This window comes from Pseudorasbora parva, chromosome 3, assembly GCF_024679245.1.
Source record: "Pseudorasbora parva isolate DD20220531a chromosome 3, ASM2467924v1, whole genome shotgun sequence".
In the NCBI taxonomy this organism is placed as follows: Eukaryota; Metazoa; Chordata; class Actinopteri; order Cypriniformes; family Gobionidae; genus Pseudorasbora; species Pseudorasbora parva.
The window spans coordinates 28,409,815-28,475,006 of record NC_090174.1 but is presented as its reverse complement, the minus strand read 5'-3'; the positions used below and the strand labels follow the sequence as shown (position 1 = coordinate 28,475,006).

The 65,192-nt window shown below is 37.8% G+C and overlaps 1 protein-coding gene and 2 long non-coding RNA genes across 3 annotated transcripts; all 3 read left to right on the top strand.

Moving 5' to 3' along the window:
* The first annotated feature begins 6,740 nt into the window (after window positions 1-6,740).
* On the top strand, window positions 6,741-25,282 carry tars1 (threonyl-tRNA synthetase 1). The gene is made up of 19 exons (XM_067438286.1): window positions 6,741-6,931; window positions 7,240-7,305; window positions 7,620-7,810; window positions 9,828-9,951; window positions 10,975-11,096; window positions 11,769-11,886; window positions 12,005-12,069; window positions 13,047-13,125; window positions 13,259-13,405; window positions 14,634-14,732; window positions 15,025-15,191; window positions 15,346-15,508; window positions 17,757-17,894; window positions 18,554-18,631; window positions 18,715-18,815; window positions 19,019-19,123; window positions 19,209-19,281; window positions 19,723-19,837; window positions 24,788-25,282. The coding sequence occupies exons 1-19, from the start codon at window positions 6,875-6,877 to the stop codon at window positions 24,934-24,936; spliced, it is 2,157 nt and encodes a 718-aa protein (XP_067294387.1). The 5' UTR covers window positions 6,741-6,874; the 3' UTR covers window positions 24,937-25,282.
* A 657-nt stretch (window positions 25,283-25,939) lies between these two features.
* LOC137070825 (uncharacterized) lies at window positions 25,940-27,729 on the top strand. The gene is made up of 2 exons (XR_010904351.1): window positions 25,940-26,312; window positions 26,793-27,729. It is a non-coding gene; the product is annotated as an uncharacterized lncRNA (long non-coding RNA).
* Window positions 27,730-30,555: 2,826 nt separating this feature from the next.
* Window positions 30,556-35,954, top strand: LOC137071866 (uncharacterized). Its single transcript, XR_010904529.1, has 3 exons — window positions 30,556-30,683; window positions 34,576-34,628; window positions 34,697-35,954. It is a non-coding gene; the product is annotated as an uncharacterized lncRNA (long non-coding RNA).
* Window positions 35,955-65,192: the final 29,238 nt, after the last annotated feature.

The following is a 65,192-nucleotide window of genomic DNA, read 5'->3' as shown; positions in this document are numbered from 1 at the left end:
CTTCTGGTCCCCTGTCATTTCACATGAGGGAGGGATTGTTTTGAAAGCGGCAACCTGTTCTCTCACAGGGCTCGTAAACGTCTTTATCAAACAAACACAATGATTTATCTCTCATCCACATGCAATTGATAGGAATATTATTCTATATATTATATTTTATTTTATTTAATCACACACACACACATGCTCGCCCTTCAAATATCAAGTCAAAAGAGTGTACAACGCACATCAAGAAGGAATGTTATTTTGCTATTTAAGAGTCACTGTAAGAAAAACACATAGCCCCAGGACAATGGGCAAGCCCTCACCCATAACGTTAAATGTCCGAGTCTGATCCTGCATCATGAACCAACAATTAAGCAACAAATAAAGGATTCTCCAGCCTGTGACAGCGTGCTAAGGTATGAACACGTACACATAATCAAGACACCAAAAGAGTACCTGTAAAAAAAAACAGTGGATTAAAAAAGTAGTTTTAGAGATTCTCCTAATTTATATTAAAGGATAAATTCCATGACAGTTTAATGCCATGTTGGTAATGCTGGTGAATTAGCAGAATGGATAAAAGCTAATTAATGTGTGTGTGTGCGCGCGCGTGTGTTCCTCCATGTGTGACTTTTCCAAGTCATTGTTTAACTAATTGAAGTAAAACTTAAGAAACACCAGTATATTTTACACTTGACATTTTATATTTGACTTGAAAATGCTGCCGTTATTAATATACAGAAGAACACCCAGCAAACAGAGGTAAAACAAACAATGCTCTCTAGACTGTGCAGATGGTACATTTATCACAGGCATTTAATCCTAACCAGCGATGGCAACACCAAGCAGAATATGCATAAATGTTTCAGCTCGAAGAAGCGATCGCATAGTTGCTACAGCAGTGCACAAAAACCACTGCAGCACCGATCTCAAATGTAGGGATTTACCGGAATGGTGAAGCTCATTATTCAGCGAGGAGTTTTCATGTCAGGAGCAGCAGGGGTGCCTGGGATTGCCAGGGGCTTTTCTCTCTTGCATTCATCCTTGCTTTAATACTCTATCTTAGCCCCCCTTATTCCCTCTGAGAAGGTGTGGAGTTCATTCTTGTTATTGCTCAGGAGAGTAATGAGAACTGCGCTGCCTATGCGTGTTTGGAGAATGCATAATGATTTTGTTAAACATTTTCGATGTTGACCCTCGCTGAAAAGTCACTGTTAGCATTTTTAAATGAGTATTGGTACATGAAATTGAATGTCACACTCTTCCGAACCTGACCAGACTTTCAGATCCTCTCTTTCATCTGGTTAATTGAGTTTATATGCGTGACAGAATGATTCTCTGACTGCCACGTTTTGACGAATATTTGCACTTATTAACCTTTAGCCCTGTTGGGACAGATGAATAAATTAATATTCATAGTGAGGCAGTAAATGCATTTAAAGACAAACACTATTCTATGATTAGACAAGCCATGAGCCAGTTGTTTGTACTTTGCACTACATTGCAGCTTACAATAATGTGCACAAATCACATTATAGCCAATTACAAGGACAGGTAGCTGCTAGGCCCGAACACCAAGGCAAAGCCTGTTGTTATTGCAAATTCAATGAACTTCTAATCATGTCACTATTAAGCCAATATACAGCCAGAATGCTAAATACCACTGCAGGAAAAAGTGTGGTAAAAGTGCCACCCTACACAGGGACTGTTCAGTGAATGTGTTCAATAAAGACTTGCGAATGTGTCATTGTTTGATTAACCCTTTGGTTTTGAAGACGCACCATAGCAGTAACTGCGGATCAAACTGAACCGGTGTGCCTGGGTTGGCTGTGTCACATCGGTTCAGTTTGATCCGCAATAACTGCTATCTAATCAATATTGCTGGGGTAGGAAATTTGATAAATCTGAATTTTGTGCTGTGATTTATCATAAATCAATTAAGTCAATGAAAAGTCAATGACCCAATAATTTCCGATTGTATAATTCACTCAACATATGTTAAATTAAACTACAAATGTTATACAAAAAACAAACAAACTTTCAATGTCAAAGATATATGCCATTTCATGCTAAATGAAATAGGAGAATTTTATTTGCCATTACTCTATTACAGCAAATACTCCAGCCTTCAGTGTCAAATGATCCAGAAATCATTCTAATATGCTGATTTGGTGCTCAAGATTTATTATTATTATTATTTTTATGTAAACAATTGGTCTTGCTAATATTTTTGTGGAAACAGATTTTTTTTCTGAGTTCTATGAATATAATTATTTATTTATTTATTTATTATTTAAAATTAAAATATTAACCATGTTAAAGTCTATATTGTAAATTTTGATCAATTTAATGAATCTTTGCTGATTAAAAGCATTTTAATTCTTTAAAATAAAATACTGACCAAACTTTTGCATGATACTGTACAGAGTCAGTACACATCAGCTCTAAAAGTGTTACCGGGGTGCATCTTGAGGGATTATGGCTGGGAGAGTTGGCTGTTCTGACAGTTACCGGGTTCACTGCACCAATTCTCACATGAAACCATTTACTGTCATTACAGCTGTCAATGGCACAGTCTGCAGAGAGTGCAGACAGTGTGAGACGTGCATCCTCAGAAATATGCAAGTGTGCGATAAGAAACCAGTGACCTGTGATTATGGAGACAGCTTTAAAGCTACACCAAGAAAGAGTCCAACAACTGTCTGCAGAGGCAGTTGAGATCTGGCTCTCAAGGAAAGACCCTGTGGGCTGGATATACGAGGCGAGACTCTGCGGGAATAAATCCTTTCCACCTGACATCTCACAAAGGCCGACAGCCCTCCTCTGTTGCGTCCAAACTAATGGAATGCATCACTGATGGATTAAAGCACATTCTTGGGAGTTATCAGAGTAAATATCGGAGGCACGTTTTTGATGGATAATGACACTAAACATTTCTTTGAAATGTGCATTTTAATCTTAGTAGAGATTCTCTTTTTTTGTGATAAAGATATTCTATCTAGACTCATTAAGATTCATTTCTTGAGTTAAAATCCTTGTTCAGAATCCATCATTTCAAGTTACCTTGGGGTCCAAATTGAGGAGACACAATCGAGCTCTCTGCACAAACGTAAAAGACTATTACCACTAAAGAGCCAGACTGCAAAAATCAATATAAAAATCTACAAGCCAAGCAGTTGCACAATTACCATAAGGACATCACATCACAGGAAATAATCCTCTGCACGCAATTTGTTTTTTTTTCTTCCTTATGTCTCAGAAGCATATCCTCTAAGGCCAGTGGATGATTTGAAGCCTGTGTGCCTTCCCTAGAATAAATTACTGACATGCACAGGGTGATTTGCATAAGCCATTGGCCTATCCTTTGAGAGTAGGAGTTTTAATACGTAGATACAGACCCTTTGTCCCCATCCGAAATTCATTGGAGTCACCTGTTCCACTCGGCCTGCTCATGAATGGTAAACGGGTGGAATTAAACAAACAAGAGCAGGATAAACCAGACATTGTTCATGTTTCCTATAGAAAATGCCTTTTTCTTAGACTTCAAAGTGAAGGACATAGATGTCCTTGACCTTTAATGTTTTTTAAATGTTTAAATATTTTTAAAAATGTTTAATATTTTTTACATAATTGATTAGGCTATATAAGATTTTTTTTAATCATCATTACAAAAATACCACCTCCATATTTCCATCTGTGTGTCATTATTACACTATTAGCAACCTGGTGATGTTTGTGCTGATCCAATGGTCTCAGTATTTAAAACCATTCATAACATTTGGTCAAAATCACACATTCCATAAAATGCTGTGTGTAATTTCAGAGAAAATTATTATTTTATAATCCATAAGTGTCTTTTAAGTGAACTTACACTGTAAAAAATAAAAAGTTGAGTTAATAAAAAATAAAGCAACCAGCTGCAAATCATTTTTGAGTTTACTCAACTTCAGAGGTTGAAGTTGTGCCAAATCTTTTTTGAAAGTTCAATGAACTTATTTGATTAAACCCCATTTCCACCGAAATTACCTTTTTTTCCCCAGACCTGCTACATCTGCATTTACACCGCTGTCTAAAGTACCGTGAAGATTAGGCAAATTAGTCCGGTGATGTAGGACTGCACACAACTGCTCCTTCCAGTCAGCAATGGACAGTAATCATTTTTGCGCCACACTGTCTGCAACAATAACATGTATGGAGGAGATTCAAGCTGTGCTGCTTTTTGGTTATGTATTGCTTACTAAAGAGGTAATTAACAAAACAGCGGAAAAGAGCCCTAATACTAAAGCGTATTCTGAAAGCTTGTAAAGCTAGATTTAAAATGACTGTGTTATTATCAGCAATACGGACATAGACCGTGAGATGGCTAAGATGAATGCGCGCCATCAGAATGCAAAATACTTTTAAAAGGATACCATCCTCAGCTTCTCAACTTCTGCATGTTTTCTGGCTCTGTGTCCTGCAATAGAAATGAGCATAAAATTAGGGTCAACAAATTTTTGATTGAATTCCATTGGACCACAGTGTTCCTAAACATGTGTTCATGTAACTTTATTTGAAAAGTAGAGGATGGCCATAACTTTAAACGGTTAGTTCACCCAAAAATTACAATTAGACCATGATTTACTCACCCTCAAGTCATCATATCTCTACAGTGTTATGTCTTCAAAATGCACTTTCTGGACCATGAAATTGCAAGATATCTAATAGAGACCCTCAGGTCATTATGATACTAGACTCATATTCTTAAACTAGTGTAAGAGCATGAAACCTGACCTAACTTTCACCTCACTTCCTTACAGTTATATGCAGTTTAATGGGCTTACTGGATGCTATGCATCTAAAGTAAAGCTGTTTTTCTCTTCCTGAACTCTAAACAAAAGAAACCCCAGCAAAATGGGCTTTTAGGCTTGTTGCTTTCAGTACAAATCAGTCTTCTGCGCTGTCTTTGTTTTGGTTATCTTGGTTCGTGCTTCAAAAATGCATGAAAGGTGGACGTGACAAACGTCCTTAAAAACAACTTTTAAAATTTAAGGAGCATAAAATTTTAAGAGTTGAAAAAATATACAGCTCTGCATTCAAGCAAGTTCACAGATGACATGGTTTCATGATTTCCAACCATTGCACCAAAAGTGCAACTGCAAGAGTCCACGGGGCTTATTTACACTGCATTCAAAGTCCAAAACACCCTTGAGTTTTATAGGCTTTGTATGGGCATGCTTAACAATTAGCTTTTCTAAATGAATATGTAAATCCTCCTCAATGGAGTATGAAGCAAATTTACATGCCCTGCTATTACACAGCGATAACACTGACACTGGAGCTCTGAAGAGCATGTGAATAAATAAATAATATAGGGAGTTTTAAAGTACTGTGTTGCTGTTGGCTTGAGTTGATGCCCATATTTCCCCCCCACTACTAGTCAATAGCTATCATCAACTGTCTGGTTAAAAAAATATATATATTTGTTGTATTCACCAGAATAAATAAACTCAAATACAGATTTGGAACAACTTGAGGGTGAGTAAATGATGAACACTATCAGTTTCGAGTGAACCATCCCTTTAACTTTAGAGAAAAATAAAAATTCAAGTATTTTAGCCCATACACTGTGCAGTAAGTTTATTTTAAGATGGTGGTCATATTTTAGATGCTTTTACTATTGTAATAACAGTAAATTGTGCATTACAAATAACTAACCCTATAAGGCAAACCCCAACCTTATAGTAAGTTGTTGTTGTCTAATTACATTGTAGCAAATCACCTTAAAATAAAGTGTTTCAGTAAATCATGATCCCCAAAACATCTTTGATTGATTGAACTTTATTAACCACCAACCAATAAAAGCAATCATTCTCACAAAAGATACTTAACAGTAGGCTACTTTATTACATTCAATGTTCTAACAGCCACTGATATTAATGAGTCTTTGTAAATGCCAATCATTTTTTAGACGTATGGGGACCTTATTCCAGATGGAAGCATTACAAATGCTGACTAAAGTAGCTGTATGGAATCGGATAACCCTTGCTGCTCTTATATTGACATCCTATTTATTCTCTGGCGTACCATTATGTTTCAGCTGTTCTCACCATCCTGTGCATGAACTTATAAAAAATCATCTCAACATTGCTTTTATATACTATTTACCAATAAGAAACTTCCTTCGCGTTGCATTCTAAAAAATAATGACCCCTCTTTAGTTCCACAAACACCTCTAGCTACTCCCCCTATGATAAAATACACTTTCCAGCAAGGGCTTTCAGTTAAAAGAGCTTTGACTTGCCTATGATGCTAGCTTGGAGTTAGAAAGCTAAGTTAGAGGAAAATAATGTCTTATATCCAACAGGTTTGCTATAAATACACAATGTTAATAAATGTGTTTTGTATAAGTAGCCTCTAAGGTGCTGTTTGTTATCACTATAAAACGATGTTACTATAAATATGTGCGCTTCTTTTTTCCGACCACTAGATACCACTAGAGCGCATTGCTTATTGTGTTTGAGAAGACAATCAGTTTTTTGCTGCAGAAATCTTCGTGTTGTTATTATTATTATTATAAAATTACGCATTATATAGCAATTAGCAATCGAATGGCAGATGTATGTGTAGTAAAATGCAGCCTTACCATTTATATGATACCGTTCGCGTTGCATCATCTTCCTGCGACAGAACTGGAATGTTCTGCCTGGTGATTGGTTTATATTCACGTCAATCACAGTAAGTCACCAATCACGAAGGACGTCTCAAACGTATCATAATGTTGCATCAGCATTGGTTTCCCTGCAATATCCGGGAAACGTGTATGCCGGTGTCCTGAATAAGGACTGTACTGAACTGTAAATTGTTGGATTGTGTTACTTGTTCGTGCTTGTGATATTTTCGTCTAATTATGGCGGATGAGAGCGTTACCGAACAGATGAAGGATCTGAAAATGGACGAGAAGAAGGTATCAGATATACACGCAGTTAGCTGACTACGTCCTCTCTCTGGAGACACAGCATTGGTGTCAAAACTCAGAATCCCCTATTTTATAGTTTTGTGGGTCATTGGGTGCAAGTTTCTCTCGTTATTTGTTTGACTGCTTTGCAATATAGATGATTTAATTTGGTTATTTAAAGTTTTGATGTCAGGTATGGTTTCTGTATCACTTTACAGTGGGTGGAGTGACACGTTTGAACTCGTTTGTTTATGAACATGAACAATGAATTGACAGGTGACAGTAATAACCACTGATCCTCACACCCTTTTTTTCAGAATAGCAAAGATGGAGGAAAGAAGAAGAACAAAAATGCTGGTGGAGAAGCAGGTGGCAAGGCTGAGGTTGGTCCTTGTATTACCAGATTGCAACTCTTGCATATTCCCATTACCCAACACTGCCAACATCACTCCAGTTGTTCCAGAGTGGACTTTAATTATCTTCATAACTTAATGAATGTATTTAAAAGCATGTTACTTGTATTATAAAGCAAACATTATGTACAGTATCTAGAAAATATTTGGCATATGTGCATTTAAATATGCAACCTTTTTGTTTGCTTCATAAATTCAAACGCAATTTCTTGCAGTTTGTTAAATTGTGACAACAGACAGCGTGTGTAATGATAATACGAGCTTTGTCTTTCTCTTCTCTATAGTTGAGTCCTCCACCACAGTACATCGATGAACGTCTGTCTATATATAACCAGCTGAAGGCAGAACACGATTCTCTGCTTGCTGAGAAAGCAGCAAAAGACAGCAAACCCATCAAGATCATGCTGCCCGATGGAACATTGATAGATGGGGAGTCCTGGAAGACCACACCGTACCAGGTTGCCTGTGGCATCAGGTTAGTAACTAAACTATTCTAAACAAGTTGATCTGTTTCATATAAACTGTTAAAAATAAACAAGGCAAGGCAGGTGATCTTTTTTATTTTCTCGTTTTGTAAAGAGTGTCATTACAAGGTAATAAAAAAACAAACAAAAAAATGTGTCAAAGAAAACAAAGGAAACAGGCCCTTGAAATTCTGCTGGCTAAACATCAGAAGAAATAGGGTTTAATTTGGTGTACAAAGTATCCTATATTGATGCATTTGTAACCAACGGGATCTGCAGTTTTCAGTTTTAAGTGTTAATAAGTAAGCTAAGATGATTTCCAACATGCATGTTTTGTAGGGGTGTAACGAGACACTGGTGTCGATATATATCACAATACTGAACTCACAATACGTTATGTATCCCGATATTTTAAGCCAAAAAAAAAGCTTTTTTATTTTTTTTTACATTTTATTATTATTAAACTAATATTATTGTTGTTATTTGTGCATTATTATTTTTGTATTATTATTATTATTATTATTAGGACCCACAAATATTCCCCCATTGCATCATTATACATTATATTCAACATTATATATTTAGTCATATATATTATACAGGTCTATATATATATATATAGCACTTCAGATGATCAATGCAATCCGTCACAGTTCTAATCGCAAGAAAGCTCGTCAGTTTAACCACTGCTCTCAAATTGTAATGTTTAGCTCATCCAAGAATTGTATTCTGCATTTACTCACTCTTGTGTTGTTTCCTTGCAACACGCATTCATTTGAACGTCCGTGTTAGTATGTGCGTCGCTGTTAATTGATTCATCATAAACCATCGTTCGTGTCTCCAGAAGACTGATTTGCATTAGACACTGGGTAAGTTATTTTTATGATGTCTTAATGACATTTTTTTTGGATCTTTTAATGTTTGAGAGGAATAATGGACTTTAAATGGACGAGGGACAGAAATCCCTCAGGTTTCATAAAGGATATCTTCATTTGTGTTTGGAAGTTAAATGAAAAATGACATGATGGTTAGCGTACATTTATAAATTTGTGTTTAGGTGAGTTATACCTTATATAAATAGGCCTACTACAGCAAGTTGAGCCTTTAATAAAACAACTCTATATTGCGAATCATAACGTTTCCATCAACGATACATACCGTCACATTTTTATATCGCGATACATCGTTTAACGATATATCGTTACACCCCTAATGTTTTGTTTATGTATTCAGTTCCCACATCTATTGAATCCTTTGTTTGTGTTTTATAAAGTGTTTTGCCCTACATAAGACACTAAAACTTTTTAAACTGTTGCCTGTTGGAATTGCTGCAAAGATACTTAATAGTGTCTAGAAATTAGCATGATCAGTAAATGTATTACAAAAAAGTGTCCTGACCTCGTACGGGGAATGTTTTCTCTATCCTCGCAATGTTCTCACCTTTTTACCCCTCACCTGTTTGCATTCCTGCAGTTAGCAATGGCACAGATTTTTAAACTTGACTTGATGTTTATTTTTGTATTATTATATATATATATATTTATATTCATATACTTATAAACACAGCAGGCTTCATGGTGCAATCAATGCTTTGCTTTGTTTGTTTGAGCGATTCCTAATAACAATATTGACCGAGAGAATGACATGTATTTGGGTTATATTTATGCTTTTAGAAGGTGCTGTTATCCAAAGCATCTTACAATAGAGGAACATAAGCAATTTGTCATATTGATAACCATATTCATAGTATACAATGGCAGCCTTTTTCGAAAGCTAGACGGGTAACAATGTGAGCAGAAATGAAATGCAAAGAACTACATCATGTCATATTGTTATTTACAAATTGTTATTTTCAAAAAATGCTCATCTATTGAAATAGCTTGCTACACCTTAAAGTTTTTGTTAGTCTCAGTGAAAGGCACTAAAATTGTGTTTTCTTGGTTAAATGCTTGTTTGCTTTGTGCTTCCAACTCATGTAATAACTTATTTAATCACAATGTATAACATTTATGTGTTTTTATTTAACAGCCAAGGCCTTGCTGATAATACTGTGATATCTAAAGTGAACAATGGGGTGTGGGATCTGGACAGGCCCTTAGAGGGAGACTGCAGTCTAGTGTTTCTCAAATTTGATGATGAAGAAGCACAAGCAGTAAGTGGAGTCCATTCTACAAATTTGCATTTGCATTATTAACCCTTTCAGATGTAAGGTTAAAATATTCTGGCTTACACCCATAGCGTGAGTTTTTAAGGCAACCAATATTTTAGAGTGTATTAACCTATTATTATTATTATTATTATTATTATAATAAACCTTTATAATGTTCAAGTTAGCTGATCTGTAATGTGCCATGTTAGTTTGCAGAGTAGTCAGTTCAAAGAATTGTATCTGTCATATTTTTACAAAACGTTAATTCATCCACTTCTCCTGAAATACATGAAAGTAAGTGGCCAGTGAAGAGGGAGAAGAATAGAGTAAAACACTGAACGTTCTAATCATACCGGCGTGATCGTACACGTCAAAGTGTTAATTTCCTATTCATATTAAGGTCCTATTATGTGTTTTTTACATGGTCAACTTTCTGTACTGTATATTGTTACAGTTTGAGCATGGAAAAATGTCTGCATAATTGGAAAGCACTAAGTTCCCTCCAAAGGGAGTTATTCTCTATATTAGAAAAAAAAAAAAATCTAATCTCCTTGAAATGCTTCAATTTTAGTCTTCAGTTTTCTTTCAGGTACATACACATCAAAAATATTACTTATTTAAATTTCTGCATAAGGCCTGGTTACGTTGAATTAGTGGTGTGTTGAAAAAGTTATGGTTATGCAACAGGCTTGCAGCAGCTGACCAATCACAACACACTGGTCTGACCAATCGGAGAAGACAATGTTGTACTTTTCAGAAGAAGGGGCTTAAAAGAGACTACTAAATAGTGTCATTGACTGACTGGGAAGAGAGGTGCTGCAACAATGTTAAATATGTGAACAATAGTGTGAACATTCTAGCATCAAAATCTTTGTAAATGAACGCTTGCCTGCAGTAGCAGTGACAACACCACAAATGTACACCATAGTGGTGCATTTATAGACATTATTCATATTGTAAATTATTTATTAGGTAAATTAATACAAGGCATGTTATTTCAGAAAACAAATGTGTTCTCTTTTTTAGGTTTATTGGCACTCCAGTGCCCACATTATGGGAGAGGCCATGGAGAGAGTCTATGGAGGCTGTCTTTGTTACGGGCCACCCATTGAGAATGGCTTTTACTATGATATGTTTCTTGAAACTGAGTAAGTCAAACATATTCTCTCTTTTTTTGGTTATTTTTTATTATATTAATTTGGGTTGTTCATCAAAAGAACCGTAGTATTAGAGTAAACTACAGGTGTCGAATTAATATACCTCTCATGACTGCTTATCCATGCTAATGCAAGTCATAGTTATGCTCATTTACTGTCTATTATTTAAAACTGTCATTCGGAGCATGAAAGTCACATTAATTCATCTGTGGTTAGAAATTATGCCAAGCAGCTGTTCAAGAAATAATATAATTTTATTTGTATTTCTTTCAACAATTACTTGACCTTTTATTTGACCAGGACCAGTGCAGTGGCTTTAGATAAGCAGGAAGGAGGGTAATAAGTGCTGTAATTTTCTTGCTGAAAGGCAATTTATGCAAATGTTATTCATTTCGATAATATCACTGTCAAGCTCTGCCTTGTTTGTTAGTGTGGCTCTGTCAGGTCCAGAACAGGTAGTTTTCTGAAAAAGCATTGCTTTGTCATACAAGATGACTGCTGGTAGAAAAAGTTTCTTTAGTTGGTGACAACTGTGAGATGTTTGGTTATTCTTTGCACTCTAGTTTTTATTTAAGAAGGGCTTATGTTTTTATAATGAAACCTGTGCACCTTTGTGTACTTAACTTTCTTTGTCCTCTCCTTCCCTTGTCTGTCGGTTCTCAGAGGTGTATCAAGTAATGATTTCCCCTGCTTGGAGAACTTGTGTAAGAAGATCATCAAAGAGAAGCAGCCCTTTGAGAGGCTGGAGGTAAAGAAGGAGACTCTATTGGAGATGTTCAAGGTAAGCACTTCCTTTCTAAAAGAGAGAAATATAAGCTCATGCCATGAATAAACCCTTAACACCCTTTACCTCGTTGTTCAGACCAGTAAAATGAAATCTTCTTCGCTTGTTCTTCTAGTACAACAAGTTCAAGTGCAGGATCCTGAATGAAAAGGTTACCACCCCAACAACTACAGTTTACAGGTCAGATTTTTGGTTGCAAAAACATACCTTTGCAGTGTGTTTTGTATTATTATTATTTTGCGTTTTCTTACATTGATGTTCAAAAGTGTTTGGTTTGAAAGATTTATTTTATTTTTGTAAAGAAATTAATACTTTAATTCAACAATGACGCATTAAATTGATGAAAATGTCATTAAATACTTTTACATTGTTTCAAAAGATTCCTGTTTCAAATAAATGCTGTTCTTTTTAACGTTTTATTAATTAAAATCCCGAGGAGAAAAATGATCATGGTTTCCACAAAAACTGTTTTCAATATGAGTAATAATAAGAAATATTTCTTGAGCAGCTAATCATCATAATACGATGATTTCTGAATGATCATGTGATACTGAAGACTGGAATAATGATGCTAAATTCATCTTTGCCATCACATGAATAAATTAATATATATTATAATTAGGGCTGCACAATATATTGTTTTTAGCATCGATATTGCGATGCACACGACATGAGTCACATTGCTGGATGTGTGATGTCAAGTATAGGGATCGTATCTGATCCATGGTCTGTATGGACAAGATCGCATGTAAATGCCGAATTCATTGTGCGCACCGAAAACACAGATTTTGACTTTCTTGATTTTTCTTTTGAGCTTAAATGGACATGTAAATTACATACACTACATTACCCTAATAAACACGGTTGTGTTGTAAAACAATTGAGAAAGCAAACGGATGCATGTCATTTATATTAGGTCTGTGTATTGAGTATATCGAAGAAAAACAAAATATCTTGGTTAAATAAATAATTGGTTTAAATTGTAATAATATTACAGTTTTATTCTATTTTTATCAAATAAATGCAGCCTCGTGAGCATATGAGACTTCTTTCAAAAACATTTGAATAATGTATTGTCCCCAGACTTTTGAATGATAGTCTATACAGTATTGTTCGTTATACCTTAGTTTATTTAGATGTCTATTTTGCTTTTGTAGGTGTGGGCCTTTGATTGATCTGTGCAGAGGTCCTCATGTAAGACATACAGGAAAGATCAAGGCCTTAAAGATCCACAAGGTGCACAATTCAGTCCTTTTCTTATTTGTTTCAATAACAGTCTGTATATTCTCTATGTCCTGATCTGTGTATTAGGCATATTGTAAAGCAGGATGTATATAATCCCAAATAACATATATGATATACATCACAGAATTCCTCTACATACTGGGAGGGCAAAGCTGATATGGAGAGCCTGCAAAGGATCTATGGCATCTCTTTCCCTGATCCCAAGATGCTGAAAGAATGGGAGAAATTCCAGGAAGAAGCCAAGAACAGGGATCATCGCAAGCTGGGACGGGTATGAGTAGATGTATAAAAATGTATGAACAATGAAAGGGTATATGAACACAGGATCAAAAAACCCATTGCTCATCTGAAATATGCAGTGGATTTTTAAAATAAACAGACAGAGGTACTGTTTACAGATAAGCCAAATATATACATAAAATATGCAGCACATCACAAAAATATTTTTTTATTCAAGCCATGGCCATACAAAATGCTGTGTCAGTGGTAATCCCCTCACATGGATTATGTAAATAATGCTTTATTTAAACACTTGGGTGACAGGAATTAAATATACTAATGGTGCACAATACTGGCTCATACATACAAAACTCTTAATCAAAAAGTCTTTCTTACACTAGCGTTAAATGTTTTGGGTCGTTGGATTTTTTTTTAATTGTATTTAATAACGTTGCATTTATTTGATTAAACACAGTCATTTTTAATTCTTGTAGAATTTAAACATATTTTTTTGACAAAATTTTTGTGACGACAGAGCGGAATTTTCAGCAGCACATTTTGATCCTTAAGAAATCATTCTAATTTGCTGCTCCAGTAAGATTTCTTATTATTATCAATGTTGAAAACAGTTTCAGGATTCATTCTTTATTGAATAGACAGTTCAAAAGGACAGCATTTATTGGAAATAGAAATCTTTTCTAAGATTATAAATGTTTTTACTGTCCCTTTTGATCAATTGAATGCATCCTTGCTAAATAAAAATATGAATTTAATAAATTGACCCCTTAACTTTTGAACAGTAGTGTATTTAAATCATAAATCCAGTAGTAATATATATGCTTATCCTTACTTCAAGTGAATAGCAGTGGTCAAATAAATATAAAAACAAAAGCTCCTCACAATGGAGGACACATGGACGCCTTGGTGTTCTAATGATTTGTGCAGACCGGCCACCCCCCTCATTTGATGTGTAGGGAGTCTCACTGGGGTGACTGAAGACAGGTCTGATAGTTGGGCTGGGTGGTGAGCAGGGACTGTGCCCATAAAGAAGGCAGATGTCTGTCTCCTTAATGTGCCATCTGTTCATGGGCATGCTGATGGGTGCAAAGGGAGCACTTTGTCACAACAAAAGCTAGAGCGTAATCAGCCATTTGTCCTATTTTTTTTTTTTTGTCTCTTTCTCGTTTGAACTTTATTCTGTATTAGATTTCTGACCCGTTTCATAATTGTTTCTTTAACCTTTAATGTTGTACACACTCTCTTGCTTTTTGTCTTTATAGGAGCAAGACTTGTTTTTCTTCCATGACCTGAGCCCGGGTAGCTGTTTCTTTCTCCCTAAAGGAGCCTACCTCTATAACACGCTGATCGAGTTTATTAGGGTGAGTTCCCCAATTTCAAATTCACAGTTCATTCTGTTACTACAGAACTGATATCATCCATTTAAAAAAATTACAATAGCCAACAAAACAAGGGTGTGATGTGGGGCTGGGTTTGCAGAGGTCTATTAGGATATGCTAAATTGCATTTTATGGATGTTATGGTTCAGTAGACCATGTAATGGATAGGTTGGTCTACTTCAAGGACCCCGGTAATGATTGTGGGCAAACCACTTGAATATTTATGTATTTTTACAAGCCGTTTTGTTGTACTGTGGTATTTGTTATCATGTAGAGTGAATACAGAAAGAGGGGATTCCAGGAAGTGGTCACTCCGAACATCTACAACAGCAAACTGTGGCAAACCTCAGGACACTGGCAGCACTACAGCGAAAACATGTTCTCTTTTGAGGTGGAGAAGGAGATCTTTGCTCTCAAGCCCATGAACTGCCCTGGACACTGGTACACAATATTTACTTAAGCAGTTTTTGAAGTATTTGTTAATCATAACAGGCATTGTCACAATGATAACATGACATTATGACATCCCTCAATGCAAAAAGCTTAGCAAGGAAAATCTTTTTTTCTTTATGTAAAATATTTCCTTGTTTTCCAGTCTGATGTTTGACCACCGGCCACGTTCATGGAGGGAGCTGCCTCTGCGTCTGGCTGACTTTGGGGTCTTGCACCGCAATGAGCTATCTGGAGCTCTGACTGGCCTGACAAGAGTCAGACGCTTCCAACAAGATGATGCCCACATCTTCTGCTCTATGGACCAGGCATGTTACATGAGCGATATGGCTGGAGGCAGCCACAGCCTTACTGATATAGATACGACAAGTGTGATATTGCATGCTTTTATACAACAGTTTGATGGCACAAGTGTGAAAATATATAAGAAAGAACTGAATGTCTTTAACAACAACTCTGTTGTGTGGGACTATTTGTTCCGACACGAATTCAAATCTCAAGTTGACAGTTTAAAGGAAGTGTATGTAAGATTGTGGCCAAATATGGTACTGCAATCACTTTCAAATGACTGCAGAGTGGTGTATCCCCCTCCCCCCGGATGCCAAATCACTACTGACTTTGTGATTGGTAGATAGGTGGAGGGTGGAGCTTCAGGCCAAAACATCAACATCAGTTAAGGGCTGGAACAACAAGTTTTAATTTGCAACAACAATATCCTGGCCAAACTACTGTTGTCAGTGGTACAAGTACTTGAAATTAACATGATTTCTTAATGTCTAGTGACATTTCAGGGCCATTTTTTGATTAATTGAAATACATTTCTTACATACAATTCCTTTAACTGTTGTCTCCATAACTAATCCATAACTAATTCTAAAACGTCACTTTAGAAATGGTAACGAAGGTTATCTGAGTTGCTTCATTAAAGCTTATTGAATTATGTAGACTATTGTGAGATAGACTAAACGGGTATATTACCTGCATTTGATAGTCCTGTAGCAGTTATTCTTTAGGTCAGTGCATTTTATTCATAATAAAAAATCTGTTTAAATGTCTACCAGTCCCTTTCATTAAAGGGTTAGTTCACCCAAAAATGAAATTGATGTCATTAATGACTCACCCTAATGTTGTTCCACACCTGTAAGACCTCCGTTCATCTTTGGAACACAGTTAAAGATATTTTATATTTAGTCTGACAGCGTATCTAAGTGTATACACACTACTGTCCATGTCCAGAAAGGGAGTAAAATCATCATCAAAGTAGTCCATATGTGACATCAGTTAGTTAGTTAGAATCTCTTGAAGCATCGAAAATACATTTTGGTCCAAAAATCGCCAATGCCATGTGATTTCAGCAGTTAGGCAGTTTGACACGCGATCCGAATCATCAATCAATCCGCTGATTCATGACCGTTTGAATCTTTATTTGAGGTTTGAAAACAAACATGGAAGAGAAGACAATGCTGAATAAAGTCGTAGTTTTTGCTATTTTTGGACCAAAATGTATTTCCGATGCTTCAAGAGATTCTAATTAACTAACTGATGTCACATATGGACTACTTTGATGATGTTTTTATTCCCTTTCTGGACATGGACAGTATAGTGTGCATACACTTAGATACGCTGTCAGACTAAATATAAAATATCTTACACTGTGTCTGAAGATGAACGAAATTATTTGTGTGAGTCATTAATTACATAAATTTCATTTTTGGGTGAACTAACCCTTTAAAAAAGTATTTTTTTTCAACTCACCCATAAAGACTTTTAAAAAGTCTTTGCTGCCATCTCCAGGCATTGTAATGTAACTTTCACTAAAGTCGAAATCACAATCACAACCCTTTTTCATTACCAAATATGGCAAATTCTTTATATAAAATATAATTTATTGATCAGTATTTCAATGAACAATTGAATGGAGGGAGCTAATTATACTTTTACAATAATAGCCATTGTAAAAGTATAATTAGTTTGTACAGTAGGAGAGAAACAAGCAAATAATTCAGTCAAAAGTACAATAGCAGAGCTCCAGTTTGTATTGGATCTACTCCAGGATTTAAGTCAAATATTTTTTTAAAAAGTTTAAAACTTAAACTTGCCTTTTGAACCAGTTGTAGATTTATAAGACCAAAGATTACCAGTTTGATATTGCCAAAACAAATTCATGTTTGACCACTATCTACATGAGTTCTCAGAGGACTGGCCGAGATAAAGCTGTTCTCGGCGGGAACATGAGTGAACATGAACTGTTGTATAATTTTGAATGCACAATTCTTTTTTCTGACTTTATAGTTTCAGGTTTCCCTTACCTAATCCATAATTTCTATTGTGAATATAAATATATCTGGTTTAGCTCTTCATGAGTGATCTGTCAAATTATTTTAAGAATCCTTAATTAGTCATCACAAATATCTTGAAGAAGAGCCATGGGAAATTATTGGTCTAAAGGTCTGGGAGCCATGCATTGTTCTGTGTGTTAAAGGACTGTTTGGTTCATAAGCACATTAATACTTTTTGTTTCTCCTCATCTTACCTCCTTACTTTTACCCTTATCAGATTGAGTCTGAGATAAAGGGTTGTCTCAACTTCCTGCGTACAGTGTATGATGTGTTTGGCTTCACCTTCAAATTGAACCTCTCCACCAGGCCAGAGAAATTCCTAGGAGAACCTGAAGTGTGGGATCAAGCTGAGAAGGTACATGAAACCTACCAAAAACTCAAAAGAAATCAATGTGAATGTACTATACTATTGTTCTTAAGTTTAGTGTTATATTATTATTTCATCTTTTCACCATAATTACTGCAGTCTTTATTTTTACATGAATCTTTGGAAATAATTTAATATTGATTTGATGCTCAAGTCAAACTATTATTATTATTATTATTATTATTATTGGCAGTCTTAAACTATTCTACTATAATATAGTTATAAACTATACAATATTATTTAATATTTTTGTGGAAAATGTGATCTTTTTTTTCAGGATTCTTTGATGAACAGAAAGTTCAAAACAGAATTTGTTCAAAATAGAAATCTTTTGTAATATTATGTATTTTACTGTCGCATTTAATATATTTAAATCATCTTGAATAAAATCATCTTTAAAAAAAGTCCTACTGACGCCATACTTTTGAACCATTGTGTATATAATATGAATAAAATATAAATTTCTCTTTAAAAAAAATATATAGTTTATATAATTTATAATATAAATATATAATTTTACCACTCTCATACCATCTTAATTTGTAATTTTTTTTCTGCTAGTGTTTAATACAGTTAATCTCGTATGACATGCATAAGTCGCACATATATCTACTTTGACTTCATTAAGCACTTGTTAATTGTTTTAGCAACTGGAGAACAGCCTGAATGACTTCGGAGAGAAATGGGTTCTGAATCCTGGTGATGGAGCTTTCTACGGACCAAAGGTACACACAGATAAATAAAGCAAAAAATACAAACTCTTAAAAAATGACTTTACCCTCAACACAAGTATTTTTCTGTTATTCAGATTGATATTCAGATAAAGGATGCCATCGGCAGGTATCACCAATGTGCCACCATTCAGCTGGACTTCCAGTTGCCTATTCGTTTCAATCTCACTTTTGTAAGGTATGTTCAAGAAAACACAAATGTTCGCCTGTATGTAATAAGGAAAATTTAAAACATGAGTATATCCTGAGTCCTCATTTTTGTTCTTGTACAACAGTGACATTTTGTGGTTACATTTGATTACTACACTCCTGCATTTCACTTCATGATTGTCAGCTGTCTAATTCGCTGATCCTGTAAAACCAAATCCTATCTGTCTTTAGCCATGATGGTGATGACAAGAAGAGACCTGTGATCATCCACCGAGCAATCCTGGGCTCAGTGGAGCGCATGATCGCCATCCTGACTGAAAACTATGGGGGAAAATGGTATAATTAATGAAGAGACTTTAATATGATGAAGTTTAGTCTCTCATGTGCTTATAACAAATTGTCCTGCTTTGGTGTCCCACAGGCCACTGTGGCTGTCCCCACGTCAGGTGATGGTAGTGCCTGTAGGACCCACTTGTGATGAGTACGCTCAGAGAGTAAGTTCTGCTCATAATTTATGATACATTAGTATCTGTTAGCTCTGATAATTTGGTGCTTAAGAAATATTTTATGTTGTCAATGCTGAAAACAGTTGTGGTGAACCATGATTATTGTTTTCAGGATTCTTTTATCAATAGAAAGTGCAAAAGAACTGCATTTTCTTTGAATAAAGTGAATATAAGTGTCTTTACAGTCACATTTGATCGATTTGAAAACAACTTTGCTGAATAAAAGTATAAATGTATTTTTTTTAATTCCCACTGACCCTATACTTTTTAATTAATGCCCATACTGTACTAATGTCTTACGCTATGCAAAATAAATCATTGCAAATCTTTTCTGCTTATAATTTACAATTCAATGTTATCGGTTAGCTCAGATTTTAGAATAAACTACCAGGTCATAATTAGAATTATAAAAGCCCATGTCAATTTCAGGTACAGCAGGAGTTCCACAAGGTAGGGCTGATGACGGATGTGGACCTGGACCCAGGCTGCACACTGAACAAGAAAATCAGAAATGCACAGTTAGCGCAGTACAATTTCATTTTAGGTGAGTGATCCAACACAACCTTAACATTAGACAATGGTTTTATTTTGATAGACATGATAAAAAATCATCACTTGTTCTTGTTTACTAAAGACAATTATGTATATTATGTTTTTGCCAATATTTCTCATTTATATTTGATGCCAAAATACCTGTGCATTTCATAAACCAAAAATATCCCAAGCACACCATGATTCTTAGTGATTTAAAGTGCACCTATTATGCTTTTTTGGCTTTTATCTTTTGTGTAGTGTATAATATAGTTGTTTGTGAATGTAAAAAAGTCTGCAAAGTTTCAAAGTGCACAAAAAAGGAGTGACTCCCAAAAGATCTGATTTTGAACTGTGAAAGTAATCCCAGTCTTACTTCTAGCACTAACCTATGTACCGTAAATCCTCTAATATAGGACCGGGCCTTTATTTTACTCAAGTGCATCGTGGTCCAGGCCTTTATTGGAAGGAGGCCAGAATTAGAGGCAGGCCTCAATTTCTATTTGAGCAAATTAAACTACCAATAGAATGAATAAAAATGAGATTTTGCGTCTATTTCAATCTATAAAATACTAGGTTAATTTATTGAAAACTTACAGTTACCATAACATTATGGTATGCATACAGAACATTTAACAGCAAATACTGGTAATTCAGGCTAAATTCCAGTGTAGAAATATGGTAACAAATACGTAGCAAACATAGGCTACCAGAAGTGCATTGTAAACACTTAACCATACACTGTGATAATTAGGTTATTGATTCATAACAAAAGGCAACAGACACCTTACCGCTCTAAAGTTTTACCATTCTTGTCTCGTTTGCTTTGAAGTAAAAAAAAAATTCTGTTTAATCCTCGTCCTCTTCAGTTTCCTCCTCTTCATCTCTCCCTGTAAACTCCTCCTCACTCGTGCAGCCTCTACAACAAGTTCATTATTGTACAGCTCCTCTTCGTCCTCCTCATGTTCCGCTACACGTCTGTTCTCATCCTCGCGCAGGAAAAGTCTTAACGTTACTTGGTGGATGGGTTCTCTCCCACGTCAATGTGATTTTTTTTAAAGTCCTTTTTATGGAATTTTGCATCGCTGCTGTTTCTCTATCACACAACTGCAAATTACAGGCTAAGTGAAAAGGTAAACACACTTCATGAAGTCACAGGCGCAAGCCGCGTCACATACATGAGACAGCCTATTGCCTGAACACAGCTGTCAATCAAACATCATGCAAAAAATAAATAAATAGACTGTACAAAATTATTTTTATTTATTCCAGTATTTGAGACGTTATAATAATTTTGTAATTATGTTAAAATAATTTAAACAACTGTTAATTAACAAATATTATTATATTTGTTTAATAAACTGAGGGGGCCTGTCATCATAGTGGGCGGGCCTGATGGCCGTGATGTTGAGGCCTGCCCAGAAAACGTTGGTTCTAATAATAGCCCTGGCCTCTATTAGAGACCGGCCTTTATTTACCTCCGGTGACAGCGAGACCGGCCAATGTTGGAGACCCGGCCGCTAATGGAATACAGGCCAATATTAGAGGATTTACGGTAGGTTTGTAACAAATTTGTATAATTCCTGTCTATAGTCTTCATTGAGTGGTGCAGGGAGGACATTTTATCATCACCCTGGCTTCCTTGACCAATCCCCAATATGATCATTCCATTGGCTTCTGTATTGGCAGAAAATAAGACAAAAGCTTTTAATTCTTACATGTCTCTTGATAATCTTCAAAAATGGGCACAATGGTTACGTATTTTGAAGCCTAAATACAATTGGCAGAAGTCAAAGCTAAATGTAGGCTATAAGCATACTACACTACGGTCTCATGACTTCAACATCACCCTGACTAAGCTTCCAACAGTATTTGTTTAAAAACATCTTTTCTAAAAACATACTTTGTACTGTATGTACAGTATATGCATATAAACATATACAATGGGGCAAAAAAGCATTTAGTTAGCCACCAACTGTGCAAGTTCTCCCACTCAAAGAGATGAGAGGCTTTGTCATTTTCATCATAGGCACACTTAAACTATGAGAGACAGAATAAGAAAAGAAATCCAGAAAATCACATTGTCTGATTTTTTAAAGAATTTATTTACAAATTATGGTGGAAAATAAGTATTTGGTCACCTAAAAAAAGGAAGATTTCTGGCTCTCACAGTCCTGATTAATGGCATCTATATTAACGGCACCTGTTTGAACTTGTTTCAATCTAAAAGACACCTGTCCACAACCTCAAACAGTCAGACTCCAAACTCCACTTTTTATTAAGACCAAAGAGCTGTCAAAGGATGCCAGAAACAAAATTGTAGACCTGCACCAGGCTGGGAAGACTGTATCTGCAGTAGGTGAGCAGCTTGGTGTGAATAAATCAAGTGTGGGAGTTATTATAAATTATTAGAAAATGGAAGACATACAAGACCACTGATAATCTCCCTCCATCTGGTGTTCCATTCAAGATCTCACCCCGTGGGGTCAAAATCATTACCAGAACACTGTGCAAAAATCCCAAAACCACACGGGGGGACCTAGTGAATGACCTGCAGAGAGCTGGGACCAAAGTAACATTGGCTACCATCAGTAATGCACTTCGCTGCCAGGGACATAAATCCTGCAATGCCAGACGTGTGCCCCTGCTTAAGCCAGTACATGTCCAGGCCTGTCTAAAGTTTGCTAGAGATCGTTTGGATGATCCAGAAGAGGATCGGGAGAATGTTATATGGTCAGATGAAACCAAAATAGAACTTTTTGGTAAAAACTCAACTTGTCGTGTTTGGAGGAAAAAAGGAAAGAATGAATGGGGGTATGTATCGTGAGATTTTGAGTAAAACCCTCCTTCCATCGGCAAGGGCATTTATGATGAAACATGGCTGGGTCTTTCAGCATGACAATGATCCAAAAAACACTGCCCGGGCTACGAAGGAATGGTTTTGTAAGAAGCATTTCAAGGTCCTGGAGTGGCCTAGATCTCAACCCCATAGAAAACCTTTAGGGGGAGTTGAAAATCCATGTTGCCCAGCAACAGCCCTAAAACATCATTGCTATAGATTTCATGGAGGAATCTGCAAAAACCTTGTGACAACTTACAGAAAACATTTGACCTCTGTCATTGCCAACAAAGGGCATAACAAAGTATTGAGATTAACTTTTGTTATTGACCAAATACTTATTTTCCACCATAATTTGCAAATACATTTTAAAAAAATCTGAATGTGATATATTATTTTATTTTTATTTTTATTTTGTCTCATTGTGTCTCTCATAGTTGAAGTGTACCTATCTCATTGGCCTCTCATATTTTTAAGTGGGAGAACTTTGGGACACACCAAATTGACTGTGTGTTGTTGCTTTGCATCGCCTGCATCGGGGATAAAAAAGCACCTGAACTAGAGTGCGGATCGGGCCGCAGTTTTCTGTCCGAGCCTGGCCTGTGTCCGACAGTGCAGTAACCGAACCCGACCCGAGCCCGACAGGCATTAAGATATTTAAACTGAAACATGGGATCTATTTACATAATCTATCCATCAAAGTTTAGGCTAATCGAGGTTTTATGCAGAAAAAGGATTGCATCATCAACTTTGGATGGCTTCAAGGCTGTCGTCCTCTTCTCGATGGTCTTGCCAGCAGCGCTGTAGTTGCGCTCGTTGCTACTGCTGCTGGCTGGAATGACAAGGATGGGCAATATGCACGCACGTGTTGCGTGTTGTTGTCACAGCTACATACACAAATTTCCGCACACAGGGAGACGGATGTTAGGGTAATATTTTACATTTATTTTAATCACAAAAACAAACCATTGCATCAAGTTAAACAGGCCCATTGGCTACTTGCTTAAGCCGTTTTAAATTTAAAAGGTTCAATGCCTTATTGAGCTGATGTGACCGAGCCCGACCCGAACCCGAACGTCATTTCTAAGTGTCTGTCCGAACCCGGCCCGTCAGGTACCGCCGGGACCCGTTGGTCTCGGGTCGGGTGTCCATCCTCTAACCTGAACATCAAAAGAACTACAGTCCACTTTCAACTAGCACACACATTCTGCATTTCAGTGAAAAAGAGGTAACTGTGTAACTGTAACTGTCTATATTCATCATTCAAAAAGGGAAAACAAATGTAAGACTGCAGGTACAGTATACAAACCATAATCAAAGCTGTGTTTTGAAAATCAATTACGCTGATCATGTTCTTAATTCCACGCCGCTCATATGTTATTATGAAAATATTTGTGCAGTGTTGCTCAGGTAAGATGACGTAAAATTAGAACGGTCTTCGGTCTGTTAAGTTTTGACTGACTTGCTCGCTTTCATCACTTTTGCTCTTATTCTCGTGCACCGACTCATTTGCTAAGCTGAACAGCCAATCAGAGTTCTCTATCTCACCGACACCAATTGTACATTGAATCGGCATTGAATACAAAAAGAGTCCACATGCTGAACACTCCGAATAACGCAAAAACAAAACAAAACAAAAAACAACCTTACATTGGCTTGGTGTGTCTCTGTCTTTAAACACTGCTGTAGTCCAGCTAAGGCCTGGACGAGTTCAGTTTTTGTTGTTGGCAAAATGCAGTTTTCTGCATGGCAAAAGCATATCACCATCAAGTGCCACATATGACAGAAACTGGGCCATCTGACCTAGAGCAGAGTAGGCTCTAGAAAATGAGTTTGGAAAGAGATGAATCCATGATTGAACCATTTCAGAGACTGCAAAAAAGAGATGACGATACACTGTGTATTGTGAGAAAATTAAAGTGTTTTTGACCTCGGATGCATCTAAACCAATTGTAGTAGACCTAAAAAAAAAACTAAATTAGGAGCCTTTAAAATAGCATAAAAGGGGCACTTTAAATTGAAATTGCATTTGCTTTTATTTCCCTGATATTTTAATTGATAAAATAAAGTGTAAAGTTGCCATGAATTTGTTGTGATTCTAACTTCTGCTTTATGCGATGACAGTGGTGGGTGAGAAGGAGAAGAGCAGTGACACTGTGAACGTTAGGACTCGTGACAACAAGGTGCACGGAGAGAGGAGTCTGACGGACTGCATGGAGCGCCTCAAGGAGCTGAAGGCTTCAAGAACCCGAAACGCAGAGGAGGAATTCTGAACTCCCTAAACCTCCTGCCAAACCTTTCTTAATGTCATATACTCAGATGCCATTGGCCAACACTGCTGCTCTTCTGTATAAATGATCCATAACGTCTGATCTATGTGGGTCAGGGGCTCGGTTTAAAAAAAAATCGGGGACAATATTTTAAAACAAATCAGTCAATTGTATGAAAGTCTGTAATTCTGATCTGCCAATAGTTTTCCAAAATATCCTGGTAATGTTCATTCATCAGATCTATTGTTATAGGAAATGGACGTTTCTGTCAATAAATATGAATGGGTAAATGACAATAATGTCTGAAAGAGGTCTATGTTGCATATTAAATAAAATGGTGTCTTTCAAATCTTTTGTGTCTCACTGTTGCTATAACGACCTTAAATACATGACGAAGGCTGTTAAATATTTCCTATCTAATTTAAATAGTGATAACACACAATAGAAACTTTCACTTTCACTTGCATATCATTTAGGGGAAATCGCGTGAGTGCAGATCGTGCTAACCGGATAAACACGAGTAGCTAACGTTATATATTAATAAAACGGTGTATTTTTCGCACATAGGCTATAGTTTCTTTTTATTTAGTAGAGGATCGGTTTTCCCCTCCCGTCCTTCCGCAGCCGGCTGATCGAGACAGCTGATTGTCTGGTCATGTTTACTCACAAATAGACTTTTTTTGCTCGCGTTCAGTCAAAAATAGTTCTGTTGTTTCACAGACATTATATTTAACGTCCACTTATAAACGGAACACGGCGCTGCTTTAAACGAAAAAGGGATTAATTTTTTAACGATAAAGGATCTTTCTCAAAAGGTAAGTCAAAATCACGTTATGTGTATAGAACGACCGACAGGATCTATTAATACTATTTAGCTGCTTAGTTAGCACCAGACGATATTGTATAATGTATAGCCTTAGGCTAGCCTAACGTTAGCCTTAAATCTGACCTAACGTTATAGGCTATCGAGAAGCACGTTACATAACTCAGGTATGCAAGTTAACGTTACTATTTTAAAATTCAGATTTTCTAATTTAAAAATGAGTGTTTTTATAGGACACATAATCAATCAAATTTTATTTGTAACAGTTTCTTTTCTCCTTATTTGCAAACTTTTTTTTATTTTATTTTATTTCACTTTCATTTTGATGCACATAGACCACTTAAACCTTGTGCAAGCTTTCTAAAATAAATATGACTTGTCTGGTTAAGCTGTTGTGCGTTTACGGCGATTTGTCTCAATTCTTTCAATTTTAGCGTTAAAAAATTAGTTTGGAAAATTAGTTTGCAATCATAAATTGAGATTATTTACAGGGTTCAGCTCTGCGATGGAGTTTACAGACGAGGAGAAAATATGGCTGGAAAGAGTGTCCGCTGCAGTAAGGATTTTCTCTTCTCTTCTCTTCTCTTCTCTTCTCTTCTCTTCTCTTCTCTTCTCTTCTCTTCTCTTCTCTTCTCTTCTCTTCTCTTCTCTTCTCTTCTCTTCCTCGTCTTGTTGTGGTTTTAATAGTATTCTTCAAAATTAAGTACTCAAAATTAAGTGAGTTTTTGCTTAAAATAAGATTAATAATCTGCCAATGGGGTAAGAAAAGTAATCTTAATTCAAACAGAAAACAAGATTATTTTGCTTATTGTATGCAAAAGCTTGCTTAATTTTGAGTTTTTCAAAACAAGAACTTTTACTTAGTAGTCTAGTAAATGCTTTAATGTAAGAATTTTAAGATGGACTTAAAACAAGACAAAAATACTAAGGAGGAAAAGTCACAATTTTGCACAATTTTTAATTGTGCCATGTGATGGCAGTATAGCACTATCGGTTTAAAGTAACAGTTCATCATGTCCTATATCTCATTATTTAGATACCTGAAGGAAATGAACTTACTCCAAAGGAGAAGCAATTCTGGGAGATGGCAAAGCCAGAGACTGAATTTCAGGCCCAACTATTCCAGGCTATGGCCTCTATACGATTCGGACTGAATGATCTAACAAGCTCAACCATAGCATTGAAAAACCCTGTCCATCAGAGAAGCAGTGTCTCCTCACAATGTGGATGATCACCATGGCACAAAGAGAATGAACAGTTTACTTTTTCTTTTTGGTTATGTAACTGAATAATCAGAATAAAATAAAAGTATATAATCGTCTACACATGGCTAATGGTGAAGACAAGTAGCTTAACTTTGTAATTAGTAGCAAGATTTTTCTTTGGGATATGCACCTTCTGTTGGTGGGTGTCAGGTTTAGTTTATACTACCAGATAATGTGACAATGTTATGTTTTATTGACCTCAAAACTCCATAAAACTCATGGAAGCACAACGATGCTTCGCTATGCTATGTAAAGGTATGCCAACATTTGAGAAAATGAGGCTATTGCTGCAGGTTTCACCCACCGTTAGAGTTGTGTTGTTGTTGTTTTATTACATCATGAGAAACCAAGTAATCAAATGTTTTTTAATAAAATATCACTGGTGCTTTTTCATGTAGCATACTTGCTAAAGCTTTTGAAAAGCTGTTTGCTGTATGCTTTGCTTTTATCATGCTTGCAGGGATGATGACATCTCTACCTCAGTCTAATCTAAATACAACCACAAACAGAACAATACATTATGTCTTGTACTCATATTTCATTTTATAAACATGTATTTAATTAGAGCAGATATTTGGACAAAATTATTTTCAGATATTTGCAATGTTGTTTATTTACAGTACTACCCATGGTCCAAACCTTATGAAATGTCCACCTTTTTAAATGTTTTTAATGTATTTTTTTGAATGAATAAACACATGAAAATGATTCAACTGAGTGTATTCTTAGCCTTTATTTTATTCAGTGATCTGTTAGATTGTCAAAGTTGAAATGCTCAGCTGCTTGTGTACAGAGAGTTAGGGTAGCTAAGTCGCTATAACATGTCCCCAAAGGTATACAGTAACAAAGTACATTTACAGTATGTACTTTACTTATTATTTTATGATTTAAATTCACTTGAAAGACAAATATCAAACTTTTTACTCTACTGCATTTCTATTAAGGTCCTCAAAATGGAAGATAGTTCCTCAGCTCAGTGTGCACCAATGGCCATACTTAGAAAGTACGTATCAGTTTTCTGAAACGTTTAAAGATTTGTTTCATTAGCATACACTTGATGCATGTCTCATACAATGTTCAAAAATGTAAATGTCTGGGAAAAAAGAGAAGAGCAGACATATGGATAAATCTGAAAAAGTATGATTAACCTACTAGAAAAATTGCTTCCGGTTTTTTAAAGAAAGTTGCTCTCAGATGCCAGAGCATGAGTAATGCTCTCTTTCGCATTTTTTCGCAATTGAACTGACCAATACAAGTCAAGTCAACTTCATTTATAGCCCTTTTCACAGCACAGATTGCCTCAAATCAGCTTTACAGTGATAATAGAAAAAAATATTTAGTTTTAGAAGAAAAGCTAAAGTAAGTTTTTGATTGAGCAATTGATTCTTAATAAAGTGCGTCATTCCCTGGATTATCTTTTATGATGGTTGTCTCTTGTTTGTCCCGAACAGTTAAACTGGCCAACTTTCTTCAGAAAAATCCTCCAGGCCCTGAAATTCTTTCGTTTTCCAGCATCTTTTGGATATTTGAACCCTCCTCAGCAGTGACTGTATGACACTGAGATCAATCTTTTCACTTTGAGGACAACTGAGGGACACAAAGACGACTATTAAAAAAGGTTCAAACAGTCACTGACGCTCCAGAAGGCAAACACGATGGTTTTGGGATGTGTAGCCATTCATAATTTCGTTTTTCAGTTTGACAAGGGCTTAATTAAGACATCTATACACACAGGTCCTTCTAAAAAATTAGCATATTGTGATAAAGTTCATTATTTTCCATAATGTAATGATAAAAATTAAAATTTCATATATTTAGATTCATTGCACACCAACTGAAATATTTCAGGTCTTTTATTGTTTTAATACTGATGATTTTGGCATACAGCTCATGAAAAAGAATTTGCATATTTCATCCGACCAATAAAAGAAGTGTTTTTAATACAAAAAAAAGTCAACCTTCAAATAGTTATGTTCAGTTATGCACTCAATACTTGGTGGGGAATCCTTTTGCAGAAATGACTCAATGCAGCGTGCGATCAGCCTGTGGCACTGCTGAGGTGTTCTGGAGGCCCAGGATGCTTCGATAGCGGCCTTAAGCTCATCCAGAGTGTTGGGTCTTGCGTCTCTCAACTTTCTCTTCACAATATCCCACAGATTCTCTATGGGGTTCAGGTCAGGAGAGTTGGCAGGCCAATTGAGCACAGTAATACCATGGTCAGTAAACCATTTACTAGTGGTTTTGGCACTGTGAGCAGGTGCCAGGTCGTGCTGAAAAACCAAATCTTCATCTCCATAAAGCTTTTCAGCAGATGGAAGCATGAAGTGCTCCAAAATCTCCTGATAGCTAGCTGCATTGACCCTGCCCTTAATAAAACACAGTAGACCAACACCAGCAGCTGACATGGCACCCCAGACCATCACTGACTGTGGGTACTTGACACTAGACTTCAGGCATTTTGGCATTTCCTTCTCCCCAGTCTTCCTCCAGACTCTGGCACCTTGATTTCCGAATGACATGCAAAATTTGCTTTCATCCGAAAAAAGAACTTTGGACCACTGAGCAACAGTCCAGTGCTGCTTCGTAGCCCAAAAATGGCTTGACCTATAGGGAATGCGGCACCTGTATTTCCTGCACACGCCTGTGCACGGTGGCTCTGGATGTTTCTACTCTAGACTCAGTCCACTGCTTCTGCAGGTCCCCCAAGGTCTGGAATCGGTCCTTGTCCACAATCTTACTCAGGGTCCGGTCACCTCTTCTCGTTGTGCAGTGTTTTTTTGCCACACTTTTTCCTTCCCACAGACTTCCCACTGAGGTGCCTTGATACATCACCCTGGGAACAGCCTATTCGTTCAAAATAAAAATAAAATGTCGGTGTCTTACCCTCTCGCTTGAGGGTGTCAATGATGGACAGCAGTCAGGTCAGCTGTCTTTCCCATGATTGCGGTTTAGAGTAATGAACCAGGCTGGGAGTTTTTAAAAGCCTCAGGAATCTTTTGCAGGTGTTTAGAGTTAATTAGTTGATTCAGATGATTAGGTTAATAGCTCGTTTAGAGAACTTTTTCATGATATGCTAATTTTTTGAGAATGAGAGTGATATGCTAATTGTTCATCAGCTGTATGCCAAAATCATCAGTATTAAAACAATAAAAGACCTGAAACATTTCAGTTGGTGTGCAATGAATCTAAAGTATATGAAAGTTTAATTTTTATCATTACATTTTGGAAAATAATGAACTTTATCATTTTTTTAGACGGACCTGTATATATATATATATATATATATATATATATATATATATATATATATATATATATATATATATATATATATATATATATATATATATATATAGGTCCTTCTCAAAAAATAATATTATATATATATATATATATATATAATTAAATTTTACTTATTTTAGATAATAGTTAAATTATTTTTACATTTTTAAATGTAAGAGGTGCATATTTACCCTACTTGTTGCTAACTTGCTATTTCTCTGACACCCACACGATGGCGTTTCTCTCCAAGACTACAAACGCCACAAGTCAGAGAGACGGAGACAGAAGACTGAAGTCTAATCTTCTCTTCATTTGACCCCTGGCCCCAGAGAGCCGGTGAGCACTGCACTCCATGAATCTTCCTCATCTCCCTGCCTCGGGTAAGATTCTCACCATATGTTCCGCCGGGCACCTGGCCATTCGGAGTTAGAATGCTCAATTGAACTAAACAAACGGAGCTTCTTCTGCACACAACACGCAGAGTAGGAGGACAGAGGGGGTGCATGCATGGGTTCGTTGTTCTGGATCAAGACTCTACGACACACACGAATAGAGACATGGCTCATCAGCAAACATTTATAGAAGTGCTGATACTAAACAAATGAAACGAAATAATGCTCACACAATTGCTCAAAATGGTTAGCATATATGTACTAGCAACGGACAGTATTTACTTGGCAATGTTAATTTCTAAATATAATACATTTGACACATCATCAAGTTGTACACATTACATCTATCTATCTATCTATCTATCTATCTATCTATCTATCTATCTATCTATCTATCTATCTATCTATCTATCTATCTATCTATCTATCTATCTATCCATCATGTCATCATGTCACAAAATTACACGGTTCTGTTAATGCAAATTTGATTTTGGCACATCTGGAATGTTTGCTGGTGACCTCAAGCAAAGCCTTTTTGCAAAATCACAAATTTGACCTCTGCACATGACCCGATGTAAATTAAGCAAACCGCTTTGCATGCAGCTTGGCTGAAGAGGCGAGCGTCACACTCCACGCATGTGCAAGCGTTTTTCAACTTTGAAGTACATAATATGGGTTTAACTCCAGATAGAACACTGTGAAATCAAATATTTGCACTCAGGCACACCACATCATAAATTAGGCATATATAATTGCAGCAGAATTGGCCTTGAAAAGCTCCTAAGGATATATACAGACAAAAAATATAAAAAGAAAGACCATTCATTCTAGATATGTATTGAAGTTATAGCTTTACCAAAACACTTACATTACATTAATGCATGCTGTGAATCACTAAAGAGCGAACAAAATGAATGATCTGACCCCTTACATTGTTAAAGACTCATTGTGTAAATAAGCTCAGTCTTTCTAGCCCGTGGCCTGGGCATTTTTGAAAACCCCTTAATTTGTGCCTTGTGGCTACAGAGGTCTGACCAATGACATGACATGAATAAATCATTTGTCAAGAAAACCTCCAATCAGAAAACACCCCAGGTGCTCAGCAACAAGCCTCCAAAGCCCAACCCCCCACAACATGCCACATAATGACCATCTGGTGGCCAATTAGTGAGTACCCCATGCTAGTGCTTACACCTTCCTCATAATGAATAGAGAAAAGAGACATGTGTTCTTCGTGGTGTTGCTGATGTTTTATATTAAGCCGTGGTGAGATCAGGGTGTTATTTTGATTGGTGATTAAGGCAGCATTGAGCGACTGAGAGTTTTGTGTTGTGCATTTTCCCACATTTATAGTAAAGGGAGGGATGTGAAACGAGCTTCTTCTGCTGACATAGTCACTTGTTGACAATGTTAAAGGGCTACTTTGCCACAAAAGAAAAAATCATACTCATAAAAGTACTCCATATTGTATGCTGAAATTTGCACACATACATAAGGCATGCATTGGTTATGGCTGGCTGGAATTTATACTTTGGGCTTTAATGTGCTCTTTCACAAATTACAGCCATCTCTCAGTCAGTTAAGTCATCTGTCAATGCAAAGTGTTTGGACTGACAAAATGTTTGAGGCCCTTTTAATAGGGTTCCTTGACAGGTAGATCTGTAGAAGCTGCTTTTAGACAGACCTAGATATTACAGACTGAGTTATTGCTATTTAGTCTATAAAAACCTTTATACTGTATACTAACTATTTAATGTTTGGGGTTGGTTAGATGTTTTTAAAAGAAGTCTCTTATGCTCACCAATGCTAGCCTAGAAATTTATACGCACCCTAGCGGCAGCAAGTCTAATCTGCCGTGAGTATCGTCTAGCAACTCTCAATACACATCTGACCGTGGAGATCCACTTTCGCGACACGAATGAAGCGTGATGTTGTAACGTGTCCCGTCATTTGTGCGTTAAAATCGGTTCAAATGCAGCGCTGCCTTCCCGGAATGCTATGCGGGCGTGTTAAAGTTGCTTGACGTCACCCATTGGTATAAAGTGGAGCGCGACGTGTCAGAAGTGTTGCACGGACAAGTGGATCTCCACCATAGACTGTAAAAAAATATGGACGTAGTGTCCGTGACGTCACCCATAGGATTCTGATAAGCCGTTCTGAAGCGTAAAGTATGGGCGAGCTGGGCGGTGCCATCTTGTGAGCGAGTCATCGCGTGTCACTCCCAGATAACTGAAAATGGGCAAAAAGGCGGGATGTGCATGGAGCTGAGGTGACGCAATGACTATAGACAGCAGATAAATGGCTATCCACTTGTAACCACACCCTTAATTCTGCAGAAATTTAAGGCTTTATATAACGTAAACGAATGAGTTATAAAAAAAATCACCCCCCTCACAGTTGTCATGAAGATCAAAATTAAACTTATGGCCAAAACCACAATTTGTACCAGGCTGTAAACAGGTTTTTTTCTGCTGTAAAGTTGAGAATTTTAACATGGGGCTCAATGAGATTCTGCTCCCTTCTGGAGCCTGCCTCTAGTGGCCAGTTAAGGAATTACAGTTTGCATTACTTCCGTATTGGCTTCAAGAGAGATCGCGGGAGGTTGCCGCTTGATCTCCACCTTGAGCTGTAAAAACCAAACTCCGATCAGGCCAATCACATAGTGTATAGAGTCGGTGTGCGGGGCCGACGGCGGCCAAGTTGCGCTTGCGTGCTTCAAATAAACACAGAAGCTGGCAAATGGCGGTGTTTCGAATCAGCTTTGACTGTGTCTCTGGAGAACTTGGAGTTGAGCTTTTCTCTGCGAAAAGAACAAACAACGGCACTGAAGTCATTCTTAAAAAGGGAAGCTGTGTTCGGAGTTTTGCCGACCGGATACAGCGAATGTTTAAACGAATTCTGCTTTGCGTTGCTCTGGTTGGTTGTAGGCTGCAACGTGAAGCAGAGCTCGTTGATATATTAAACATTCGCTGTATCTGGTTGGCAAAACTCCGAACACAGCTTCCCTTTTCCCACAGCGGAGCTCGTAGCGCTATCCAATTGCGTGCAGAGGGAGTTTGAAAGACAACCGTTTATCCCGCCCCTCGGATTGAGCCCTGTCAATGCTGAGTTTCCAGACCAAACATCTTGATGTGGGTCTGGCTTGTCAGGCTACACCAATGCTGCATTTATACGAAGTACAATACACGAAAAAATACAGTCAAAATAATAATATTGTGAAATATTATTACAATTGAAAAGAAATCTATTTGTATTTGAATATTGTAAAATGTAATTTATTCCTGTGATGGCAAAGCTGAATTTTTGAACATGTCTTATTATTATTCAAGTTGAAAACATTTGTGCTGCTTAATGTTTTTTGTTGAAACTGTGAAAAAAACTGTATTCTTTGATGTATAGAATGTAATATATATATATATATATATATATATATATATATATATATATATATATATATATATATATATATATATATATATATATATATATATATATAATAAAAATATATATACATGCATTTACTATCAATTTTGATCATTACTGCATACTTATTGAATAAATGTATTAAGTTATTTTAAAGAAGAAATTGAGTAATTTTTAAGAGATTGGAATTTGACACATTCTTTTTCTATTTTAATTTAGAAGGAACTGTCAATATGGAAATGAGTTTTCTAAATTCTGCCTTTTTTCTTCTTTTTTGTGTGTTTCTTCCTACATGGTTTACATGCAGAAAACAAAAAAAAGTTGTTCAAACTCTCTATGGGTAGGAGCATGTAAAGGAGCATATACATAAACCTTCTTGGCGTCTAAACACAATTATTACGCTCAATTTCAAACATCTTTTTTTTTGCCCTCTCCCTCTCTCTGCGCCTCTCAACAGGCCAAGCATTCAAAAGGGGACATATTTCAGAAGGGAGACTGAGCAAGACAGAGGTATGCACAGAGTATTTTCCTCTCATTTTTTCTTCGTTCTCTAGCTTTCCTTTCTCTCCCTCCCTCAGAGGAACGTTTACTTTAGCTCCTTAAGAGAGAAGCCGGGAGGCTCGGGTCCCGATTTGGGTGCCCACAACTCACCAGGGCCTGCAAGCCTGATGAAGTTCAAGCTGACAGCTGCATAAATCACAACCCACTGGAGCTAATAGGTGGCAGTATTAAAATCCAGCCCCCTGCCTCGGACCACCCAGGTGGCCTTTACAGGAAAAGGAGCATCCAGTCATATCTAACACAACTGAAACTGTACAGCCATCTGAAGCACTTAGCCCCCTGCTCGCCTCCCCTCTGGCTACTCCTCGATGGGGTGGGGGGATGGGGGGTGCTCTCTTAGCAACACAGGAGAGGCCCGTCTGGCATCCGGACTACAATGATTCATATTTGGCACTTCCATAAAGGCTTTTCGGGCCTGTTTCAGTTTCTGGCCCATTATGGCCTAGACCTTTTCGCTCACTTTCTTTTTCTGTTCTTCTGGAAAAACCTATAAAAAATTTAAGCCAACAACCAAACAGAAGTCACTAGCTTTCCTCAGAAGAAAAACTTTTGATGTGTGTGAGCCAATTGGTAATCTTGTTAAAGACGAAATAGTGCAAAAATAGCATGTCGATGTTAATCTACTGCAAACATTTTAGCTATCTGCTACTTTGCTGCTGAAATATGAAAGAATATTCGAGGTAAATGGATAATTAAATGGATAAGTTCAACAAAAAATTGGAGCCATCACCTGTTTGGTTATACCAACATTCTTCGTTTCTTCTTTTGGTTACACCATAAAACCTAAAGCTCAAAATAATTAATTGATTTGAGCCAACTCAAATGAAACAAATTAGTTTTAATAAATTAACTTTTATGAGTATTTAGAACTTCTTTTTCTTTTGAGGTCACAAAACTGACACATTTTATTGTTTTGACTTTTATGAACTTGTTTCTTTTATTTTAAACTAACTTAAATTTACCTGACACTTGGCTGAGATTTACATTTCCAGCATGCTTTGCCATGACACTCAAAAGGGACAGGAAATGCCAAAATGAAATGATATATTATGTTTGTTTTTTGTGCAAGATTAATGTTATATTGGAGATTTAGTCGTGTTTAATGTTCTGTTTAGGAGAGGTTCTGTTATTTTTATTTTATTTTTTTGTAGGATTATCATCATGGTGGAGCATGAGCTTAGTTTGAGAACAGATATATGTTAAATGTATTATATTGCTTTCATCTTTCAGCAGGTGCCATGCTATGTTATGCTATAATGCTACCAAAGTATTGTGTAACCAATTAGCAAGGGAATTAACTAGTTAAAGTATCAAACTAGTTACACTCATTTTTTAGACATGTTTTAGTCAAGTTAAAAATTTTACTAGTTAAAGCTATATGTGTCAACTACATAAAATTTGAGATTACATGAAGATAAATGTATGAATTAGCTAACTCAAATATTTCAATTTCAGATCAATAAAAATATATGATTACAAAATAAAAATCTGCAAGTTCTGTTTACTTAAACTTTACATTTCTTTAAAAAACCCAGGTACCAACATTTTTCAAAATACATTATTTTGTGAACAGAAGAAAGAAAGAAAATGATGACAACATTTATCCCTTTCATTTCAAACAACAGCACCTTTGGCAATTGATTACAGCTAAAATATCCACCTGTCCCTCCTTTCTTTAAAGGTCCACTGAAATCAAAATTTAGGTTTTTTAGCTTTTAGTATGACTGTGTTAGCCTTAAAGTTATGAATAAGCTGGTATGTTCCAAAACTATGACAAAATTTGCATTTAGGAGATATAAGCATTCAGAATTTACAGTCTCCCACTTCTGTTAAAACGAATCTCAGATTTTGGTGACATCATCGCAGACTTCTCGTCAAATCTTCTGTCCAATCAGAATGCTCTCTAGAATCTAAAGCCCACTCCCTATACTGCCGAAGCTGCGGGTGAAATCGGTCAGTTGTTAACACACATCTACAAATTTCTACATGGTGAAAGGCACATAGCACACTATATATGCGATAGTAAACGATTCAGTGTTAATATGCTTTAATTTGAGGCGAATAAAGTCTGTTTTTACGTTAGTTTCACACACCGCAACAGCGCACACACCCGAACGGCTCTGGTCTAAATTTAGACTACAGACACGAGAGCACAGCGCGGATCATATGCGAGAGTCGGCGCAGACAACAAACATATCGACCCATTTGAATTCTGCACAGAATGCTGCATAAAGCGATATGGAGGAGATTATGATGGTAAACAGTGTTAGAGGAAACTGGCTTTACCGAACAGAGAGAGAAGGTCGGCTCTTGCGCTCTAATCAAACTGTATATTAACGAAACGCTATTGGCTGTTTCAAAAAAGGGGAGGAGCTGCTAACAGCTGAAGCCGTTTCCGGGGAAATCACGTCAACACACTGAATAATGCAGCGCCTTTCAAAGCACTTCAGTGGGCCTTTAAATCTGAGTTACAGTGAGGCACCTACAATGGAAGAGAATAGAGCCAATTCATAAGCATTACAGTATTCCGTTTCAATAGTATAACCACAAGACAAACAATATGGGTTAACATTTTTTTTAAACAAATAGCAAAGTAATATTCCAATTTTACTTTTATGACAAAAACACCATAAACCCTAAAATGATGGTAATATTATTATTTAAACAGCTTTACCACTTAAATAGTACATGTTTTAACTTAACTTGTGTTATTCGAATAAACCAACACATCACAGCCACAAAAAGAAAGAAAGAAGAAGAAAAAGATTTGTGTTGCATAGTTACTGTATTGTCCAGCTACAAGCAGTGTAAAAACGGGCCTCACCTTCCCTGCGGGCCCCCCACATGGTGGCTTGGCCTAGACTCAGATCAGCTCTGTTTTCCCCAATGCATGAATGGTGAATCCCACGTCCTGTCATGCTGGATCTGAAATCAGACCTGACAGACTCACTTCTGTCCCTGCACAGTCTTCCTAATCCTCCTGCTGTTCATCAGTGCACTCCTCTCACAGATCAATTTAGATTACACTGGGGATGTATGATTGCTTAAAGACGACACCATGACTGAAGCACATACTTTGCGGTTGTCACGGTGCATAGCTACAGTGTATACTTACTGTTCACTATGAGCAAATTAGACCTTATTAAAACTAGTTTGCAAGCATAAACCACACTACAACATGTTTATTTCCTCTCGTGTTGGATTGTGTGAAACATTTAAACAACTTGGAGCTGTTGTTTTGGCCTAGGGTGACCTCAGTGTAAACTGTTTTTTTTAGTCGGCTGTTAGGGGATTTTAGAATGATCTTGGAACATTTTATATACACATTCATCACATGACACCTGGGTTTTAAAACACACACACACACACACACACACACACACACACACACACACACACACACACACACACACACACACACACACACACACACACACACATTGTGTTTTTGTGAATTGTGTGGACATTCCATAGGCGTAATAGATTTCTCACTGTACAAACTGTACATTCTATGCCCCTACACTGCCCCTGCCCCTACATTGTGGGGGCATTTAGTCCCCATAATGTAATATAAACAAGTACACACACACACACACACACACACACACACACACACACACACACACACACACACACACACACACACACACACACACACACACACACACACACACACACACACACACACATGTTTTTCATGTTGTTCATGTTTTATGGGGACTAGATATAATGATTTCTATATTGTACAAAATGTATATTCTGTCCTCTAAACCTATCCAGCAGTCTTTCACATGGACAAGGATTTCGGTTATTGCTGTCTTTGTGGGGACATTTAGTCCTCATGACGTAGGGTTTACCTGGACCACACACACACGCACACACACGCTCCTTGCCACCGCCACACACGATTATTTACCTTACAGGCAGCTTACTCTGTTCCTGCCTTTTCACAAGATGCATCATCATCTTAAAATGATTTGTAGTCGCTCTTTTTTCAGTGTGTGGGATCTGGAAGCAGTACAACTGATTAAAACAACCTTAAATTATAAAGCCCTCAGAGATGGCGGAAGTTGCCTCTAGTAATGTGTGAAGTGGAGACAAAGAAACTATGAATGAAACCTTGTCATTGCAGACATTGCCCAAAGCTAGCAAACTTCATCACTAAAAAGCTCATGAAACACATGCCCTGTTACTATTATTACTACTATAAATGATACTGTTATTATTAGTTTTACCAATTCATTTTTATACCATTATTATTATTATTTTATAATACTTAATAATATAAATACAAATAATTAAAATAAAACTGTCCTCCTGAGACCCAGAAACTTATTTTAGTTTATTGTAGTTGACATGGTTTGGTTAAAGGGGCAGTTTACCCAAAAATGAAAATGTGTTGTGTATCTGCTTACCTCCAGTGCATCCAAGATGTAGGTGTGTTTGTTTCTTCAGTAGAACACAAATGAAGATTTTTACCTTCAGCCGTTGATGTCTTCCAGTCATAATGCATGTGAATGGGTAACAAAAACATGCTTAGACAACATGCACAAAAACCCTGCTGCTTGTAATGACACATTGATGTCTAAAGACACGAACCGATCGGTTTCTGTGAGAAACCTAACAGTAGAGTCCTGCAATGGGTCGGGTACCCACGGGGCCCATAAAAGTGGCTAAAACTGGTGGATTGTGACATTTCTAAAATACACTGGCGGGGATGCGGGAGGATAATTATCTCTGTGCGGGCGGGTAGGACGAGAGATCACCAGTCCTGGATTTGATGTTGAGTTGTGTTTATGTTTTATTATGTGTGTGTGGCAGTTGGGGCTGCCAATGTTACTTTCATTTTGTTTGTTTAATGTCTTTTAAATGTTCGCCGGTTCCCGCCTCCTTCTTCCCCCCTCGAACATACTGTATTACAATTTATTAATAGTATCCAAATTACCATTACACATACATGCAACAACGATGTGCCATTTGACCCATCACGTCACCACCACTGCATTGCAACTTTTGTTGATGCCTCTCGTAGCCCAGTTGGAGCGAGCGTTGCAGGAGTAGCAATGGATGAAGTAAAAGTAAAGTTGAGTCGAGTATATGAAATTGTTGACAACGAGTCTTTAAAGGCACAGACTTATTTTTTTTAGCCCATTCATGACGCTATTGATGTTGAGAGAGGTGCAAGATACAAAATAAAGCATTTTAATTGGAATGATTTTAGCATGTGTGATTTATCGCTGGCACGGGTCGGGTAATGGGCCAAATATTAACGGGTCTACTCTGGGCGGGTGTGCATTTAATTTTGATATTTTCACAGGTCGGATCTGGTGCTAAACCTTGCGGGTACGGGCGGGGCGTGTCTCCAAAAATGGACCCGTGCAGGACTCTATCGAACAGTATTTATGTTATTTTTTTTACCTTATATGCAGACGAATCTCATCTAGTGTTTCCATCCGTCATTACTTCTGTCTGGTAAGGTCAAACTGGCGTGATCATATGTAGATGCCTCATTCGACCTATCCGCGCAGGCACTAATGAGGATGCTATATATAGGATGCAGATGTGAACACTAGATTCGTCTGGATATGAGAAAAAAAAATACTGTTCGGTTTCTCACAGAAACCGATTGGTTCGTGTCTTAAAGGGATAGTGCACTTTGAAATTAAAATTTGATATGTTTTAGCTTACCTCATGGACATCTGAGATGTAGGAGTATTTGTTTTTGTGGCATAGTAGTTGTGGCATTGCTATGTTCCATTCGTGACAACATATGCTCTCCACTTCTGCTGGCGTCTCACAACACACAAGAACACCACCAATTTTGAAGAGATCTCTGTCTCTCTGAGGCTTGAAGACGTGCTGATGCAGCGGATGCTTCCTCCATCGCTCTGAGTTCTTGATCAGTGTATTCTGGTTCAAATAAATATGGTTGTGAAAAAAATTCAACGTTGTCTGTTAATATATCGAAATCTTCTTCCATTGCGATGTCCTGTACGTCTAAATATGTTTAGATCTTCACAGTGAAAGGTAACGCTTCCCAAATTTCTGTGTAAACAATGAGAGACGTACACGCGCGAGAGATCAACTTCCGGCGCTTTCCACGCTGACGCAGACTAAAGCCAGAACGCGTGAATGTCACAACAGGAAACACGCACGCGCGCCCTCGGATCAGTCGGACATAGTGGTGTACAAGAGGTAAAAGCGATATAAATACTGTTCGTTTTCTCACACAAACCGCTCGTTTCGTGTCTTAGGCCATCAGTGTGTACTTACGATGGGGGATTGTTTAATTTGGACTTCTCTGTGTATGCTCTTTGAAGTGGTGACCATAGACCTGCATTATGTGAGGCACAGACAAGGTCAAGGTTTGACCTAAAATGATCACAATTGAAACTACTGGGGAAACAAATACTCCTACATCTCAGATGCCCATGAGGTAAGCTAAAACATATCAAAATTTAATTTCAAAGCGAACTATCCCTTTAAGACATCGATGCATCGTCACAAGCAGCAGGGTTTTTGTGCATGTTGTCTAAGCATGTTTTTTTCTCTCTCTCATAGAGTTGTTACCCATTCAAATGCATTATGACTGGCAGACAGCAATGGTTAAAAATGCACGGTTAAACAAACACTTCTACATCTTGGATGCACTGGGGGTAAGCAGATAAACATTGCATTTTCATTTTTGGGTGAACTATCCCTTTAATATCTCTAAGATCAAGCATGTTTTAAAGGGACACAAGGCGTGGAAGATAAAATAATATATATTATATACAGTAGTAAAGCCATTATTGTTACATTAATATAATGAAAAAAATATGTTCATTATGTTTTCATTCATGCAGTATTAACACAAAATCTACAATGTAAAAATAAATAGAAAAACTGAGTCAGGAGAGACTCAGTTATTTTAATGTCACATCCAAACAAAATTCAGCATGTATTTTTCATGCTGGCGAGTTGATGGGAGGAATGTTGCCTATATGCATGTCAAAGCCTGTCAAAGCGCAGCGGTGAGTTGCATTTCAATGAGAATCTGCGTGCATTCAGCAGTCCCTTCATCTTCCATTACAGTGATGCCACTCCACCCTTTCACACCATCAATACGACTCTTGTGCCTGAAAAATATAAAATAAAAATAAATAAACTCACTCAATTCTGTGGTAATGACCAGGCTCTTAGGTCATTGCTTTGGCGACCTCAGGATTTGGCCTGTTACAGGCCCAGTTTGCGTGAGTTTTGCAGTCTGAAGTGTTTGAGGTCATAGCTCATTAATGACATTTACAGTAAAAGCTGTGTATGAGCACTGATGAAGGGCGGTTTCATGCAGCCACTATTTCACATGCCAGAGTGAACATTTGAGGGGGGAAAGAAAAAACACAAACACTGTTCCAAACAGTGTTCCCTCCAGAGGGAAATGAGACTCTCCTTCCTTCTGTACACATAAACACATTTGAGGGTGACAACATATCAGCAGATGTGACAGGCCAAAAGAACTGTGTTGCTGTAAATAAAGAATAATACTACATTCTTGTCAACCAAACTGTTTCAAGGGAGCTCTGTTTTACTTCTCAAGAGCTTCGTTTTTGAGGTCACACCACTTGACAAATTGTTTTATGTCTTGAGGTGATGTCTTGAGATATGAAGCAATACTGATTCACCAAACCACAATTACTGGAGAAGTTTCACAGATCGTTTAATTTTTGCAAATTGGGTTTATTTTTTATTTTATTTAAATATTTTATTTTATAAAATAATTCCAATTAAAATATACTACACCGTTGGAATGTTTTTTTAATGTTTTTTTTTTCTTTTCTTTTTTTCTTTAGTCTCTTACACTAACCAAGCTGCATTTATTAGGCCAAAATATAGTTGTGAAAAATTCAAAAATCATAATTCTGCCATCATCTATTCACCCTCAAATAGTTCCAAACCTGTATAAATTGATTTATTCTGCTGAACACAATTGAAGATGTTGAAGAATGTGGGTAACCAAGCAGTTGATGGACCCCATTGACTTCCATAATATGGGGAAAATACTATGGAAGTCAACGGGGCCCATTAGCTGTTTAGTTACTGAAATACCTTTGAAATGTTGTAATTTGTATTCAGCAGAAGAAATAAATTCATACAGGTTTGGAACAACTTGAGGGTGAATACATTTTTGGGTGAACTATCCCTTTAAATTTTATTACAATTTGAAATAACTAATTTCTATTTTCAAATGTAATTTATTCCTGTGATGTCAAAGCTCAATTTTAAGCACCAGTCTTCAGTGTCACATGATTCTTCAGAAACCATTCAAATATGCAGATTTTTTTAATATGCTGATCAATTTAAGATTCAACAATGGTCTGGGGAGTCTGCTCTGTGTTTTCTACTGCACAAGAGTATAGGGCATAGTTCAACTCTGTATGCAATTTTATAGTCCCTTAACCAATCAAACCACAAGAGGTGTGATTAATGGGCAACAACCCAATATTTACTTCTGTCATCATCTTAAACCCGCCAACAGTGTTACCACAGTTACTTTGAAAAAGTAATCTGATTACTGATTACTCCTTTGAAAAGTAACTTTACAGAAGTAAGATTACAGATTACTTTATTAGCTACATTCAGCAGTTGCTGACACTCCTGCCGCCTCAACATGGAAATGATAACCGTTTTTGCCAACACTCACTTTTATTGGAAGTGTATTTTTAACAGTAACGTCAACAATTTATCTCCTGACATTTTAAATTGAAATTAAAAAAATATTTCCTGAAAAAAATATTCTCCCCGAGACGCAAGAAGAAAGCAAAATATATATATATATATATTTATTTTATACTAAGGTAAATGACTAAAATAGTAACTCACAGTGATTTGAATAAATTACTTTAATTTGATTACTGGTTTGGAAATAGTAGAAAAAAGTAGTCAGATTAGAGTAACGTGTTACTAAGTGACGTACTGGCATCACTGCCCGCCAATAGCACGTCAGATGGATAAGCCAGTCTGTGATTGGTTCCCGCAAAAGTGGAACAGAAGCAGTAAAAATGAATATACAGGTTTCCAGACTGAGTTGCAGGGCAAAATCAAATCACCAACGGATCAGCCTGGGTTTACCCAGTCTACTGATTTGCAGCAAAAAAAACAAACAAAAAAAAAAAACCTTCCTATTTATAATTTTTATCCATGTTGAAAACAGTTGTGCTGCTTAATATTTTAGTGGAAAATACATCTTTTTCAGATTCTTTAACCCTGAACAGCATGTTTATGTGTTAACTTTGATAAATTGTATGCATTCTTGCTGAATTAAAGTATTAATAAAAAAAGAAAAGAAACAAATGGTCTAAAATAGGTTTAAATATAAATGTATGTATGTACGGTTAAGCACATTCACAGTCCCAGATCAGTGATGACTGTAGCAGTGCGCTGGACATGAGGAGCGCTGCAGCAGTGTTGTGCCAGGGTTCTGTGGTGTTATTCTACTGTGGTTGCGGAGCAGGATGTGAAAGAAACTAAAACAGGGCTCTCCTGCAAGTGGCCAGTGAAAGCACGTACAGCTGACCAGGGTGACCACAGATGAAACCTTAAGTGTGGTAATAGTTTTGAATTTTAGGGGAGTTTTTCTTCTTCGGGTTAAGAGGTTTTGCAGCTTTTACCCACCTGCTGTCTCTTTTTAATGAGGCACAGTGTCTGTATTCAGTGTGACCAATATGCATTGGAGAGCCTTTTGAAGCGATTCCAGTCTTTGCTTCTTAAAAGCTTCAAGCTGATTACAAACGCTGTCGTCAGCGAGTGCTGGATCCAAGTATATGTCTGTCTTGAATCCTGGATTAATTAGACTTCTGTGATACGGGCGAGAGGCCAAATTAATTTTGTAATCTGTCTTTCGAATAAACAAGAACCTTTGGAGAATGCCGCATTCCTCGGTTTTTACTTCATTAGGACCATGCAGTTCTTTTGAGAAGGTTATAATGGGATTTCTATGGACTGAGAAGCACCCAGAGTGCTGTAATGTTTAGTACCGGGTACATTATCCCATTCTAAGCACTTCAAAAAATTCACTCAACTTTTTTCCCCCCAACCCTAATGTCTGTTTTTCATGATCTCCTGTTGAATACTTATGACCCTGTGACCGAATGTTAAATTTAATGCCCAATTTAACACGGGCTTTCTTGTCAGATGCCTCTTTGTAGTCGTGGTCCTTCTAATCCACCAGCAGGAAGCTGGGTGTTGTTGATGTCTGAGCTACACCAGCGGAGCTCCATTGTGCGGCTGTGACAGCACGTCCCTGGGTCCGGCCCCAGAGCTGTCAGGTCCCGCTGTCACACTTCTCAGTGGGCACGCCACGGCCAGCTCACAGGAGCAGGGGTCCTAAAGCCAGGTCCTGAAGCAAGATGCCAGGCTCTGCTGAGTAGCAACAAGCAGTGTCAGGGTCTAGGTCTCATGGGTGAAGTGTGGCTTTGTCTGTGTGTCAGTATATCAGTGGACGGCTCAGAATCTGAGGTTAAAGAAATCTGTTGTTCATTTGGACCACACTGCATAACTCAAGTGTTACAATAGATTTTGTGTAAAAATCAATATGAGTCCATGGTAAATAATGCCAAAAATTAATTGTCAGATGACTTTTTATAGCATTTGAAGAGTTCAGGGAGCTCTAGGCCTGGTTTTACAGACAGGGCTTAGATCAAGCCAGGGTTAGACCTTATTCATAAAGGATATGTAGTTATTATAAATGTGCCTCGAAAAAAAAAAGGTGTGCATCTTGAGACAAAACAATGACATAAGATATGCTGGCGCAAATTGCTTTCAGTTACAACAGCTCGTACATGCATTTTAGTCTGGGATTAGTTTAAACCTTCAACCTTAAGCCTGAGAAACATTGGGCTGATATCTCTCAAAATATATTCAATGTCTTGAAAATTTGGGCTCAGTAAGTTTGATTTCAACAAGGCTGCATTGAATTGATCAAAACTAACAGTAAAGACATTCATAATTTTGTAAATGATTTTGGTGACACTTTACAATAAGGTTTCAATAACTACATTAGTCAAAATTAAAGGGGGGGAAGGAGTTTCAGTCAATCTCATATTTAGTACCTATGTCAATATTAAGTACCTATAGAGTATTGCATCCTTCATATCTCCGAAAAGTCTTTAGTTTTATTATATAAAAGAAAGATAGGCTGTACCATATCTTTCCGGAAAAAAACGAGTGGCTGGAGGCGTATCGTGTGGGCGGAGCTAAAGAATGTCGAGCACGCGCAGCTACTGCACGAGAGCGTCTGAAAGCTGAAGGTAGAGATCCACTCGTCCGTGCAGCACTTCTGTCGTGTCGCGCTCCACTTTATTCCTATGGGTGACGTCAAGCGACTTTAACGCGCCCGCACAGCATTCCGGGAAGGCAGCGCTGCATTTGAACCGATTTTAATGCACAAATGACGGAAAGCGTCACAACATCACGCTTCAGTCGTGTCGCAAAAGTGGATCTCCACGGTGACATCGTCAAGCGTTGAAAAGAAAACGTTACTCTAATAAGCCATGGCTATCAATCAGATTCAACTAATAGATATAAGATCCAGAATCAGATACGGAGGCTAAAATAAATTAAACAGGAGAAACAGCAACAGCAGGACGTCCGTCTCTGTGGTATGTACTGTATTTAGTGGCTTGTCAACATTTGCGTTTGTTTACTTGTGGATTGTGAGGACATGATTTGGTTTATGGACTATTGTATGTGACATTTGAAGCAGTTTTACTCACCGGCTGCTTCCAAAGCACGACCGTGAACCTTTATCATCACCACTCCATCAAAAACACACTTCTTTGGTGACATTGTTGATTTGGTGAAGTCCTGAGACAGCAGTGAGAGCAGTGTTTATGGGCGTGCATTTTGTTTCTCGCTCTAGTCACACGCGCGCGCACCCTTCCGGGAGAAGAGCCCGTACGGCCCATACAAGGACATTCCGCTCTGTCGACGCCAAGCGGAACCACACTTGAAAAAAACTCCAAAATTTGTGAGAAATCGGAAAGAGTATTTTTGACACCGAAATATTCCATCAAGCGTCCAACTTTAACAGTGTAAAAAGCTCAGTATGCTTGAAACAGCATTTCACCCCCCCCCCCCCTTCTTAAGAATGAACAATGCATCTACCGCATTTATTAATCTTATTTAATATTCATCTTTTAGAATTTACTTTTACAACTTTTACAATCAAAAGTTGTAGTTAATGCAACTGTGAACATAAACAATGAATGGTAACACTTTAGAATAATGGTCATTAGTTAACATTAGTTGTGAACTAACATGAAGTAACCATGAGCAGTAAATTTGTTACTGTATTAGTTTATCTTTGTTAACGTTAGTTAATTAAAATCCAGCTGTTCATGGTTTGTTTATGTTAGTTGACGATACATACATACTAATGTTTATAATGTATTGGTAAATGTTGAAATTAACATTAACAAAGATAAATAAATGTTTTATAAATACAGTTCATCATTAGTTCATGTTAACTAATGACCATTATTCTAAAGTGTTACCCAATGAACAACTGCATACATACTGTAACAAATGTTTTGCTCACTATTACATGTTAGTTTATAACGAATGATACCTTATTGTAAAGTACCACAATTTGTATTTCCAAATAAATGTTGTTCTTTTGAACTTTCTATTCATAAAAAAATCTAAATCCTAAGATTTTGTTTTTATATATATAATTTTTTATTGTTGTTTCCACAAAAATATTAAGCAGCACAATTGTTTTAACATTTATAATTAGAAATGACCCTATAAAGCAATGATTTCTGAAGGATCCTGTGACACTAAAAAATTTGCAAGTACTGAGTAATAAGTAATGGCAACAAAAAAAATCTGTTTTGCCATTGCAGAACTAAATTACATTAAAAAAACATGTCGCAAATTCAGCAAAATTTTTATAATTGGTAAGATGACAAAAAATATATTTTTTCTTTACTTACACAATATTTAGAATTGATATATGATTATATAGATTGATTTAACGATACAAACTGACTGAATTAATATAATTATTAGTTAGGGCCTACCTACAATGTCATACATATTCACCAACATAACATCCACATTGTCACAAAAAGTATGAACCTTTTGTCACTATACATCCCTTGACTGCATACAGTAGCACACTTCATTCGAAATAAATGACAATCCGTTTTCCTTTCCTTTCATCTTTCACCTAATCCCTTGTTTGTGCAGCTCTTAGTCTTGTCATCGTGGTTTATTTAGGTGCTTTGCCAATCTTTACAGAAGTCATCTCTCTGCACCGCTACAATCCTTGGACAAGCCTGTTGCTGAGAGATATGAAAGGCCCAGCATTTGCAACCATAATCTTGTTTACTTTGTGGTAATGATTATGTTAAGCTGCACTTTTACATACCTGAACTAAAGGTTAAGAAAATTCTCCTGGGCAACATGTTAGTTTACTTAAACTGTACTGTACAAATGAGATTTGCAGGTGAGCTGATCAAAGAGCAAAAATAGATGGTAGAATTAAAGATGTTTTATAAAATTTCACTTGGTCAAATTTCAAATCGCCAAACTCTTAATATGATGGACAAATCACATCTGGAATCACAATGGGCATTAATGATGGAATAGGCCAGGACTTGAAACTCAAAAGAAATGGCTTGTTGTCAAATTCGCCCTAAGAATATGACTTCATTTTCTCTGTCAAGGGGTATATAGACGGAGCAAGAAGGAAAGAGTTTTTATTTTCTCACAGCTGCGAAGGGCAGTGACTCATACCAGAGCTTGTCACAAATGGTTGAGTTTTGACAGTTTAATATATAGGCTGTCAAGTTTTCAGAAAGACCTGTGTAGTCACAAAGGTGGGGAGCATAGGTGGGTGTATGGAGAGAAAGAGTGTCTTTGTTTTTCCGGATGAAGCCATGGAATTACAACTTATTTCTAGGAGTGGAATTTTGTTACCTACACCAAACAGTGACGTTAATATATATATATATATATATATATATATATATATATATATATATATATATATATATATATATATATATATATATATATATATATATATATATATATATATATATATATATATATATTTTATTTATTTTTTTCTCTGACAAAGACCTGGTTTATTATGCCTTTATCATTTGTTAATGTGTCATATTGGCTGATTATTTTAGTACATTAATGCCTTATTCTGCATGACAATATTTTACATCCCTTAATTCCCAATACCTAAAATTAACAATCAGCTTACTAAATATTCATAATCAGTAAATAATTTAATAAAGCAAATGTCATCATTAATAGTTAGTTACCAAAAAAAAACTTATTTTACACACAAAATGTGGCCCTTTAAAAAAAAAATCCAAATCAATGTATTAAAAGTAAAACTAAATGTATAAAAATGATTTATCTTTTTTTCATCAGCCACATGCTTTCATATTGAAAAACAAAAAATCAATAAAGCCATCTAGAATAAATTCTCTTTGATAATATGGAAATTTTCCTCTAATTAAACATGCTAACAAACTCTAATTAGCGCACCCTCAACCACTAAGTGGCGTTTTGCCAACTAAGAGAGTGAGGTATCTGCCGAGCACTCCACCTGCCTTTCAAATGGAACCACTGGTGTGTACTGACATTTCATTTAACGACATGATTATAAGAAAAGCAAAGGCCTCGGGACGGTGGAGGGGAGGGGATGGGAGGACGACGTTTAAAGCTTGAAGTTAAAGCATAGAGGGGCGTTCCTCTATACTGCAGCCCAGAGCGCTGGAGGTGGGACTGGGTAATTACAGGGAGACAAGACCTCTGCCAGATCTGCGCTGAAATCACCACTTCCACCTGAACCATGTCATATAAGCCCAGATTTATTCAATAGAGAAAGGATTGCTTGCAAGCCCTAAATAAATTTTAATTGCAGTAAGCTGGTTAACACAGCAGCCTTAACGTTCTCACTGTCTCCTCCCCTTCTTCCCTCTCCTTTGGCTGGGAACTTTGAGGGGATTAGGAATTGGTGGCGGTGGCGGAGGGGGTTGTTGGGAAAAACGGAGCGCAGCATGTCTTCCACAAGTTGCAGAAAACTCAGGCCGGATTGTTCTAGCTTTCAATGCAGCTGTCGGAAAAATCGCCATTAGCGTATACTCTATGCTTCCTGTATAATGGAGAACAAAAGCAAAAGAACATTTAAGCACGCATACCAACAAATTCTCTCTTTAACACTTTTGTCAGTCAAAAAGCTTGCATTAGAAAATCTGATTCACCTGAAGTTGTATGTGTTAAGACACTACAGGGACTCAACAAAGTCGTCATCTAATTTGTGAGTAATTAATTATTCAATTAGAGTATGTATAAGTGTGGCTTTGACAAAACTAATCACTGATCAACATACTTAGCAGATATACATTTCCTCTGTTGTACCCTTGAGGTAAACTGCATTCTCAAGGTTCTTGTCTCACTTGTTAGGTCATGTTGCGGCATTTATGGGTTTGGTGTCTTTGTTTTGTTCCTATGAGGCTGAAACTGCTTAGCATCCCAGCCATTTCTGATGTCAGTGGTAACCTTAATTGAAGTGGAAAGGGTATATTAAAATAACTCAAATCTACCATGATCAGAAAGAATCTAAATATCAAGTCTAAGTTTAGATTATTTTTTTAGATTATGAATGTGACTATTCTAAATATATGATTATTATAACTGGAATCAATATGTTTTGATGTGCATTGAGATTAGTATTTATTTTCACATAATGCTTTATTGTTTTTGCTTAGAATTAGAATTGCAGTTGTTCTTAGGCAATTTAGTTCAGTAGGATTTGAGCAGAAGTTGCGAGAGCAATAACAGCTAAGTGAATAGCAACATGAACCCAGATTTCAGCTTGTACTGTGCAAATCTTTAAATTCTCAAATGATTCTGAGGGTGAGAAAGAGCATTTGGTTTCTGAGAAAGCATGTTTTTGGCTGGCCTGAAGGAGGATGCATTTCAAAGAGTTTCAGTGCATGTCTAGGCCTGATGGAGGGGCAGATAGAAAATAGAGAGAGAGAGAGAGAGAGAGAGAGAGAGAGAGAGAGAGAGAGAGAGAGAGAGAGAGAGAGAGAAAGAGAAAGAGAGAGAAAGTGAAGATAGAGAGAGAGACCCAATTACTGACCTCAGGAGGGAGTCAGAATTCCTCAGATTAGAGTCACTTGCAGTTTGCCTCACAAATGCATATCTTGCGATTGAGTATGCAACCTGGCTCCATTAATCCCATCTTCTGCCTATTGGTGAGATCAATCAATCCGATTGGGCTAAAGTTAGTAATGAGGACTGTTAGATTCACTACTAATTTGGTACAATTTCTGAAGTCATGGGGGGTGTTGTGTTCAGTGAGTTTCAGGCATGATGATTGGATCATGTGGACCTCCTTTAAATGCTGGAGGCATTGGTTATTTTTTGTTGAAGTTAAGGCTTGGCCTTTTGTGAGGCATTTATAGCCTCAAGTTTTAATTATGTGACTCTCAGCATAAATGGTGCCAACTTATTTTCTTTTAATACAGCTACTTCACCTTATACAGGAAGGGATTTACTGGCATCTGCTTCTAGTTTAAATCAAAGAGATTTTTTTCTACAGCATATACATTGTATACGTTCAGACCATATTAACAGGATTCCCTGTGTTGCAGAGCCGGCAGAAATATTAATGTCTGACTTAACCACGAAAAAGTAGTAAAAGGAGAAAAAAGTGAATCCTTATTCTGCTTGGCATTGCGTCATGTAATATAAAATGACACAGGAGAAATAGAAGCATCATAAAAGCATCATTTAACATTATAAAAAGCCTATAGCCCTGCAAAGGGCCCAAAGCATTTATTAGCATAAAATTATTATGAGCTACCACAACACAGAATGTGCACAACCAGAATCCATTTGGATGTCAGTCAGCACTGTGACCCAAGCCATCATGACATATGGCCCAAGCATTAACCTTCGCTTGTATAAAGGTGGGATAGTGTGGTGCGGGGTCTCTACGTGGCTCTCTGACATTCTGAGATGAAGCCATCGATCCATGCCTTTTCAAAGCTTCTTCTTTCAGCCAGACCCTCAGGCCAGAGACTTTAACAGATGGGCCATTCTTTAGAGGCAGCCTTCCCTCAGATGGTGATACAGACACATATTTGGGTGTGAGCAACTGGCTATACCCTCTAATTAGGCAGCTTGATGGCTTCTTTCACTGATCAAGAGCTTGAGAAACCAAGTGGAGAAGACAATAGGAGCAGGTATTTGGTTCATTTCACTATGAAATTCATGGGAATGTCAGAGTGACTATGATTGGAACATAAGTCTCTTTAGGGGACCAATACGAAGCTACCCAATACCCCCAGCTCACAAAAATATGTTATAAGACTGCTTTGCTTACATTCCCATTAAGATATTTCAGTGTTCTCTGAATATTCAAAATGTTTATTTTAATATATATATAAAATATATATCCTTTTCTATATAGGTTTTCATTTTGTTTTGTATTCTGATTCATGTGTAATTATATGAACACAAATGTGTTTACATCTTGTGACTAGACTATCCAAACATTGAGTATTTTAACGGATTCAGGTTGGTCTCATACGTTTCCATTGTAAATGCTAAACTGTAACCCAAATGATTACTTTTTAATAACAAGTAAAAATGTCAGTGTCTGTGTAAAAGTCTGATGAAAAGAAACTGAAGCCTATACTTGTCAAAATGCTAAGAATGAATGAAATCATTCAAAAATCTGCATGACATCTTTATGATAGATAATTACTGGACAGTATGTATTTATGGACAGAAAGTCAGTTATATGCATGTAGAAACAAATGCAGGTTTGTACTTTTTAGATGATCAAGACTAAAACAAGCCAAAAGGAAAAAACAATAATATATTTGAGCATTTCAAATTAATGTCAGCCAAGGGATTCATTTCAGATACCTCAAGACAGTTTTCTGCTCTTCCAAATTCACTGAGACCCAAGAGATGCAGCTTACCCTGAAAAGTATGTCTGAAGAAAACAATAAGCAGTGATTGCATTCTAACAATGTAACCTAAGGCCTACCCGATGCACGGCAGGCGGGCCAGCTGGCATGGCAGAAAAGTAACACCACTCGGAGTCATGAGTAATTCCATCTCCAGGCTGCTGCACAGCAACACTCCCGAATTCCAGATTCCATTTCAGTCAGCTGCGTGCAGGCTTCCCAGAACTGTATCAGCTTAAATTACTCCTCACAAGTCTCTGCAACATGGCACACATACAAAATGACAGATCATCCCTCAAATCCTTGCATCTTTTCTGTCATCCTATATCGTTCTTCCTTTCAGGGGTTTGAGACATTCATTGTTCGACCGATCCCCACGGCAGTGATATGTCTGCAACCACGATGTCACCTTAAGGTTGCGACTCTGTTATACACAAGGTGAAAAGGTGTTTTGGCTGAAAGCGAGTGTTTGTGAATGGAAAACCTCAGTGCGTAAGGTATTAAACATCTCAACATGGCTCAGACTCAATCCTAAAGAACAATAGAGAGCTTTGATTGTGAAATCCACTCGTTCGTAATGGATGCCGCAGCCAGCGCCTTAACACTTCCCTTTTTGCTGTGTGGGGATTAGGGAGTGTGTTTTTGTGGGAGTGCTTGTTCTGTGTCAGTACACCTCATGAAGAGAGTCAATGGTGGGAACAGTCCCACAGAGCAATATCACCTTCTGCTGTGCATCACATTAACATTTCATGGATCACAAAGTTACACTTTTTTAAATGCACAAACGCACATACATTTACGAAGCCAGAAGAGAGAGCATTAGAAGTACCACCGGTATACTTAAAGCTTACTTAAATACTTAAATATTTAAACTTCTATGGTATTGTTGACTCTAGACAACATGTATATATCTGGCTCGATGTAAAAAAAAAAACGATTCATGAGTGCTTAATCTATGAATAAGGAAGGGGTCAATACTAATAGAAATAGAAACTTTTTGAGCAAAAAGCTTAGAAAATCACATTTTTTGTCAAAGAAATCTCAATTGGATTCAGATATAGTGATAGTGAAATCCTACATTTTTAAATGGGTAAATGATCTGAATCCAGAGAGTTTGGAAACCAGATGAATTAAAGGGGGGGTGAAACACTCAGTTTCAGTCAATCTCATGTCAATCTTGAGTACCTATAGAGTAGTATTGCATCCGTCATATCTCCGAAAAGTCTTTAGTTTTATCATATTTATAAAAGAAATATGGGCTGTACCGAGTCTTTCCGGAAAAAACCGAGCGCCTGGAGGCGTATCGTGTGGGCGGAGCTAAAGAATGACAAGCGCGCAAAGCGGTGACGTCCTCAAGCGTGGTGAAACCCATCGCTATCTCAGCTAATACAGATAATGATCCACAATCAAATCTGAGGGAGAAATAAATTGAACAGGAGAAACGGCAACATCAGGACGTCCGTCTCTGTGGTATGTACTGTATTTAGGGGCCTTTGTGTGTCTTTACGCGCAGTTTATGAGGACATGATTTGGTTTATGGACTATTGTATGTGACTAACGTTAGACCTTAGAGGTAGCAAGCAAAACGGTTTTGCACGTCAGAGTCAGTGTAACAGAACAACAATGGAGTAACCGTTAGCGCATTTGAATGACGAAGCACGCGATCGTATCATTTACTGATGTTTACTCATGCGACGGTAGCCAATAGCAGAGACATTTGATGTTGATTTACTCACCGGCTGCTTCCAAGGACCGAACCTTTATCGCTGGGACCGCTCTGTCAAAAACACACTTCTTTGGTATGATTTGGTGAAGTCCTGTGACAGCAGTGACCGTGGAATCCACTTTGCGACGCGACTGAAGCGATGCCTTGAAGCTTCCCGTCATTTCTGCGTTCAAATCGGTTCAAATGCAGCGCTGCCTTCCCGGAATGCTGTGCTGAAGCGTTGAAGTCGCTCGACGTCACCCATAGGAATAAAGTGGAGCGCGGCGCGTCATAAGTGTTCACGGACGACTGGATCTGCACCTGAGAGACTGTTTACGGCGTGCATTTCCTCTCTCTCCCTCTAGTTACGCGCGCGCGCACCCTACCGCGATAAGAGCACGTACGGCCCATACAAGGACCTTCCGCTCTATTTAACATCAAGTAGACCCATACTCGAAAAAAACTCGCCGAAACTTGTGAGAAACAGGAAGGAGTATTTTTAACACAGAAATACTCCATCAAACGTCCAACATTAGTTTTTGAAACTTTGTCTATGTTTAGGATGGGAATCCAAGTCTTTAAATGTGTAAAAAGCTCAGTATGCATGAAACAGCATTTCACCCCCCCTTTAAAGCTTTGTGATAAATAAAATAAGTGATAAGCACACAAGAATGGAAAAGATTTTGAAGGAGAAGCAAATAGGTAAGTGATTATTCCATGGCATCTGACCTCACGCGCTCGCTGCTCGGTACAGTACTGGCTACATTTAGGTTTGTCCAAAATGACGCTAAATCTAGCAATAAAGTCACTAAGTTGGCAACACTGATTTTGATCAGGACACACACACACACACACACACACACACACACACACACACACACACACACACACACATTTATATATTAGGCATAACATTATGACTACTGAACTTGTGAATAACACTTATTATCTCTTCATCACAGCACCTGTTAGTGGGTGGGATATATTAGGCAGCAAGTGAACATTTTGTCCTCAAATTTGATGTGATAATAGCAGGAAAAAGCAATAACATCTGTCTGCAGAGCTCCCGTTTCACCCCAGCCGCAGTTTTGTCCTGCACATGCACAGTTTCACAGCAGAGGTTTTGTAATGCGCATGCGCAGTTTCACAGCAGAGGTTTTGTAATGCGCATGCGCAGTTTCACAACAGAGGTTTTGTCCTGCGCATGCGCAGTTTCACAGCAGAGGTTTTGTAATGCGCATGCGCAGTTTCACAGCAGAGGTTTTTGTCCTGCGCATGCGCAGTTTCACAGCAGAGGTTTTGTAATGCGCATGCGCAGTTTCACAGCAGAGGTTTTGTAATGCGCATGCGCAGTTTCACAGCAGAGGTTTTTGTCCTGCGCATGCACAGTTTCACAGCAGAGGTTTTGTAATGCGCATGCGCAGTTTCACAGCAGAGGTTTTGTAATGCGCATGCGCAGTTTCACAGCAGAGGTTTTTGTCCTGCGCATGCACCGTTTCACAGCAGAGGTTTTGTAATGCGCATGCGCAGTTTCACAGCAGAGGTTTTGTAATGCGCATGCGCAGTTTCACAGCAGAGGTTTTGTAATGCGCATGCGCAGTTTCACAGCAGAGGTTTTGTCCTGCGCATGCGCAGTTTCACAGCAGAGGTTTTGTAATGCGCATGCACAGTTTCACAGCAGAGGTTTTGTCCTGCGCATGCGCAGTTTCACAGCAGAGGTTTTGTCCTGCGCATGCACAGTTTCACAGCAGAGGTTTTGTAATGCGCATGCGCAGTTTCACAGCAGAGGTTTTGTCCTGCGCATGCACAGTTTCACAGCAGAGGTTTTGTCCTGCACATGCGCAGTTTCACAACAGAGGTTTTGTCCTGCGCATGCGCAGTTTCACAGCAGAGGTTTTTGTCCTGCGCATGCGCAGTTTCACAGCAGAGGTTTTGTAATGCGCATGCGCAGTTTCACAGCAGAGGTTTTGTAATGCGCATGCGCAGTTTCACAGCAGAGGTTTTTGTCCTGCGCATGCACAGTTTCACAGCAGAGGTTTTGTAATGCGCATGCGCAGTTTCACAGCAGAGGTTTTGTAATGCGCATGCGCAGTTTCACAGCAGAGGTTTTGTAATGCGCATGCGCAGTTTCACAGCAGAGGTTTTGTCCTGCACATGCGCAGTTTCACAGCAGAGGTTTTGTAATGCGCATGCGCAGTTTCACAGCAGAGGTTTTGTCCTGCGCATGCACAGTTTCACAGCAGAGGTTTTGTAATGCGCATGCGCAGTTTCACAGCAGAGGTTTTGTCCTGCACATGCGCAGTTTCACAGCAGAGGTTTTGTCCTGCGCATGCACAGTTTCACAGCAGAGGTTTTGTCCTGCACATGCGCAGTTTCACAACAGAGGTTTTGTCCTGCGCATGCGCAGTTTCACAACAGAGGTTTTGTCCTGTGCATGTGCAGTTTCACAGCAGAGGTTTTGTCCTGCACATGCGCAGTTTCACAACAGAGGTTTTGTCCTGCGCATGCGCAGTTTCACAGCAGAGGTTTTGTCCTGCGCATGCGCAGTTTCACAGCAGAGGTTTTGTCCTGCGCATGCACAGTTTCACAGCAGAGGTTTTGTCCTGCACATGCGCAGTTTCACAGCAGAGGTTTTGTCCTGCGCATGCACAGTTTCACAGCAGAGGTTTTGTCCTGCACATGCGCAGTTTCACAACAGAGGTTTTGTCCTGCACATGCGCAGTTTCACAGCAGAGTTTTTGTCCTGCGCATGCGCAGTTTCACAACAGAGGTTTTGTCCTGCGCATGCGCAGTTTCACAACAGAGGTTTTGTCCTTCACATGCGCAGTTTCACAACAGAGGTTTTGTCCTGCGCATGCGCAGTTTCACAGCAGAGTTTTTGTCCTGCGCATGCGCAGTTTCACAGCAGAGGTTTTGTAATGCGCATGCGCAGTTTCACAGCAGAGGTTTTGTAATGCGCATGCGCAGTTTCACAGCAGAGGTTTTGTCCTGCGCATGCACAGTTTCACAGCAGAGGTTTTGTCCTGCACATGCGCAGTTTCACAACAGAGGTTTTGTCCTGCGCATGCGCAGTTTCACAACAGAGGTTTTGTCCTGTGCATGTGCAGTTTCACAGCAGAGGTTTTGTCCTGCACATGCGCAGTTTCACAGCAGAGGTTTTGTCCTGCGCATGCACAGTTTCACAGCAGAGGTTTTGTCCTGCACATGCGCAGTTTCACAACAGAGGTTTTGTCCTGCGCATGCGCAGTTTCACAACAGAGGTTTTGTCCTGTGCATGTGCAGTTTCACAGCAGAGGTTTTGTCCTGCACATGCGCAGTTTCACAACAGAGGTTTTGTCCTGCGCATGCACAGTTTCACAGCAGAGGTTTTGTCCTGCGCATGCACAGTTTCACAGCAGAGGTTTTGTCCTGCACATGCACAGTTTCACAGCAGAGGTTTTGTCCTGCGCATGCACAGTTTCACAGCAGAGGTTTTGTCCTGCGCATGCACAGTTTCACAGCAGAGGTTTTGTCCTGCGCATGCGCAGTTTCACAACAGAGGTTTTTTCCTGCGCATGCACAGTTTCACAGCAGAGGTTTTTCTCCTGTGCATGTGCAGTTTCACAGCAGAGGTTTTGTAATGCGCATGCACAGTTTCACAGCAGAGGTTTTGTCCTGCGCATGCACAGTTTCACAGCAGAGGTTTTGTCCTGCGCATGCACAGTTTCACAGCAGAGGTTTTGTCCTGCGCATGCGCAGTTTCACAACAGAGGTTTTGTCCTGCGCATGCACAGTTTCACAGCAGAGGTTTTTCTCCTGTGCATGTGCAGTTTCACAGCAGAGGTTTTGTAATGCGCATGCACAGTTTCACAGCAGAGGTTTTGTCCTGCGCATGCACAGTTTCACAACAGAGGTTTTGTCCTGCGCATGCACAGTTTCACAGCAGAGGTTTTGTCCTGTGCATGTGCAGTTTCACAGCAGAGGTTTTGTAATGCGCATGCACAGTTTCACAGCAGAGGTTTTGTCCTGCGCATGCACAGTTTCACAGCAGAGGTTTTGTCCTGTGCATGCGCAGTTTCACAGCAGAGGTTTTGTCCTGCACATGCACAGTTTCACAGCAGAGGTTTTGTCCTGCACATGCACAGTTTCACAACAGAGGTTTTGTCCTGCGCATGCACAGTTTCACAACAGAGGTTTTGTCTTGCACATGCGCAGTTTCACAGCAGAGTTTTTGTCCTGCGCATGCGCAGTTTCACAACAGAGGTTTTGTCCTGCGCATGCACAGTTTCACAACAGAGGTTTTGTCCTGCACATGCACAGTTTCACAGCAGAGGTTTTGTCCTGCGCATGCACAGTTTCACAGCAGAGGTTTTGTCCTGCACATGCGCAGTTTCACAACAGAGGTTTTGTCCTGCACATGCGCAGTTTCACAGCAGAGTTTTTGTCCTGCGCATGCGCAGTTTCACAACAGAGGTTTTGTCCTGCGCATGCGCAGTTTCACAACAGAGGTTTTGTCCTTCACATGCGCAGTTTCACAACAGAGGTTTTGTCCTGCGCATGCGCAGTTTCACAGCAGAGTTTTTGTCCTGCGCATGCGCAGTTTCACAGCAGAGGTTTTGTCCTGCGCATGCACAGTTTCACAGCAGAGGTTTTGTCCTGCGCATGCGCAGTTTCACAACAGAGGTTTCACTATGATACATTTGATTTTTAAATCTTAGTTCTGTCCTAAAACTAATAATCTGTTGATTATTGTTGCTCCTGTTATATTTTTTGCATCTGCTGTTGCTCGGCGGCCTTCAGGCTCCTTTACTGAAATAACACAATGCTGTCGATGTTGTATAACTTACGTTTTTAGAATGATTCAATTATTAGCCTAAAGTCAAGATAACTAATTTCTTGAACACAAATAAAATTTACTTTTAAACTGGCTGAAAGTGTGAGCATATTATTAATTTGTTGGAGACATAACCAATAATATTTAATCGAGTAAAACGGAAAGTGGAATTGGTCACAGCAAGAAGAGCATTTAGAATAATTAGGGAAATGATCCCCTTCCAGTGCCGTAACATACATCTCAAAGACATAAGACTCTCACGACGCAATGCGCATGCGCTGTCAGAATTGCTGTGGGGTAAAACTGTGGTTGAGGTAAAACTGTTGCTCTGTGGCTCTGCAGTCAGACCCTTCTCGGAAAATAGGGGCAAGCGTAAGGATTTGAGATTAAGTTTGACATAGGCCAAATTATGATGGCTAGATGACTGGATCAGAGTATCTCCAAAACTACAACTCTTGTTGTTTAAGTGTTACATTTTTAGTAAAACCTTTTTTTTTCAGTCGAATCATAATATGTTATCTACCACATGGTTAACAGGTTCTTTAAAGTTTTCACTTTGGGTCATAGACCAGTAAGTGACTTGGGTAAACAAACCCACACTTACTGTGACCACTCTGGTTGGTCTATTTGCTTTTCTTCTCATCTACCAACAGAGTACAGCAGAAAACATTTACATCATGGCCTAATGGACTTTTCTACTTGTCTCTTCACTTTAACATACCATATACTCCACTTGACAATTATACAGTATATGGACACTATAATGGAAATGTAGGCATTTCTCACAGTTGATATTGCATGGCTACTATCATTTATTATCCAAAACAGCTGGGAGGCATGTAACCAAGGAACAGGACTTTACTCTGAACTGTCAGAAAGATGTGGTCTCAATTCAGAAAATGATAAATGGGAAAATTTGTTAATTTCAGCTGTTCATTAAAAAATAATAAATGAAAATTGAGCATAACGTGCAAAAGCATTTGTAAATGACTGGGTGGAAATGAATCACTCATACCTGTAGCAAAACATCTGATATGCATTGAGGTAAAATTGTATTGAGCCTAGAATAAAAGCAACAGGAGCTTGTAAATGTGAAGGGAAGGATTACCCTCAGGAAAGAAGGACTCCACTTTAATGGCACCTATAAATGATTCAACAACAGCCATCCAGCTGCATGGATATGCATCATATTTTCTTTATTATTTTCTTTTGGGTTTTTTTCCCCTCCATGCACTGCATTTTTTTCTAGTACTGCTCAGGGGGTCATAGGAAAAAAATGTTTAAGCAAGATGCAAAAAGGACTTGACACTTGGGCAAACCTGAAAAAGGCCTAGCCTGCTGGTTGTCAAGATAAATAAAGCACACATGTACTTAAACCTGGCCATGTCAAGCAGAGTAGATTAGTTTTAAGGAATCAGGTCATAATTTTAACACATGACATCTTACCACTTTCCACAGTCCAGGCAACTTCAAAGGGAGAATATGGTATTTATTGATGGGCCCATAACTCTAGATCTTTTAAAAACGGTCAGGTTTCATTAGACAACGCAGGGAAAATGGAAAACAGATGAGAGTTAGGCCACTGGACTTAGCTAAGCCTTATGGTAGAAAAAGTAAAGGTAAAGATATAGTACATCTAAAAAGTAAACATATAAAAACAATTAAAAAAAAAAAAAAAAAATCATTTTTATATGAGTAATATTATTGCAGATTGTGTTTGTGGTTCAATCAAGATTACAAGACAAAACCAGAATATCACCTTTTGTAGCAGACCGCATATTTGGTTTCATTTTGACCCTTATAAATAGCTCGGAAAAGAGGACAGTTTACTTTGTTGGGACATAAAATGTCACTGAGTGACACACATAAGAGAGTGTTTCTTCTTTTAGCTCTGACGACTTTTAGTCTACATTTCTTTTAGTCTACAATTCGTAAACAATTCTTCCCTGAAAGACATGGACTACATTTACACAGCATTGTGTTTAATAGCATTTGATTTTAAACATTTTTTAATAAAATGGCTTTTCATCTGTTTAAGGTTAATATATTAACAATACATGTATCCAAAATATACAACATTTTTTTTAGTTTCACTACACTGTTGACGTCTTGCTACATAAGTATTTTTGTTGTTGTTGTGGAAATGGCTCCAGAATTGTGGGACAGTCGATTTTTGAAGAAACTATAAACTACACTTAACTGAAAAGTAGTTAAAAAATAAATGGCAAATGCAATTTTTATACATATATCAAATAAAAGACTTTCTTCTTGTGACATACATTAGATTGAAATGGACTATCAAATAAAAATTAGTTGATGACTTGGTTCTATCAATCGATAAATAATTGAATGGAAGCTTGCAGACTATTGTTAAAAAAATAAAAATAAATAAATAAATAAATAAACGTTTTTAAAGAGGTGGGGTTTAAGTGGACCAAAGGATTTGAGAACTACGGAGTTTTGACAACTGTCAAAATCTCAAAAAAATAAAAAAAATAAAAATAAACATGCACGGATGATTCATTCACTAAGATCCATAACATGCATTTAGAAAGTATGGAACGTAAAAGTTAACAAAACAGCCAAGAGCATTTAAAGAAGGGGAAAGGCAACTAAATATACATCATCTGTGCTCATTAGTATATTATCAAACATTGGATTTTTTTGTCTTCTTAAAAACATGCCCAGATCCCATGAGTGAGACATGAGAGCAGATCATTATCTTCTTCACCCTTATACATTCCACACACACACACACACACACACACACACACACACACACACACACACACACACACACACACACACACACACACAATCTCAGCAACCATGAGAGCGATCCGTTCCATCTTACTCTACATGCCAAAAGGATTTTTACAAAACAAACATTGCTGGGAGCTGCTGTTACCAGAGCTCTGGTTACAGTGTGTATATAGCAGTACATGTGTATTGTAATCATTTGTGTGTATGTTTCCTGCATGTGATCCTCCTTTAGGACCATGGGTTCAGATAGTTGAGGTAATGGGTCATAGTTTGGCAGGGCCTCAAAATTGCTTTAGGGGAGATAAGATGTTCTTTGAATTTCACAACTTGTGTCTCTGGTTTGTGTTAAATGAGAAACAGAAAGAGAGAGATCTCAGTTCTATCAGATCTATCTTTCTATCTATCTATCTATCTATCTATCTATCTATCTATCTATCTATCTATCTATCTATCTATCTGTCTGTCTGTCTGTCTGTCTGTCTGTCTGTCTGTCTGTCTGTCTGTCTGTCTGTCTGTCTGTCTGTCTGTCTGTCTGTCTGTCTATCTACACTATAAAAAATAATTGTTGGTTTAATTTAAAAAAGTAAGTAACTTGGTTGCCTTAAAATTGTGAGTTTATTGAAATTAAAAAAATTAGTTGATACAATGAAGGAAACTGATTCAAAAAAAAAATAGAAACTCAAAATATTATTGTATCTGAACCACATAAAAAAATTAACAAATCATGAAAATACCACACTTTGGCTGTGTCTTCACAAATATCAATCAATCAATCAATCAATCAATCAATCAATCAATCTATCTATCTATCTATCTATCTATCTATCTATCTATCTATCTATCTATCTATCTATCTATCTATCCATCCATCCATCCATCCATCCATCCATCCATCCATCCATCCATCCATCCATCCATCCATCCATCCATCCATCCATCCATCCATCCATCCATCCATCCATCCATCCATCCATCCATCCATCCATCCAGATTAATATTGTTAGAATAGTTTATATGAATATTGGGCTGGGGAAACGTTGGGCTTCCCAATGTAATGAATTATAACATCTGGAAATACACTGGTGATAAAACTATTCAGGCTTTGTTCAGGAAGGAGCATAATGCCTGGTCTAATGGTCTTAGAGATGTTGTTAGTGAGAACGTTTGCACATGCATGCTTTTCTTTATGTATTGTCCTGCTGTCCATGGCCTTCCCTGAGTGACAGACTGACGTTATGAGATATGGCAAGGCCCTCAATGGTCTGTTTGAAGTCCAAAGTCCAGTCATATGGACACAGTTATGAAAAAACGTCACGTCACCGACATATACAGAGAATGTCTTCACAACTGTAGCTTCAGGCCATGATTTCCACTCAAAATTGCTCCTGAATGACTAAGTATTTGCACTTTGACTTCCAAAAGAAGATTTTCTTTTTGAGGCTAAAAAACTTCCAGGCCTGTGTTTTGTTTTGCTTTGTACATGGTAATAACATTTGAAAATTTAGTACCTCAGACATCTTGGATGCATTAGATCTCAGGATATTGAGATTATTATTGGCTCAGATGGGATGACATTTTAAGGTCAATGAACACAAAACTCATGCTTTTGAGCTGCTGTCAAATATGATAATACTCTCAAATTTATATGCAACCTTTAAACAATAAAAGGACAGTTCACTCAAAAAATATAAATTTACTCATATGGTTCCAAACCCATATGACTTGCCTCTGTGGAATACAGTAGTGACCACTTTTGGCCCCAAGTATGAAAAAAGAGCATCCTGGACATCCTGTGAAATATACACTCACCTAAAGGATTATTAGGAACACCATACTAATACTGTGTTTGACCCCATTTCGCCTTCAGAACTGCCTTAATTCTACATGGCATTGATTCAACAAGGTGTTAAAAGCATTAAATGTTGGCCCATATTGATAGGATAGCATCTTGCAGTTGATGGAGATTTGTGGGATGCACATCCAGGGCACGAAGCTCCCGTTCCACCACATCCCAAGGATGCTCTATTGGGTTGAGATCTGGTGACTGTGGGGGCCATTTTAGTACAGTGAACTCATTGTCATGTTCAAGAAACCAATTTGAAACGATTCGAGCTTTGTGACATGGTGCATTATCCTGCTGGAAGTAGCCATCAGAGGATGGGTACATGATGGTCACAAAGGGATGGACATGCTCAGAAACAATGCTCAGGTAGGCCGTGGCATTTAAACAATGCCCAATTGGCACTAAGGGCCTAAAGTGTGCTAAGAAAACATCCCCCACACCATTACACCACCAGTCTGCACAGTGGTAACAAGGCATGATGGATCCATGTTCTCATTCTGTATATGCCAAATTCTGACTCTACCATCTGAATGTCTCAACAGAAATCGAGACTCATCAGACCAGGCAACATTTTTCCAGTCTTCAACTGTCCAATTTTGGTGAGCTTGTGCAAATTGTACCCTCTTTTTCCTATTTGTAGTGGAGATGAGTGGTACCCGGTGGGGTCTTCTGCTGATGTAGCCCATCCACCTCAAGGTTGTGCGTGTTGTGGCTTCACAAATGCTTTGCTGCATACCTCGGTTGTAACGAGTGGTTATTTCAGTCAAAGTTGCTCTTCTATCAGCTTGAATCAGTTGGCCCGTTCTCCTCTGACCTCTAGCATCAACAAGGCATTTTCGCCCACAGGACTGCCGCATACTGGATGTTTTTCCCTTTTCACACCATTCTTTGTAAACCCTAGAAATGGTTGTGTGTGAAAATCCCAGTAACTGAGCAGATTGTGAAAATACTCAGACCGAGCCGTCTGGCACCAACAACCATGCCACGCTCAAAATTGCTTAAATCACCTTTCTTTCCCATTCTGACATTCAGTTTGGAGTTCAGGAGATTGTCTTGACCAGGACCACACCCCTAAATGCATTGAAGCAACTGCCATGTGATTGGTTGATTAGATAATTGCATTAATGATAAATTGAACAGGTGTTCCTAATAATCCTTTAGGTGAGTGTATAACATATACACTCACCTAAAGGATTATTAGGAACACCTGTTCAATTACACTAGAAGGAAAGGCATAGTGTTTTAAAAATGTGCTGGTGAATTTTTGCATTAATAATATCTTGTTTTAATGTGTTAAATTATGGAAGAAAATATTTTTTTGTTGTTCTGTGTCAATTACATTAACTTAATATTGTAAATCCATTATTGTATTTAAATTATTTTACATCAATAAGATATA

Excerpts from the sequence above, each read along its gene's own strand:
- tars1 (XM_067438286.1), top strand. The coding sequence starts at position 6,875 with ATGGCGGATGAGAGCGTTACCGAACAGATGAAGGATCTGAAAATGGAC. Across the intron at positions 13,126-13,258 it reads AGGCCTTAAAGATCCACAAG|AATTCCTCTACATACTGGGA; the intron begins GTGCACAATTCA and ends TATACATCACAG. Across the intron at positions 18,632-18,714 it reads GAGCTTTCTACGGACCAAAG|ATTGATATTCAGATAAAGGA; the intron begins GTACACACAGAT and ends TCTGTTATTCAG.